The 60,948-nt window shown below is 35.9% G+C and overlaps 1 long non-coding RNA gene across 2 annotated transcripts; it reads right to left on the bottom strand.

Annotated features, from left to right (window-relative positions):
• Positions 1-9,449: 9,449 nt before the first annotated feature.
• LOC138707843 (uncharacterized) lies at positions 9,450-15,458 on the bottom strand. 2 transcript variants are annotated; one of them, XR_011334392.1, is made up of 7 exons: positions 15,250-15,457; positions 14,963-15,122; positions 13,843-13,999; positions 13,486-13,736; positions 13,098-13,223; positions 12,659-12,866; positions 9,450-12,412 (listed from the first exon to the last, which is right to left on the bottom strand). It is a non-coding gene; the product is annotated as an uncharacterized lncRNA (long non-coding RNA). The 2 variants fall into 2 exon arrangements; XR_011334391.1 differs by having other exon boundaries at positions 14,963-15,458.
• Between the last annotated feature and the right edge of the window lie 45,490 nt (positions 15,459-60,948).

The following is a 60,948-nucleotide window of genomic DNA, read 5'->3' as shown; positions in this document are numbered from 1 at the left end:
CTTCTTTCTGGAATACTATTTACGTTGGGAGCTTCTCTTATGTACTGTATGGCTTCAGACATGGGTACAGAAATTTAAACCTCAGTGACTAGTGTGTCAAGCACTAACTACTAATGAACTTATGGATATGTGAGTAAGGTGCTGCTGTGTGACGTGAAAGTGGTTTGAAAGTAGAGTACAGTGATTGAATAAGTCGAATAGAGAAGGGACATATTTTAATAAGATAAATAGACCATCTTTTGCTTTAAGGACTTTGACCTATTCTGCTTTCACTGATTTTTGATTCAACATTGAATATTCGTAACTAGCGAAACTTATTAGTCACGTGGTTAGCATGACGCAAAGACACTAGAGAAAATGCAAGAAAATCACAAGTGAAAGGGAGATACAACTTCTTAATTCCCTGCAGGAAATTTTATCCGTGTATGCCAAATATTGTTAATAAATCAAGTAAATGAAAATGTGTTCAGTACAAATGAGTTTAAGAAAACGTTGAAAAACTGTAATTGTAAAATTGGAAAATCATTCCTCGCCAATCATGTTCTGTGAATCTAAATTTACTGTAGCGAATTGTGCAGATAGTTTTCAGGAAGTGGGTTCTTGAATCCTTAGTTGAAATTAAGTTCAGCTCTGAGAGTTGCTGGACCTACTAAAACTAATAAACTATAATCAGTGCCAATGGTCTTTATGTTTGATTTTGATCTTGAAACCCAGTTTACGAAATCTGGTAGTCATGCTATCACATTCCAAATATCACTCTCCTGTGGTTTTAAGTAAACAAAGCAGCTGTCTGATTTTGTTATTATGAGATATCGAAGTACATGTGATATTTCAGTGCAGAGATTCTGCATTACCATAAGATGAAGGATGGATAGAACAGAGAAAATTTTTTTTCTGGCACTGGGACTCAAACCCGGGTTTTCAGCTCTATAGATTGACAAATCGAACTGAAACCCTGACCGAGTTACTATGTGAGCGCTGGTTGTCTTGGGGAGGAGCAAATGAGAAAGCACAGGGGAAGGGAGAGAGCACTATGCAGGTCCACTCCACTCACAGTTTGTCAGACTTGCTAACAAAAGCATTAAAAGGTTGACTAGTTTCCTGCAATGCTAGCATAAGGGAACCTTCCTAGCCGACAGTCGAGGCAAAAATGAAGAATCCGTTATTGTGGTAATACTGGAGAGTGGTTCTTCTATTGGTCGTGATGCCCACACACACCCTCTCAGATATTTCCGTGGTGATTGGTGACTGAATGACGAGGAGCAAGGGAGAGAGAAGAAACAAAGAGAGAGATTCCAGAAGTTGGGGTGTTTTACGGGGTTTCTCTTGAAATTGTCAAACTATACTTGCTGAAGCTTTATTCACTAAGCCACACTGGATTCCAGTTCCGGTGCTGGATTGAATCCCCTCAGTTTAAGTTCTGTGTCTCAGTTTTCCCTTTGGTGGCCTACCCTCCTGTACTGTGTTACAGAATATGTGACAGTGGTACAATGTCCAATGCACTATGTACAGAGGTGCACTCATTACGAGTGACTAAGTGGCAGGGATCTGACGGGATGAGTGCCATCTTGAATTACTAAGTGATTACTTACGTATATCATATTATTATGAGGTATCGAAGTACGTATGATTTCAGTGCAGGAATTCTGCATTACCATATGATGAAGGATGGATAGAACAGAGAAAAAATTTTTCCGAAATGAGTTGACGAATACATGGAGTTTCATAAATAAATATGGAGAAAAATGAAAATAATATTGAAAAATTATCAGTGGGGTAATCCTATTACCTCCCTTCGTAGCAGAAGGGTTAATGTACTTGGTTATTTTAGTTTTCATGCTTCACTTCTAGGTATTGTTGGATGACTATGACTGAGCCGAGCTCGATGTCTCAACGGGCATACTTCTCTGTTATACCACCGACAGCGTGCACACTCCTGACATGATACCGACAGCGCCCTCTTTTCCTTTAATTTATTCTCTTATAAATCCTTATTGGCCGGTTAGCCTCTGATGTATCCGAGAGAGAGGGAAGGAGAGTTTTCCTGTTTACGCTTAAAGCACGGAATTACACTTGGGAACTTGTCGTCGCGTAGAGAGGTTAAACTCGGGAAGTTGTCCTCGGTAGGAGAATTACACTCAGGAATTTGTCGTCGCGTGGAGAAGTTATACTTAGGAACTTGTCGTCATGTACAAGGTTTACTCACGATGTGGTTTGTGGAAAGTACTCGACTCGGATATTTAGGCCCGGTTGCAGAAACGCCGATCAAAATATGATTGGCAATTAAGGAGGGTTTGATTGGCCATCAGTTCTATTTCTGTTGCAGAAAGAACAATCAGTGTTTGATCGGAGATCAGTCTTCCATCAGATTTGATCAACAGATTTTTGCTGGTCAAGTCACTGATCATCGATCAAGTAGGCTATTTATGTTGTTCTGTTTGTAATGCAGTTACTGTAATTATATAGTAAATAGTTATAGCGTAACAATATTGTTTTCGACATAATGGATTCTTCTGATGAAGAAATTTTAGAATGAAAAAAAAAAAATTATTAAGAAGAAGGCGTTTCCGTGATGGACATGAATTGTCTTTATGTATAATGACAGCGAATTTGAGCAAAGATTTAAGTTAAGTAAGGATTCGTGTGTTTTGTTACTTTAAAAAATTGAAACAAATAGGCCTATATGCAGACAGACAAATCGAAACCTTTCACTTTCTCCTATGAACCAAGTTCTAATAATGCTGAGATTTCATGCTGTTGGAATTTTTCAGATGGTCTTGGGTTATCTTGTTAGGGTCCACAAATCAACTATTTGCCGAGTAGTTAGGAATGTTACGTATGAAATTGCTTTGTTATGGCAGGGTCTCATAAATCCCCAAACTTCAAACAGGGAACGATTTGAAATCCAGAGAGAATTTTCAGCCATGTCAGGATTTCCAAGAGTAGCCTAATGTTGGTTGTATAGACTGCTCACATCCCCGTCCAATCACCTGGTTGAAATGATGCCGAACTTTATCGAAATAGAAAAGGTTTCTTTTCTGTGAATATACAGGCAATATGTAGTCTACACCATCATTGAAATTCTGGAATGTTGTAGCCCGTTGGCAGGGTTCTACACATGACAACACAATATTTTTAATGAGTAGGTTACGAGCTCCATTTGTAAACAGAGAGATGGGAAATGGAATTATTTTAGGTTATGGAGGCTATGCATATTCCAATTTCTTGTCGACTCCCCTAGCAAATCCCACAACAGAAGCCCCCTCACGTTTTTTTTTTCTTTTTGCTTCATTTTTTTCACTATATTGTAGTCTATATACAAATAGAATCCGCCTGTTTCCTTTCTACAAAAAGCAACAAACCAGCAAAACATTCACTTGTTTTCCTAGTCACCGCCCACTTGATGCATTCGTTTCGCGACTTTTAAAGAGCATCAAATTGGCTGTGGTTGCTAAATAGCGCTGTTGTCAAATGTATTTCTTTCCCAAATCAGCAATTAGTAAATTGAGACAAGTTGATTGGAGATTCACGTTTGTGCAACGCAACGAACAATCAAATAAATCAGACATCAACTAACTGGCGATCAGGGACTGATTTGATTTGCGTTTCTGCAACTGGGCCTTAGCATCACGTAGTTAGGTTGACTTAGGGATCGGGTTGGTTTGTATCTGTGTCTTTCATACGTTTTATGTACTAATTTACCTTCATTATAGTAATGTTACTTGCATAGTTTATTTCACTCAGCAGGTTATTTGTAGATAGAAAGATTCTTGTTTATATTCTTCATAATGTTGCTGGGATATGTGTTTTGACTTTATTGATCGTGGTATAATTTATACATTTTGATATGATAGTTTTCTCTAACTTACGCGAAGTACATAGATTCGCGGGTGATTGATTATACATTAGTTCGTATACGCACAGATTACGCGGAAGACTGCGTGTAGAATATTTGTTGTATTGAGACTTTTATTGCAATGTTCTGGGTAAATATCGTGAGTGCGGACTGTTTCGATGTCGTGATGAACTATTTAACGCGGCAGAGGTCAAATTGGTCGATCCATAACTAGCTGTGATATTGAAATTTAGATTTATTATTTACGTGGAGTCTGACTTATTGTCGTCTTCTCTTTATTTATGTCTCTCTCTCTCTCTCTCTGCGATAATTGTTTGTTTTATAGTACAGAGATTTTACAGTAAATACAAATTGTAGTCAAAATTTAAATATATATTCTTTCATGTACATTAAATGCGGAATACTTTTGGGGTAAGTTACTATGTTAACTATTGTGGAGCTTATTGCTCAAGCCAAGTCATAATTATCAGAGATTAATGGGATCTTTAGGATTATATTCTAGTGAAGTTTTGGATATTTATGTACTATATTGATTCAGATTATTTCATCATATTATTTTCTTTGTTATATCTCATTAACTCATGTATTTAATTCATCAACTAATTCATGTATTTGTTATATATATTGTTTGTTAATTATATTCGTTGTTATAAATTCACAGTCTTATTTTGAAAGTCTTCCACTGCGCCTACCCCGAAAACCTAATGCATATCCAACATCTGGCGAGGTCCACCACCACCACCGCCGCCGCCGCCTCCGCCTTTCATGACGTAGGGAGGAAATTTGTAATATCTTGATATTCCTCTCATGTTTGAACATTCATGGCAAAAATTTCTGCCCCATATATTGCCGACTCCACGTAAAGCACTTTACTCTCTTCCTTAGTTCTTTTTCCAGAGGTATGTAGAAGATGCTCCTTTTTCTATTGAGCATTGCTTTCCTCCTTACGACTCCCTGGCAGCAGCTCATGCTACTACTTACATAGTACATCCCAAGTATTTGAAGCTGTCCATTTGTTGTACTAACTAATTTCGAATTCGCATATTTACCTTCTTTACTTTTCTTCCGTTAACCATAGTCTTTGTTTTGTTTCCATTTCTCCTCATTCCATACTGCTCACAGCTGTCATTTAGTTCCAGTGGCATATCGCTTACTATCATCTCATCTTCTGCATCTTGTGTGTACCTAATAAGACTGGCAAAGCTCGGATGGGACTAAGTCCAGAGTGGAAAATGCAAGCAAATCCACCCCCCGTCACAAGTCGCCTCACCCCACTACGTGATATAAATTAATTCCATTCGAGCTTTACCAATCTTATTAAGTACACAGAAGATGCCTTTCTTGGAAATAACGAAACCTCGTTTATTGCAGGCTTCTTTTATTTTCACTTAACTGTACTGGGCATCGGAAAGGGTTGTTATGTACCCCTCCGAAAAAGGCTCGATTTTCTTGGGAATTTCTGCTGTGAGTCGCCGTGCACTCTGACTATGAGATCACTCACTACTGGTCTGTCACCTTACGCCACAGTTCAGCTGTCATATGACTCCTGACGCACATGATGTCATTCAAATTCATTAAAAGAGATCGGAAACAACCCTGTAGTTTGTTACGCAAGCAATTCAAGGCATTCTCATAATCGTTGGCTTACTTTTAAAATCTCGTAGGCCTAAGTGCGTTTCAGGAAACTGCAGAAGAGCGCAAAATAACTTCGTATTCCTTTTATACCCAAGATAACAACTGTTAAGCATTTGTTAATTATAAAATATATAAACATTTACATACTTACGCGGTGTTATCTGCAGACGCACGTTGAAAATATACCCATTTGTCGACTTTCGGTAAAAATTGTACTTACGAGGTTTTAGAATTAAGCCGGCGATATGACGTCCTGAAAGTTTCAGCCTTTTTTGTAATTTCCCTAAGAACTCACCTATTTATAAAATAATTACAAGAAAACGAATCATTGTACAAAGTAATTATTTAAAATTTCAATTTTACGCAACCTTGTGTCAAATTAATATCGCAAAATCAGTGCAAGCCTAACCCATGTCTTTCTCTTCAGAAATTTATAAGCCTCCCCTCATTGTGACTCATTTACATCGAAATGAAATTTCCGTTGAAGAAATAAAAGAACTCAAGATTCTCTACCTTTATTGATACTTTCCTTTGTGGTCAGAAATAACTCATCTGACAAAGACTGATGTTCAATGATCATTACTAAAACCCGGATTTCCATGCAAATGCTTGTTTTTACATAAACTTGTTATGATTCTCAAACTTTGCAAATACAGTACTCGTTTTGTGACATCGATTTCAAATAACCGTACTTTTCCCATGTTTTGGTCTTTTCTGAGAATAAATTCATGCAAAATACATATTTTGAATAGCAAATATTTATACTTTTTTATTGCATATTATTTCCTTTTTTCTGGTCATGGTGCTTATGTCATGTTAACTTGCTTAATAGTGCTTTTAATGAATGTTGCTTTATAGAATCTAGTAGTCTATTTCCATGTTATCTGTCTATTGAGAAAAAAATAAAAGAAAGCTACCGATGATATGGTTTCGTGGATCCTACTTGACAAGTAGTCTTTACACTTTCCACTACATGTTCCCTGGTCAAAATATTGGGGGGGGGGGGGAAGGAAGGCATAAGCAGCATGCTTGCAAACTGCAATTTAGTATGCTTAGGGTGACCAGACGTCCTCTTTTATCCGAACATGTCCTCCTTTTTAGGCTTTTGTCCTGGTCCGGGCGGATTTTAAAAAATCGTAATTTGTATGGCCGTTATTTTGAAATTATCTGATTTGATGCCTTTTTTCAAGTAATTTGGCAGTAGGCAGTAGCGGACGGTGGGTTTGAAAGTTGAGGAGGCCAGGACGTGAATGATGAGAATATAAAAATATAAGGCCTATGATGTACCTCATTACCAAGCGCAGAATTTGTAGATTTTAAGTAATTAAAATTAGGTTTTCCAATTTATGTTTTAGGATTTTAAATCTTATGTTTAGAAATTTATATGATTTTACGGGAAAAAAATAAAAATAAACAACATAATGTTGATATAGGCATATTACAACGGCTTGGTAAAGATTGCCTCTCTTTGGGACACTTCAAGTCCTAACCTACGAATTAGGTCTTTTTTAGGTCATATTACATTTAAGAATGTTACTCTTTGCTACGTGAAACGAACAAGAAAAACAATATTTCGAGAGTAACGAGATAGCAACAAATTGATTCGAACCTAAGAATCCGGGGCTTGCTCATTACTATTACATAGTTTAATTTTACAGCAAATTAACTGGACGTTCGCTAATATGTTTTCGCGGGATATCAGCCGAGTTAAAATTTTGGAATGTTCCAAGCTTTCAACTGCTATCTCTGCAGCCATCTTCAGGGAAGTAGTGTCTGGACGGAAAGTCTAAGACTGCAGAGATAGCAGTTGAAAGCTTGGAACATTCCAAAATTTTAACTCGGCTGATATCCCGCGAAAACATATTAGCGAACCAACGCCGAGAAAGCCTCAAATCATACATAACTGGACGTTCCTCTTTCTTCGCAAACCGATCAAATAGGTCACAACATACTGAATAACTGCTACTAGAAAAAGCGAGAGACAAATCTGCATTTGTTTCTAAACTCTCGATATATTTAAAATACTGTATAAGTAAATACATCTCGTAACATAAAAGAATAAAATAACAGGAACACACGCAAACAAGAGAAAATCTAACAACATAAATGAAAACTTTTACGCAGGGAGAGAAAACTAACAACACGTGACTCAATTTTCTAAAACCAAGAAGAGAGAAAGAGAGAGAGAGAGCTTCCCAATACAGTCGAAACCGGCCGTCTATAAGCTGTACAGTTGTCAGCGGTGAGTAGGACGTCTCCAAATCGGCTCCCTTCGCGCGTTCTGGTCGAGTTTAAACACTCTTCTAACCAGCTATCTTATTGGTTGAACTGCTGTTGTCATGGTTACCGGGGAATAGTGTCATGTAGCCGGCTCCTCTCTCCCGCTCTCGTATAGACAATGCAGGCTGCTAGATGTCGACTATACAGGTTACAGCGCTATCTGTTATTTTTCAGTACGATTATTTGTACTATCTACAGTATAGCGAGCGGGCATCACCAACTGAATGTGGTCGACTTTACGTACATCTTAGTCGTAGTGAATAGTAAAATTAATATAAAAGGAAAAATGTTCGTCATTTGCTGTAACTTGTCTGTGATCTTAATTCAGCTGAAATTATTACTGCCATATTGTGTTCTGGTAAAATATTAGGGGAGGCTCGGCCTCCCTTGCCTCCCCTGAAAATCCTCCGCTGGCAGTAGGTGGCAGCAGCATCGATGGAATATATTCTTTGCCAACATTCATAACTCTCTTTGTTCCTCCTTTTGATAATAATAATTATAGTTCCATTGGGTTTCATATGTATCGAACTGTAAAATCATTTTATATTATTAAATTTGATCATAAGTGTTCTATAATAAAAATATATTGACATAATTTTAAATACAATATAGGCTTAAGCCTAAATATAAATAGATATTTTCTGTCCTCTTTAATAATAATTATAGTTCCCTTGACTTTCATATGTAAAATAATTATTATTAAGTTTTATCATAATTATTTTGTTATAAAATAGATATTAACATATTTTTAAGTATGATATAAGCCTAAATCTGTACTGTATATTGACGTAATTTAAATATAATATAGGCCTAAGCCTAAATCAAAGTAGGCTACATATTTTCTGTTCTCTTTTTTCGAACAATGTCCTCCTTTTTGAAGCTTTGTGTCCTCTTTTTTATCGCTGTGAATCTGGTCACCCTAAGTATAGTGAGGATCACGTAAGTTCAGTTCCCAAACAGCAAATATTTCCGCCTTGTCAGTGTTGCCAACTGTTACCAGATATCACCACATGTAGTAAAATCACGATCCTATGTACTGAATGACTTCTTTACTCACCGTACTTTACCTTAATGTTGGAAGGTTATTCTAAATAGTTTCAATAATAATGAGAAATGTATTGCTATGTTCTATTCTTTTATTCCTTTACATTATTATTAGTATTAGCATTAATAGGTTACTAGACGTAAATATACAACAAAGTATAGTATATAATATTCAAGAATCAAATCTGTTCCAAGACCAATTAAATTATTGTCACTTCACTTCAAAGATTTCAGCGTACATATACTGTACTTCCTAAAGGTAGATAAATTAATAACCAATTGACTTTTGGTTGGAATTCGAATGAACTTCTGATTATCTTTTGAAATTAGTAAGGAAATGGATAATACAACTATGCTAAAACTGAAATAATAATAAATCAACTTACAAAAATAATTTTGGTCCTTAAAAGCCATAAGTAATTTCACTTCTAGATACCTTTTTAAAGATTTCATTTGTTTGTAAATTGCTTAATAATGCTACACTTACACTTATTATTTCTGCAACTCCACGTCTGTCATTGAAAAAATGTATGATACATAACTGTGAAGTCTCTTTTTGGCTCTTGTGTCCTAAATTTAAATAAGAAAAAGCAAATGATTCAAGAAATGTGAGCTGGTGAAAATTAAATACTCAATTAATAAAATAATTACTACCAAAAGAATATTTTATTAATTCTATACAAAAGATGGATTACACAGAACAGATGGCCAGAAATCATAGATTTATACACAACATACAGCATGAAACGATCATCAAAAAATGCTTTTTGTACACAATAACATCTTTCAAACGAAGTGAAATAGCCAATAAGTTCAATAAATATTATGCTAATAAGTAATAACTATAATTAATAATTATCTACAAGCTGTAAAAGGGAATAAAATAGTATATTGTTGAAATTAGGGGGTTATGGTTTATTACGTGTATTTATAATTTTAATTACTTTTACTACATTTAATTATATTTTAATTTCTATTAGATTAGTTGGTGGTGTGGTTGTTAGTTTTATCTGTGTACGTCAGACTATTAAGGAAAAACTGAAAGAAATATTAAATCTACTATCTACTTTATATAACAATATTTAATCAAGAACTGAATATTACTATTAATTTAATAACATAAGACCCAAAACATCTCCAAGTCCAGACAATACTCATGCTGATTTTCTTAAACATGTTGGCAAACAAGCAAACTCGCTACTTTTATCTTGTAATCTCATCTAAAATACAATATCTGTCTGGAGAAAATCTATCATAACATCAATTTTGAAAAGCAATTATTCAACTAATATCTTTTCGAGTTATCGACAGATACCACTTACTAGTATGATAGCCAAAATTATGGAAGAGATGATTTCATAGATTGAATTGGTTCCTGGAATCTAGTAACTAACTTTCATTTTATTGGGTTGACTTTAGAGAATTGCATTCAACAAATGGACAGATTTTAAATTTTAGTCAAGATATTAAAGATATTTTAAACAGAAAACAAAACAACTTAACAATTTTAATTTATTTTCAAGGATCATATGGCTCTGTAGATATAAATCACTTAAGAAATTGCAAACTTAGGGTGTCCATGATAAAGTGTTACACTGGGTCAGTGACTTGATTATTTGATTCATTGTCACAAATATGTAAATAGAGACAGATTCATCTGGGCTTCCCACATTGTTGTTTTCAGGAATACATTTTCCAATATTAATGTCGATGGTCTAACTAAAGAAATAGATCTTATGATAATCTCATCATTTGCAGATAATATGGTTGTCTAGAACAAAAAATCACAGTCCACAAATATTAATAAACTGAGCCAAAATCCCAACAGACTTTTTGACTCTACTTGGAGAACTCAAACTTGCTCAATTAAGGGAAACTTTACTAATAAAACACAATCCCAAGTTATTTCAAAATGAATAGTATATAAGTTAACTTTAACAGATGATGTTAAGAAATGTGATACTTCTCCAGACATTTTAAAAATCATTAGAAACGATAAATGATCTGGTCAGTGAGTGACTACATACAGTATTTTTTATAGATGGATCCTGTTTACCAAGCCATAGATGTAGTGGTGTTGTAGTACAATACCAGTATATTCCCTTTTACAGGGAATTATATTCAAACACTTGTTTGCCCCATTTTAACCGTGACAACGCTTTTTAGCTTTTTAAACATTCTGGTTATTGTATTGTGTTTGTGTTTAGTGAAAGATTTTAGATAAGGGCGCAAATAGCCATAGTAGCTGACGCGCCCTTTTTAAACGCCACTAACTAACTAACTAACTAACTAACTAACTAACTTCAAACACTGACTAATTTTGATAGTGAAAATTTAGATACACTTTTAAGCTTACAAAATCTCCAGTATCGACTTCATAAATCTGAGAAGGCTGTCATACTATCAGATTCAAAATCAGATGTTCTTGCTGCAGTAATGGACGTAACAGCATGAAATCTCAATATTTTACAGTGTTTTAATATTTTAAGCAAAATGGTCGAATTACATCGACGACTGGTACTTCCGTGGATCCATGAACTTTATGGAGTGGGAGGTAATGAGGTAGCTGAAAGGTAGCAAAATTACTGTAAGGTTATCTATACCTGCATCTTACCACACTGTTAAAAGAATAACAAGATCAGAACATGACAATGTGGTAACAAAAATCGGAATGATTCTAAAGCAAATGAAAAAATTGCAATAGGCCATCCGGCGTCTGCTCCACGATGGAGGAAAATCCTCAGAAGAAACCAACTAATCAGACCAAATGGGGGATCCAAACTACCCTCGAGTGCAGCTCTGAATTTGCAGGCCAACGAGTCTACTGACTAAGCTACATTGGTGGCTCCACTAAAAATATGAAGTACATGGCACTCAGATTATTAAATTGACAAACCTAAACAATTATTCATCAGTTAAGCTATAAAATATAATACATAGCAAGCAAGTTAATTCAATTTAAAAGTATAAACAATTCAATCAGTTGAAATATACAGAAACTGATAATAAATATCATGCAAATTACTTCACATTACAAGCATAAACAATTCATCACTTGTGGTATACAGCCTACTATTTAATTTACAGCACATACAATTCATCAGTTAAGCTATAGACCTACAGTCTACTATTCAATTTACAGCATATATAATTCATCAATTAAGCGAAACAAAAATATAGTACAATACATAGTAAAAATAATACACCTAATTTAATAACTGAACTTCTATGAAAATCTACAGTGGCAGTACTCATATTATCACAGGCCATGATTGTCTCAAATATTTACAAAGAACTGATATTTCAGAATCTCCCCATGCCATTTCTGAAATCTCAATGAAGATATGGATCATTGTCTTGACTGTTTAACTTTACACAGCTTTCAATCATCTGGTTAAATATTGGAGTGCAAGATAACAAATGACATCAACTGCTGAACACTTGGTATCAATCAACCAACAACTTCATTACATTAAAGGGGAAAAAAAACTGAAAGAATTAATTGTATATAGACACAACACATAAGACAAGGCAGCTTCAGAACAGTAATTGGCAAGGCTCTGTTGTTTTAGGATTCTTATGTAGATTCAATTTCACCTGAAAGAAAAAAGTAGCATCTATAAGTAGTAGTAGTAGTAGTAGTAGTAGTAGTAGTAGTAAAGATAATAATAATAATAATAATAATAATAATAATAATAATAATAATAATAATAATGACTGTAAAGTATGGAAATTAATATTGCAATGTAATATCAAAAGGTGATTTCACACCATCAACTCTTATCATTTAGTACAACTCTTATCATTTAGTACAACAAATCTATTATATTCAGTTGCAATCACCAGTAGCTGTTCTTTCCTCCATTTTGTTGTTGGCTGATTTTTCACAAGTCTGCTATGATATGCAGCACTATCCATGACAATAACGCATTGCCCTAATGTTCTCAGGTCAACAACTGTGTTTGCACCCACTTCTCAACTACAGGGCTATTCATAGCACTATGGTAGTCCTGACTTTTCTTTCAATTGCATGAAAAAATTAAATCAGCACCTGCAATAAAAATTATACCTGGGCATATAATTACGTCACATGAATTCACAGCATTTAAATAAAGAAAATAAAACATAACATAACATAACATGACATGACATGACATGAGATCCTCTTTGGTGAAAGGCTTTCCCACGTTTTTATTTAGTCACCAATTTTTATATTTTTGTACCCTGATTTAAAAAATTACTCTTGCCAAATTTACGTAAAATATAAATCAATATAACTTACCGAGTATAAATCCACCTTTCGTTCCGGCATCTAATCTGCCACCCTCATTTGTTGGTCTATGAATAACACCATTCATGTCACTGGAAACTTCACCTGGTTTATTTCATGAATAAGTGGGTGATCATACTTAAAAAAACAGAGAGAGAAAAGCAATTCACATTGACACTCTAAGAGACACAAAAATTTTAAAGACAGGAAAACCGTTCAAGAATTTTATAACTAACCTCTAGTTATAATATGAAACTATTAATTGCAAAACATGTTGTTCCCACCTGAATTCATTACTAGTAGCCTATATTAATTGCAATTTCATATTCCACATAAGTGTTAATCTATTTGTTAGTAAAAAATTCAATCACTCAATGTCTCACAATACATTGAAATTTACCATTCATAAAAATCCAAGTCTCATCCAAGAATACTACGGGTTTAGGGTTCTCACGCTCCACATTTCTTATATATTCTCTTAAAAACGAATAACATCACTTTCTCATACATGTGTATAAGGATCCCCTTTGCTCCATAGAAATTTCATCTCTTTCAAAATTTTTTTCACCGATGATAAGGATACTCTAAATAAATATGTTTCATAATCATCATTCATATGTTCCAGAACTTTTGCTGCTGTTAGTACTTCCCCTGTAACAGTAAATGAAAATTATGCCATATTTTTATACATAGGCCTATGACTAATATCAGAATTACATTGCATAAATCAACACAATAATTCCTGTAACTTCCCTACCTTTATGTAACTTGTCATAAATAAATCTCGCAATTGCATCTTCCGTAAAATCATCAGCATCAGTCACTGGATGTTTACGTAGTCTATGTTTTCCTAGTGTCACGAGTGGGGTCCCCTTGTGTGAATTGATCACTTTCGTGGCTGTAGTTAAGCCAAGCTGTAATAACAAACACTAACATAATACTTCTAAAAATTGTTATATCATAAAATTCATGCATAATACCAACATTTACAGCTATATGAATAGAAAATGATCAACATGTTAGGTTGGGTCTACGATAGGTTTAAGTAGGCTAATATTTAGGTAATTCTCCAGAAAAGCTACACCAAAGAAGGCATAATTTTATTTTGTTTAATTGATTTCTGTGATATTTACATAGTGATGAACACGTGGTTTTAGTGCACAGCCACAAATACTTTCAGCACAAAAATCCTTTGACACTTACCTGTATATTCTAATGCATTGTTGTAGTCCCTCCCTCAAACTTGTTACTAATTACCAATATAACATGCGAGAGGTCCAGGACGAAGAGAAATGGTTAGTTTCCCAGTAGTGCGTCCTCATCCTCTCGAGTGTTATATCTTAACAAGTACTTTGGGTGGGGTAGCTTTTCTGAAGAAACACCATATTTAATATTACTTAGACCAGTCATGAATAAATTATTCAGCCAGAGTCAACGTTCCTATGCTTTATAGAGTATGTTATATAGTTATTATATAAAACTGAATTATTTTTAAGCACCATAACAGGCCAACATTCATGTAATATTTGCTGCAATATCAAGTTAATAATTACAATATGACTTGTATTTTCTTCGGCCGATGTGGCATGTAAATTGTGATCTGAACGGTTAATTTAATACCAAAAGAGAAAACTGGAAATTTACTTTCGTGCTGTTTGATTACTTGTTCGTCTAATTTGTAAATGTATTTAAGCTATCACCTACTGCAGTATTACAGAATCTTAAATGTATTTAGTTTGGCAATATGAAAATCACTGACTTGATTAAACATTAGGCCTAACCTAAAAATTTGTTTTGTTTGACCACAATCATGAAATTATTAGTGCAAACTCCTAAAACTGAATACCACTTTGAAATGTATGCTTAAGAATACTTACTCCTAATAATTGTCCTATTCTGGTTGTAATTGCTGTCTCCGTTAGCATAATTCCTTCTTCATTACCTTCTTTCTTCAACTCATTATACACGTGAACTACAGATTTCTGAAGCGTACTCTGAATGCCACACATTTTCTTCCTTGGAGGAGTCACTGCAACACTATTTCATTTTTTTGACATAGTAATAAAAATCTAAACACGAAAGAAATTCATTAAAATTTGAAATAATATTTCTATCCATTACCCACGTGCATTATCACGCCCAAGTATATTATATTCATTCGTACTTATCTGACTATTCTTGAATTATAACCACAACGCAACACATAACATAACTATAATGTATTAATATTAATACTAATATTAATTAATTATTAATAAGTTCGAATTTCACTATCTTCCAGTAACCGGCTGAGAAATCTAGTACAATTTTAATTTCATGGAACTCCAGTACCGGCAAATATTGTCGATATTTGCCTCAGCTGCCAACATACCGGTTACAAAATCACTACCATTTATAGTATTTGTCAGTATCGAAATTCGAAACGAAGTTGGCAAAAGAAAATTCAACCTTCAAACTAGAAAATCACCATAATCCACTAGCATTTGTAGTAATGGGGGAAAAATGGTTAGGTTTCACCCTTAGGGTATCAAGTTACCTGGTCTACCTATACTGTAGGGTACTTTTGTGTTTGTCTCAAATTGTGAAGTGTTGCTATAACTCATGTTAGAACTGCAAGAAAAGAACTTGTGTCAAAATGGACATCATTTATAATGATTTATCAGGTCCCGACAAGACGTCTGAAGTTGGGGTACTAAAAAGTGGTGACTTTCCGTTCTTCAAATATGCACGTATTACATCGTGTGTTGTTGAACGTATATTTTCCCAATATAAAAACTGTTTAAGTGACCATCGGAGGAGGTTACTTTGCAGTCGCTCAAAATGTACGTAACTCTTCACTGCAATGCACATATTCAAGGATGACGTGAGTATATTACATTAAATTTTAAGAGTTAATATATCTCACTGCGAAATAAGTGTGTATTATATGTTTAGACGTTTCCTACTTCAATGATCATTCATTATATTTCTTGAATGCAGGATTCAGGTTTTATTGCAACCGTAGTATACTGTTCAGTGTTTACATCAGAGGCATACTCCATCCGTTGCACGTCCCCTTCTCATACAGTCTATACCGCGTGCGTAGTAAACCTTACCATTCTCGTGACAATTCCACGAAGTCTAGTTATTACAAATTCCTATGTGAAGCGGAACGGGCCGACCGGCAAATATCGTGATGATCTTACGAAACACAATAGGCCTAATTATGCCCATTCTACCAAACGGAGGGGGCAGGTCTGTACATGCTAAGATCGGAGTCTGTGTCACTACTCTCACTCCGTCACTAGAATTGCCATCTCGACTGATAATAAAATATGACCGACCACAATGTTATCGATCAGTCCTTCAGTTTAACGTTACTTAATTTTAATTTCATTTTTTTTTATTTTAGTAGGTTATTTTACGACGCTTTATCAACATCTCAGGTTATTTAGCGTCTGAATGAGATGAAGGTGATAATGCCGGTGAAATGAGTCCGGGGTCCAACACCGAAAGTTACCTAGCATTTGCTCATATTGGGTTGAGGGAAAACCCCGGAAAAAACCTCAACCAGATAACTTGCCCCGACCGGGAATCGAACCCGGGCCACCTGGTTTCGCGGCTAGACGTGCTAACCGTTACTCCACAGGTGTGGACTTCAATTTCATGGTCACATCATTTTTCCGGTATCATAATGGAGGCAACATTGTCTAATTAATGAGATATGCTTTACGTTGCAATATGCAATCAAATTCACCGACTTCAATTTTCTTACAGGTGTTTATGAGTTTATTTCCAGAAGATTTAATCTCGTCATGAAAATTGGCTAATTTTGACTCTTTTAGTCTTTTTGCACGTTATGAATAGAAACTTTCCAGTAGCAGCAGCGCGTTTTGTAGCAAGGAGATTTTTAATTTCCCGACTGACTTTTCTTTCAAAAACTTTATTACATTTCCGATTATTTCACGGCCTTGGCTATGTTGATGTCATGTTCTCTTCTGAAGCTCTTGTAGCATTAACATGCGTAATCACACGCTAAAGAAAGACAGTACTTCCGTCTCCGTGAAAGAGATTAGCATCAGATTCTCAATGTCACCCACGCATATTGACGACTGCTGCTGTTAGTTCACGTATTTTCCGCATCTGTTATTCGCAAAGACGTTATGGTTATTCGAGACCCTACCCTACAACCACAGACTGTGCTACAACGCCGTAGCGGAGAAGTGAGAAATATGTTCCCAAACTGAAGCAGCGGAAAGCCACCAATTGCATGGAGGAAAACGCGCGGGATTTCGAAATCGCTATTTGAATTAGTATATTACGTATCCGAAAGCTGAATGTTGTTTACAGGAACAATAATTTATTTTCTACATACCTTTAATACCGTGCTTTTGCTGTCAACAGAGTGTCTAGATTTTCGCTAAGCGAAATCGGGATATCAGAAGCTAACTTAAGACATTAGACCTATCAAAACTTTATCATAATATTTATAGTCGTTTTCTGCAAAGGAATGTTCGCGTGCTTTTTAATGTTATTTTCGCCTCCGTGAAAAACACTAAAATACAAAGGTCACACAGTATGGCGAACACTAAAATCGTTTTTCCCTTTTAATAACCACGAATATGTGTGTATTAACCATCGCTACTAAATTTACTTTGCAACTTTTCTTTTCGGAACAGGTACTGCAACAGTTTCATTATCTGACGATTAATCTATGTTTAAACATAGTTCACTAAACTATAAACCACAAGTAAATCTATGTGTCTGTTATTAGAGTAAAATATGATATCAAAACGCTATCTTTTTTGCCACTCAACGCACTTAATATACACATTGTTTACTAACTGCGAGAGCAGCGACTAGGTACCGAAACGGATTAACAAACAATGCGGTATAACTAGGGGAAGTGTCATCTTACGAGTAAAGTTGCCTTATGACAATAAGCTGGGATACCTCATAGACTTACTAAATATCCGCGGGTTACCTCTTTCACAATGTTGCCATTTGATCAATATATAAATCAAAATATCGGATAATTGGAAATGCAGACTAATTTGTTTAAATATGTTCTAGGCTAATATCTGTAAAACCGGGTTTTCATCAATCCCTACTCGCTTTAACCGAGATTCAGCCAGGGAAATTGGGAGAATCCTGATTAAATTAGGATACCCGGCTGTCAGGCTTGCATTATTCTCATAGGAAGTCTGAACGTGAACCATGGTTAATAATATAACTAATATTATTAACATTTAATTTAATCTGTAGGTTAAACTGTTGAATGAAATAAAAATGTATTATTATTATTATTATTATTATTATTATTATCATTATTATTATTAATATCAATACTATTACTATCACTATCACTATTATCATTATCACTAGCTCAGTTGGTAGAGCAGCTGGCTACGGACTGGAAGGTCCGGGGTTCGATCCCAGGTGGTGAGAGAATTTTTTCTCGTTGCCAAACTTTCAGAACGGCCCCAAGGTTCACTCAGCCTCCTATAAAATTGAGTACCGGGTCTTTCCCGGGGGTAAAAGGCGGTCAGAGCGTGGTGCCGACCACACCACCTCATTCTAGTGCCGAGGTCATGGAAAGCATGGGGCTCTACCTCCATGCCCCCCAAGTGCCTTCAAGGTATGTTACGGGGATACCTTTACCTTTTTTACCTTTTATTATTATTATTATTATTATTATTATTATTATTATTGGTAGTTGTGGTTGTAGCAGTGGTAATATTAAATCTTTCAGTCTTCTATAACTAAGGCAAGAGTTACTTTCAATCATTAAAACATTAAATAGACACCTGATTTAAAAGCAATTATATCACCAAAAGCATACATATTTTTTTTATTTTAGTAGGTTATTTTATTACGCTTTATCAACGTCTTAGGTTATTTAGCGTCTGAATGAGATGAAGGTGATAATGCCGGTGAAATGAATTCGGGGTCCAGCAACTATAGTTTTTTTAGTAGGTTATTTTATGACGCTTTATCAACAGCTTAGGTTATTTAGCGTCTGAATGAGATGAAGGTGATAATGCCGGTGAAATGAGTCCGGGGTCCAACACCGAAAGTTACCCAGCATTTGCTCATATTGGGTTGTGGGAAAACCCCGGAAAAACCTCAACCACGTAACTTGTCCCAACCGGGAATCGAACCCGGGCCACCTGGTTTCGCGACCAGACGCGCTAATCGTTACTCCACAGGTGTGGACCAAATATTATACTTAAATTATTTTTAATGAAGGACTAGTAACTCTTTATAATTTATACGTTTTCTGTACCTTTTAATTCAGTGAATAATTATTCATGTGTGCACTGACACAACAGTGGTATGAAGAAAATGAAAGACATGGCATGTATGAAGGACAAAAAAAAAATGTATAGGTTTAGAGCAGACATTTTCAACTGGCCAACCTGTGACGTCGGAGCGCATTTCCCTTCTCGGAGCAGAGCTATTTTTGGTAGGTTATTTTACGATGCTGTATCAACATCTTAGGTTATTTAGCGTCTGAATGAGATGGTGATAATGCCGGTGAAATGAGTCCGGGGTCCAGCACCGATAGTTACCCAGCATTTGCTTATATTGGGTTGAGGGAAAACCCCGGAAAAACCTCAACCACATAACTTACTCCGACCGGAATTCGAATCCGGGTCACCTGGTTTCTCGGCCAGACGCTCTAACCGTTACTCCACAGGTGTGGATTCGGAGCAGAGCTAGTAGAGTAAGTGAAAGAGGGTAATGTTGTGTCTTCGCTGTTTAAACATCTCCATCACTTCTACTGCCACTCCTACTACTTTGCTCTTAAGGTACGGACACACGTCGCTACTTTAGCTGCGCAACTTTTGTACTGCAGCTGCAAGAGTTGCGTGTCGTGTTCACACGTAAGCCAAAAGTAGCACGCTGCACGCTACTTTTCGTGCTGCGCAACCAGAGTGCTGCAAAAGTTGCAACTGGAGGTTGCGAGTCTGTTCACACACAAGGCGCTACTTTTGCAGCCGCAGTTTAGCTGCAGGTTTTCATCTCCGTGTCGACTTCTCAATATACTTTTTGTGGTTATGTTCGCATTATTAAGAAACTCATGCGAAAGCTTGCTTATCTATTATTTGCTTTTCTGTCCTAACTAGTATTCAGAAATTGGCATTATTTTTACTATAAAGCTTTTAAAACGCCTATATACTTAAATGATAACCAACAGCATATTCGCGTAATCAATGTTGGCAACCCTCCTGTTTGAAACTACGCCACGGAAAAAAAAAAAAAGGTTTATATCGTCAGCAAATATGCTCAGACTGTGTTGTGCATTTAATGACTGTTACAAATAATTTATTTTCATCACATCTAACATTAAAATATATCCAAACAATAAAAGTATCATTGGCACATATGGGTGGCAACACTGGTCTCAACCGCAGCAAAAGTTTCAACAAAACTGACATCAAAAATGCTGCGGCTGCAACCCTGAGAACCCTGTTCACACGTCGCTACTTCTAAGCTGCGCGCAGCATGAAAAAGTAGCAGGCAGCAGGTTCGGCAGCCGCTATTTTTCGGGTTGCACCGTTGTTCACACGTCGCAGTACGAGAGTTGCGCAGTTTTTTTGTACTGCAGCGCTGCAAAAGTAGCGACGTGTGACCGTACCTTTATAGCTATGCTTCTCCTTTCAAGGAGCTTGAGGGCAGAGACATGTGACGTCACAGTCAGCAGTTGGAAATGTGAGGTCTAGAGAGTTGAAATATTTGTACATTCAATTTAAATTATTGTATTTCATAGATATTAAATAGCATTGAAGCTTTAAGATGTGGAACGAATCAAGTATTACACAATTTTTTGGCGAGATGAAGTGAGATAGATGATTCGCTATAAATTACCTGACATTTGCCTTATGGTTGGGGACAACCTCGGAAAATTCTAACCAGATAATCAGCCCAAGTAGGAATCGAACTCAAGCCGAGCGCAGCTCCAGATCAGCAGACAAGTGAGCCTACCGACTGAGCTACGCTGATGACTCTACAAAATATACAGTACATAACTAGTTCAACTATACCAAAGAAAGTAACATTCTTCCTTCTTTATCTTTACATCCATGTGCATTGCTGCAATTGAAAGCAGCACACGAACGAACCATACTTAATCAGCTCTCCCCTACAAATGACCGCCCATCGACTGTTCAGTTTGGGAGCATAACACTAGAGCCAGTGAGCGGTCTAGTGGATATTTAGTAAGTCTATGGTTTTATTAACGTGATCACACAGGAGGAATATTCAATATCCCATCCAGTCAGCAAATCCTACCTCTTTCAGAACCGAATAATAATAATAATAATAATAATAATAATAATAATAATAATAATAATAATAATAATAATAATAATAATAAAATTTAATAATGATTTATTTTAGCTGGCAGAGTTAAGGACGTAAGGGCTTCTCTTCCACTCAACCAGCAAAATTATACATACATATGTATGAACTTACACAGAATTCAACACTTTGATTTAGATAAGAGCTAAATGTATACAAGAGTTATTTACGAATTAAACAACAAAATACTATGAACTATTAATTAAACACTGAAATACAAACTATGTAGCAGAATACGCTGCCGGAAGAGAATAAAATGGTTGAAAGTTAAAGAATATGTAATTTTAATACTGCCTGGGAAGACAGATACTTCTTCACTGAATACAAACACAAAACTCTGTTCGAACTGTAACGCGAATGTTTCTCTTCTAAACAAAATGCAGTGCAGAGTTACATTTTCCCACATGCCATAATTTTTTTTTTTCCCAGGAACTCCGCAATGAGAAATAGCAAATAAAAGAATCTCAGTCAAAGTTATCATTACAACAGAGTGTAGTTACCAAATCCGTTTAACAATCGAGCAGTGTAAATATTGCCATGTTAAGAAATCTGTTACAGTATGTGTTAGCTTAAGGATAAAATGAGAGTCACGAAGGTGTCATACACTTTCTCATTATACGTGTACTCATTTCGAATCAAATCAGTTCATTCATTATACTTCTAATGATATTGCTCTTAATAGTTTGTGTTTCTTAAATGACAGTTTGAAACTAAACAATCTCACGAGAAAGATATTGCGCTTAAATAGTCATCATCATCATCATCATCATCATCATCATCATGAACGTGATCATGTTTAGACGTAATTTGTCTGTTTCTTTTTTGTTAAGGTGAAAATTGGTCCTTTCGTCCAATTTTGGTCAACTTCTGTTTCATCCTCCTGTTGGTCTGTATTCGTGTGTCTGTCGTGGAATTCTAGTAATTGCCTTTTGATTGCACGAAATTTCCAAGTAAAGCTCTCAAGCAGTGGCGGCGCTAGGATTTGCGAGGCCCTAGGCAAACCTGTATTCAAGGCCCTATATCAATATAATGACAATAATAGTTTTTTAGTAGGTTATTTTACAACGCTGTATCAACATATCAGGTTATTTAGCGTCTAAATGAAATGAAGGTGATAATGCCGGTGAAATGAGTCCGGAGTCCAGTACCGATAGTTACCCATCATTTGCTCATATTGGGTTCAGGGAAAACCCCGGAAAGAACCTCAACCAGGTAACTTGCCCCGACCGGGAATCGAACCCGGTCCACCTGGTTTCGCGGTCAGACGCGCTAACCGTTACTTCACAGGTGTGGACGACAATAATAATAATAATAATAATAATAATAATAATAATAATAATAATAACAGAAGTAGTAGTATATTAAACTACTCATCATATTATGTATTACTTGACCAAGGCGAGTGGAGCCGCGGGCGTAATGTGAACTATCGCGATGCAGTATTACGAACGCAGGAACAGTAGCGCCACGGCTCCAGGCTGCAGGACCCCACTGGCCTTGGTCGAGTAATAACTGAATTCTGACCATGCCTTCATTTTTAGACTCACAAAAGATCTTCTTACACACTGACAATAAATCACAGTAATCTATTAGGTTAATATATTTTAAATGAACTATAATGTTTGCACACGAAATCAAAACTCCTTCCATTTTTCTACTTTTCACTGAACTTAAACCTTGAATTAGGCCCTAAATCTGAATAATCTGGTCTATTTTCATGGGATTTAGACGAATACTAAGGTTTTTCCAGTCGTAATACCCCTGAGGAGATAATGTTGTCATTGAGGTCGAAAAAAGTCGACAAGCAAAAAAATATAACCTATCCCGATTTTTAGAATATGTGCTACAAGCCAAATTCGATCGTGACTTTCTTTATTGCTTAAAATCCTGAAATAGTGGATAGGTGAAAAGTGTCTCTTACTGACGTCCAATGCAAACACAGCATTTTCTTCTCGAAAGAGTTCTTTTTCGACAATTTTCAGCCTTTTCTTGTCCTAAATTGGATTTGGTCAATTGCCAGGATCAGCGTTATCAAAATGCATATTTCACTAATCGAACCTGCTGCATTAACGTTTTCATTAGAAGACTCACCACCAGTGTCACTGTTATATTACTTTCATTAGATTGATTGTACTCACATTTATATTTTGTAGAAGTGGGTGTTTTTGAAGGGTTAAATCATCACTTCTCGCAGAATGCTCAGTACGACACTGTTTCATCGATATTAATATACTTTAACATTGAACCGCATAACTGCTTCCTCAATTGCTCTGTCGCCGCCCGTTTTTTTACCTTTTTTAAATGGCCTGATTCGAATTTTCTACATCTGTCGCGTTCTCTCCCTGACATTACAACGAAAACATACACAGTGAACTTAAAAAAATGACTCTCTTGTTGGGAAAGTGTAACTGAATAAACAACACGGGAACTTTACCGCAACAAGGACGAACCTTACTTAACCTTATTTATCGGTCAGATGTCAACTGTGATACTGCTTGTAACATAAATATGGCTCATTAGAATTTACGTTGAGTGACAATGTGAGGTAATTTCATATTCATTATTAGGTAATGGAGTATTTATAAACTTTATGAGTTAAGAAAACATATTTATCGGTATTGTACAACGTGTTTTTAACATTTAAAATTTAATTTAACAATTTGTGTTAGGCTAATTATTTCAGTTTTAAAAAAAGGTGGACCGCGAATGACTCACTGAGACCGTAACAGAACTTGGGTCTTATACTTGTTTGAATGATGATGATGATTATGATGATGATGATGATTATTATTATTATTATTATTATTATTTATAATATTTCCTCATTGTTGAACGAATGTGCGCGTGGAGCGGGAGGAACGAAAATACGAGTTCCAAGAAAGCCGATCGATCGATAATTTGACTGCACTTTGAAAGCTAGACTCTGGTGTCAATTTAATTATTATATTCCGTTAGGGATAAAAATAAATAAGAATGTAGAAACGGAAGAAGAAATAACACATAAATAAAAGGAAACATAGGTATCTGAATGAAAACACAAATTTTAACTCGTAGTTAGGGATGGAGGACATAATTTAAATACCGATATATTGACATTGCAATATATTGCAAATCTAACTTCGTTAATCGATATTATATTGCATAAAATATATAGATATATCGAAACGATTACACTAGTCAACAAGGTTTTTGTCACAAGGGTGAAAATGGTCATTTTAGATCAATTTTTGTGTGCTGATACTAGATCTAAACTTGAAAATTTTCCATCACGCACCATTTAAGAGGAAAATTGGAAATTGTGAAAAAATAAGAATGAATTTACCAAAGAACTCGGGTATCGAACTATGGACTTTATTTAAACGGTTACACAGTATATTCATACGTTTTATAACTTATTGCTGCTCAGGATATACTAAAAGTGTATTTTAAGGAATAGGTTCTTTCAAATACATGAGTCTGCATTAATAAGGTGCGTAGTGGATGATATATACCTGTATTATTTTATTGCTTTATGACGCTAGACCGACAGAAAGCACTGAGAGGGTGGGCTTTTAGAGTGAAATAGATTGCATTTTAGGATTAGTTGAATATTATTTGAGCTTGTGACAAGTTGTATCGCTGGTTTTAAGTGTTTATCTTCGCATTCATTTACTCTTTCTCAGAATGAAAAAATCTCGTCGTGCGTTTGTAAATTCGCCGGACAGCTTTTGTTACGTATGTGGAGAATTTACGGCAAAATCGCAGCGTCGGCCGTTATCAGATAAGTTAAAACAAGCATATTATTACTATTTTGAATGTAATGTGTGTGATGAGGACAAATCATGGGCTCCCCATATGTGCTGCACAACATGTTACTCAAAACTGATAAACTGGATGAACGGAGAGAAGACTCGAAGTATGTCGTTTGCAGTTCCAGTGATCTGGCGTGAACCGACAAGCCATGCAGAAGACTGTTATTTCTGTTTAACAAAGATTACGGGATTTTCAAAGAAAACAAGATCTAAAATTGAATATCCTGCAATAAGACCTATACCACCTGGACCAAAACTCCCTGTTCCTAATCCTCCTTTGCAATTGGAGGAATTGGTTCTTCCAATAGAACAAACAGATGATTTAGCTCAACCATCAACATTCTCTGATCCATCCTATAGCCCAGAACATCATAAAGAACGCCATTTAATTCAACAATGTGAACTGAACAACTTAATAAGAGATCTTAATCTCACTAAACAACAAGCTGAGATTTTAGGGTCTAGACTGCAACAATGGAACCTGCTAGCACCAGATACTAAACTTTCATTGTACAGGAAGAGACATGAACGGTTTTCAAAGTATTTTATAATGAAGAATTCTATGTGAATGTGTGTAAATATAGACGGCTTAATGGAAGAACTAGGATTTCAACACATCCCAGAGGAATGGAGATTATTCATAGATTCTTCCAAAATAAGTTTAAAAGCAGTGTTATTGCACAATGGAAACGCTAAACCATCAATTCCAGTAGCGTATTCAGTAGATATGAAGGAAACATATAAATTTGTCAGTGTTACTAGATGCAGTCCAATATAAAATATACTGCTGGCAGCTCTGCGGAGATTTGAAAATTGTCGCCTTATTGCTCGGACTTCAGGATGGATTCACAAAATACTGTTGCTTTCTCTGTTTGTGGGGTAGTAGAGCGACTGAAAAACACTACGTAGTGAAGACAGGCTTCCCAGAGAAAGCTATGTCCCAGGAGAACATAATATCAAGTATGTCCCTTTAGTAAAACCGGAAAAATTACTGCTTCCTTCTTTACATATCGAGCTTAGTTTAATGAAGAGTTTTGTTAAAGCTATGGATAAAAATAGAGAAGGTTTTGCATATGTAAGGAATATGTTTCCGAAACTCAGTGAGACTAAAGTGAAAGAGGGAATTTTTGTTGGCCCTCAAATTAGGAAACTTTTGAAAGATGAGAGCTTTGAAAAAAAATTAAGTGTTGAGGAACAAGAAGCTTGGAATGCCTTTGTAAGTGTTGTTAGTGGGTTTTTAGGTAACAATAAAGCTGACAATTACCAACAGTTTGTACAAGAACTCCTGTATATTTACCAGAAGCTTGGTTGTCGAATGTCATTGAAAATACATTTCCTCCATTCCAATCTGGACTTTTTCCTAGAGAACTTAGGAGCTGTAAGCGATGAAAAAGGGGAAAGATTCCATCAAGCTATACACAGGATGGAACAACGATATCAAGGAAGGTGGGATTCTAGTATGATGGGGGGACTACTGTTGGTTTTTGTTCAGAGAAGGTGACTCAAACTACAAGAGGAAAAAATAACTCTAAGTAACTAAATACTTTTTTTTTTTTTAAATCTAGCTTGAAGTCTGTATATGGTTGTTTACTTCAATGTAGGGCTCCTAAATTATTTTATTTGAGATTTTAATCAATTTAATTTATAAACCTTAAAAAATTATAGTTACTTTGATCCAGTTTTAAATTAATAAAGTAAAAGCCTATTTTGAAGGGAAAAAAAGGAACATAATGCCATTTTTTCTTATTGTAATTATTATTTATGCGGCGTTATTATTTTTCTGTGAAACGTCAGTGTATTTTGTGTATAAATTTTGCATTTTAGGAATTTATTTATTTTCACTGTTGTAATTACATCTTTTGAAATGTGCGAAAACGTTTTTTTAATCAAAATATTTCCCCTTCTGTCACACAAAAATGTTACGTGTTACAGATTTTTCGCTGCCATTTTCGTAATCAGCAGGGTCGATTTAGTAAAAATCAGCTGATTTCATTTCTGTGACAGACAAAAAGTTAAAATTTGTTGACTAGTGTTATCGATATATCCTATTCCATATGCAAATTAATAGACGCTAATGCAATTACATTTTCAGGTCTACATTTATTGCAATAAAATTACTTATATTTTAATATTTCCTGTTAGCGCAATTAGCATCATGATAGTCAAAAGCATACATGTAGGCCTAAAATTGTAACGAAGAACAATACATTATTTTTCAATACCATATAATGTATTCCTAACCTAAGTCAAAATTATGGTGGAGGTAAGGTGAACTTATACGATACGATGGGAAAGAGTTAAGTGAACTCTACATAGTCAGTATTTGACACTGGTACAAGGATTCAATTACTCTAATTTTATATAGGATACAATCCAGGACACAAATATAATGCTCTTTTCTACCGAAAAACATAATCATTTTTAAATGTAAGTAAACGCCAAACGGTACTCGTATTCACTTTTAAATGTAAGTAAACAGTACCGGTACTTAGAAAGTTACAAGTTTTAACAAACTTCACAATTGATTTGATACAATCTCCATTGCAAGTTATTGTTACACTCCAACATTCCAAACATAATTTGTGATGAACTGATGATGATAGGGATAGAATTTTTATGCACTAGACGATATAATAAGAAAACAGAATGTCGGTATTAGGTTGTGCATAGAAATCCTAGCCGTAAATAAATGTCGTGACGGTATTAAATCCTTGTTTCTTTTTCCATTTCAGAACATGTAAATAAAAGTTTTGATAGCCGTTTTGAGGTCAGACGGTTCCTTTTCAGAGAAACAGTTGCTCCTACCTTGGAGAACGTTAATACTGAAACAGTAGTAGATAAACCTCCCGTCTCGGTCTCAGTCTCGCGATCGCACACGTCACATTTTGAATTTGGTACTGCATATTGAACAGTTTGAATTCAAATTCCAGTCCAGCCAATCAGAGCAAGGTAGGCCTATCGATTGGATTGGATATTTCAAGGTTCCACAACTATGCCATTGTCCACCTTTATTAACGCCATCTCTCAGGGAATTATCGAAGTTGTATAGTGTGGATTTTGTTGTTGATAATAATTCCACAAAAAACAGATAAATTTATGAGAAAACCATATATTATACGATTGAATCAATGGGGCAGAAACATGGACATTACGACGAAGTGAAGAGAAACGAATAGAAGCATTTGAAATGTGGATATGGAGAAAAATGGAGCTTGTGAAGTGAACAGAATGAAGTTGTGTTGGAAAGAGTGGGTGAAGAAAGAATGATGCTGAAACTAATCAGGAAGAGAAAAATAAATTAGTTGGGTCACTGGCTGGGAAGAAACTGCCTACTGAAGGATGCACTGGAAGGAACAGTGAACGGGAGAAGAGTTCGGGGCAGAAGACGATATCAGAAGATAGACGACATTACGATCATATGCGGATACTAAGAGGAAGGCAGAAAATAGGAAAGATTGGAGAATGCTGGGTTTGCAGTTAAAGACCTACCCATGTGCAGAACATGTATGTATGTATGTATGTATGTATGTATGTATGTATGTATGTATGTATGTATGTATGTATGTTATATCGAAACGAAAATATCGGTATTTCGTAAAAACCGATATGACAGTCTCTAGTACATACTGTCACGAAGCTCAATACGTAGTAAATATGCATCCATAGATAGTTGCTAACCACTAGGATCGCTAATATCGCCTCATTACAGATAATGCGAAATAGTACCGGCACAGTCTATTGTTCCTAGCACCCTCACAACTCAAGCTTCGTGACTGTATATACAGTACTAGATTGTGCCGATATATCGTTCCCATCTCTACTCGTAGTCGCGCGACCTTTTCAAGCGCGAGGCCCTAGGCGTCAGCCTATTTCGCCTTTATGCAGCGCCGCCTCTGCTCTCGAGCGTCATTTGAGCTGTTTCTAGTTTTTGTTGGTCTCGTTTTCGTAGGACCCAAGTTCGGCTCTGGAAACGGAGCGCTGCTTTACCTGTGAAATTGTGTAATCTCAATTTTAATTGATTATATTTAGAGAATAATTTAAATCAGTGTAACTTTTTGTGTCCGAAGTTAATGTTCCCGAATACTGAAATTCTCTTACTTGCTCACATGTATTCATTTAAGTTCAATTGATTTCTACTCCTTCATGGAATTTTTCTTATTAGTTGAGTTGTTATGCCAAATTTCCCTTAAATTAAATTTGTTAATTGTTGTACTGCAATTTGTAAGTTTTCTTCAGAATTTGCTAGTAGTCTACGATATACGATAGTATCTACTAGAAATGAACAAAACTAACTGCTGCTCTCGATCGCTGTGTTCGTTGCATTTGTCTTTCGAGTCTCGTCTCGTCTCGTCTCGTCTCGTCTCGTCTCGTCTCGTCTCGTCATTCTCGTGCGCTTCGAGTCTCGCTCATCATTCTCGAAATAGCATTTGGTCGGCGTGGAAAGATTTCGTAACTTTGAATAACATACATCATTGAAATAAATAACATTATGAATGTTTAAATGAGACAAAAAGACAAAACAGAACAGTATCTTGGTTTTCAAAATGTTATGGTTATATTATATGATATTACCTATGGTTGTATAAATAGAAAAAAAAAAACAATTCTCAAATAAATTTGCATTTCCAAGAAACATGAAACGTAACGTTAATATATTTTTACTTGAGATTGCACACTTGATCTCAAACACATGAAAAGAAAATTCCTAGTCTTTTAATAAGGGCCTAGTAATTAAATAAAGATTGATGGACAGATTATTATACACTGACAGGTAGAGATGATGTTTCAAATAGGCTACTTGATTGTTTATACACATATAAGAGTTGCCAAAGTAGATAAAAGTTCAGTCAGGTATAAACAACTGTGGCGGTTAAAGGTTGCGTGACGCTCGGGACTTCGGGAGTGATCAATCTCAGCGTCTGGAAACTTGAAACACTCACAAGCAGTCTTTACGTCAACGACGCGACGTATAGAACATTGCAGTGCGGGTTTTCGGCTTTGCGGGCGCTGTTAATCTTGCTTTCTCGATTATTGTTCATCTCTAGTACCTACCTGAATCTTCGTTGTGTTTAGTCGGTTTAAGTGAAATGAATGGCTGCGAATCGCTTTAAATGCGTAATGAGAAAGTATGTAGTCTCGCGACACCGAATTCTTTATTTCTTATACACTGACTTACGGTATCCTTATTGAATATGCTTTCAGTAGCAACTTGTGTTGTACCGTCGATGGTTGGTAAAAGTAACGGTTTTCCATACTTGTTCCTAAAGATAAAACTTAAAAAATCCCCATATTATCGCTATATTGTCATGGGTTAATAGGTGCTCTTCATTTGGCGATAAATTCATGAACACCCAGAGTCCTGCAGACTGGCCCTCAGCGCAGCACTGTTAGTCCTAATGCTTAAGCAGCCCAGCCCACCCAAGACCAACGATGCTTGGCGCGTCCGCTTCCAAGCCCATCACGCTGGGTTTCGCAGCACAACTTAGCCCACCGCACTGCTCAGTGCGGTGACGTCATCCCACCAGTTGATTGCATTCTACTCTTTTCCTGCTTGCGCGCATTAGTTGTGCTTTCGCTTGGCCTGTGGCATAAGCATACAGGACACAGTACAAAAATTAAAATATTTTCCACTGCTGTCGAACACAGATTTAAAAGCTGTCCCTATGTTACTTTTTGAAATTTTCATCCGACTTTGTACTTTTAAACTTTCTAGCAGCGATTTTCTCCTCCACTACTTTTTCCCTAGAGAGATTGTATTTTAGAAAGTATGCTTTCACGGCCGGTGTCTATGGTGTTTTCCCGGGCTGCTATTACTATCAAAGTTTTTTGCAAAGATCTTTCATAAAATATATATTATAGACCTACAATATATGACAGTGTAATGGGTTTTCTTTTGTAAACGTTCCTTTGATGAAAGATCTTTTATTAAAGGTAAGTGCAGCTTGTTATCTTTGATAAAAGATTTCTATACCTTGAAACAAATATGGCGGAACGCAAATATAACTAGATTGTTGCTAGCACAAAAATTCCGATATCGGAGTATGAAGCAAATGAAATGTAAATAAATAATTTTTATAATATAATATTAATATTATTTGAGCGAATCCGGAAATGCATACAGAGTGTTAGTTGGGAGGCTGGAGGGAAAAAGATCTTTGGGGAGGCCGAGACGTAGATGGGAGGATAATATTAAAATGGATTTGAGGAAGTTGGGATATGATGATAGAGACTGGATTAATCTTGCACAGGATAGGGACCGATGGCGGGATTATGTAGGGCGGCAATAAACCTGCGGGTTCGTTAAAAGCCATTTTTAAGTAAATAATATTAAATTTTATAATAATTTGTATAACTTTTCAAGTCCTCTCATTGTAGGTCTTTCAATAAGTTCTGATGTATACCTCTCTTATCACGTCTTGCAATCCATGGTTTAACCCCTGACCACATATTTGTATTGTGATCAGGAGTTTAACCCAAAGGCGTTTCTTTCTCAGTAGCATGCATACTGTAATAGCCTAATTGAAAGAATTGCAGCTAAACAAGCATAATACTGTTCTTTATTCATGATGTTATAAATTAACGCGTAAATAATAGTATAAACAAATCATAAACTTAACGCGTAAATATTAGTATCAAGTAATCCACGGAAAGCGTGTTTTAAAAGATTTTATGTAGTGTAATATACAGTACCCCAAATCCTATCTTTCATCGAAGATCTTTGTTGAAATATTTTACCATAATATTCTTTGTCAAAGAACTTTGATAGTGTAATAGCAGCCTCACAGAGACTGGATTTCTTTGCAATGCACCATTATTTGGACTCATCTTGAAAAACAGAAATCAAAAACGAAAACGTTTGAAACAGCAGCTGATCGTTGATCGAACAGCACACACAAGCACAAACCCGCGCCAACTCAATTCATAAGTAACTGATAGAAGCGGAAGCTTGGGCTCATGCTTTGATACAAACAAGTTCACCGCACTAAACCGCTCCACAAGCAGTCCGCCGCGACCCGTGCGTTGGTGCAGGGTGACGTCACGGGCTAGTTCCGTGCGACACTGCTTAGCCCAGTGAGGTCAGCGGTGTATCAGCCCGTGGACTTGGGCCGATCTGCTCGATTCTGAGTCTCATCTGTTGTGTGATCGTATGTAATCTCAATATGTAGTTCAATGCCATCTCGAATATTACGTCTTTTAGCCTCATCTGTCCTTTTACGTTATCTTATCGGTCTGTCATGTAGTCTCGTCTGTCGTGTCACGGTATCTAATCTCGGTATGTAGTTCTATGTCATCTCAAACATTACGTCATTTCGCCTCATCTGTCCTGTTACATTATCTTATCGGTCTGTGATGTAGGCTCGTCTATCGTGTCATGGTATCTAATCTCAATCTGTAGTTCCATGCCATCTCGAATATTACGTCATTTCGCCTCATCTGTCCTGTTACATTATCTTATCAATCTCTCATGTAGTCTCGTCTGTCTTGTCATGGTATCTAATTTCAATATATAGTTCCATGTTATGTCATCATTTCGCCTCATCTGTCCTGTTACGTTATCTTATCGGTCTATCATGTAGTCTCGTCTGTCGTGTCATCGTATCTAATCTCAATCTGTAGTTCCATGCCATCTCAAATATTACGTCATTTCGCCTCATGTCTCCTGTTACGTTATTTTAACTGTCTTTCGTGTAGTCTTATCTGTTATGTTTTGCATCCAATCTCATTCTGTAGTTCCATGGCAACTCAAATATCACGTAATTTCGTCTCATGTGTCCTGTCATGTTATCTTACGTCTATTTTTCTTGTATATCATGTTATTTTATCTAATCTCAATGTGTAGTTCAGGCATGACAGAAATGAGACACTGAATGTGCAGTGTATGTGCGCGGGATCACCGGTCTGTGCAGATTGCGTCATTCACGCGCTGCTCTTACCAGTTCTTGACTGAAGTGGTGTACAAGAATTTATTGTGCGCTTCTAATGACACTAGAAGCGCACATTATAAAAACACTTAGCAGAAGGCCAAAAACACAATTATTGTCAGCGTCTATATTTGATAATTGTGACACAAACATTAGGCTTACTCACGTCAGTTATATTTCACAAAGCAGTGGTTTGTAAAGCATCATTTATTAACATGATTTTTATACAGTATTTGAAGCAAATATAAATATTACAGTAATTTCGAAAGAATAAAAAACGAACAGAGTATTTCAGTTTATGTAGTAGGCACTAATTATTCAGGAACGGATTTCTATGTAATTAAATACTATTTTTGCGTGTGATAAAACATAATTAACAAAGTTAAAAATTCCGAACATGAAGTTTCAAGTTTAAAACACGAATTTTATTTCACATAAAAACACATATTTTCACAAAAATTATGTAAATACGTATTTTCAGGAAATCTATTATAAACACATAAATCTTGGAGTTTTTTTACTTAAACAATTTTTTACAAGAACTTGTAAACATTTTAAAACAAAATAAATTATATTACTCAGAAGTGCGGTATCTTTTTAAGAATCCTTGGTTGCTTCGTGTTTCTAAGCTGTATGGTGTATCCGTGATCCAATTTTGTAATGGTATCGCCTCAAGTTATGAGAACTGCTAGGCAGCATATCAGTGTTATTATTAGAGAATACATTAACATGCTGTGCTGCTCATCGGAGTGACTACTACCGCGGAGGAATCTGAGATTACGAATAAAGCTCTCCACCAGTGATCTCCGGTACTATCGTAGGTGGAACAGGGGACATACGGAGGGATGCGGTGGTTCGGAGCGAAGCGAAGTTGGAGTACGTAGAGCTGAAGGACGACCGGCGCGTACGGACTGACGGCAGTTGGATTGGAATAAAATGGCACCAAATCGGATATCCGTCGCATGGAAATTCTTTAATTTATATAGTTGAAGATAATAAGGTCGCACGATGTGAACTTTGTGGGCGAATTTACTTTAAGGGTATTGGGACTTCGAATTTGTTAGACCATTTGAAGCGATCGCACAATCACAAACTTGAAGAAAGCGCCGACAATTATGTTGGACAGCAGCTCGAACACTCAGCACAACTATTGAACAGTGCTGAAAAACTTAAATTGGATAATCTTTGAATTCAGTTTATGTCCAATGATATGCAACGACTCAGCGTCGTCGAAGATGCCGGATTTAAATATCTCGTCAAGGGTTTAAACCCAAGATATTCACTGCAGTGTCTTAACACTTTTTCTCATGTAAGTAAATAGAGCACGTGTTTTACGTGATAAAAAACATTGTGATAGTGTGCAGAAAACATAAAAAACTATTCATTATAATTTAACTAACAAGGGTTCTTAGTTGCTTTTTTCAATTGGTATCTACGTTTACGTGAATATTGCAAGTTATTTTAGGCGACGTATACGACAGCGTTCAGAATAAACTGCGAACGGAATTAAAGGACTTAAAAAACTGTTGGTCCTCCAACAGGTAAGATGGATACGTAACAGTAACAGGCCACTACGTGACAGGTGACCAATTAACTTCTGTTCTTTAGACTTATCTATCATCAAGGGAAGTCATACAGCCGACAAAATTGCTGGTTGAATTCAAGTCATTAATTCATGGGGACTAAACAACAAAGTTTCTGCCACTGTCACAGAAAATGCCCCAAATATGGTTGCTGCCGTTAAAAAAAAAAATAAATTTTTGCCATATAGGGTGTGGTACGCACATCTTGAACCTTACCGTGAAAGTAGGAATTTCTAAGACCCCAGTTGTGGGTGAATTTCTCTCTCACTTTTCGGCAATCACTTTTTGCAAATAAGTAAATTGAACTGTTCAAAACACTTTTGAACTCTTTTAAAAAGCGTGTTTACTTTGATTTATAATATAAAAGTTCTAATAAATAATTTCGTGGTTTAGTGTATAGACAGAGTAACATTGCGAATGAAAAACTGAAAAAAAACAGAAGAATTTCAGCAAAAAAGGACCCTCTAAGATTGATCCAGCATATTGTGCTATTGTTCCAAAGTTCCACAGTCTAGAAAAAAAGTCTTGAAATTTCTATAAAACGCAACTTTCGAGGCAATAAAAACATACATAACTTATATGGAATATTTAAAAGGCAACTTGAATTATATTTTAATGATTAGATTAAAATAATGAGTTTCATTCTGAAACTAAAGAAACGTGTGGTAATAATATAATTACGATTATTCTTAAGTTGATATCAGCTTATATTTTTTATTACAGAGGAAGTGTGACGCGTTTTAGAAGAGACAGTTCAAATACTGGCACCCTTTAACACAATGATCACAATCCTGTCCGGTGATGAATCTGAATAAATTATTTTGGACAGTAAACTTTAATCCACTGATACCACACGTTTCTTTTGTTCCATTCTGAAACTCCCTTAATATATTTTACGTTAAACTAAACCGATTAGAATAATAATTGACAAAAACTGTTTGTGAATAAACAAGTGTTTCCAGGAAAATTATAAATGTTTACATTAGCTTCTGAAAAGCATTATTTCTGCGTTAATTTTCAGTTAATTTTAAGGGGAAATGGACGTTATCGCATTCAAAGTAATGGGAAAAATAGCCTATCTTCAAGCGGTCAGAATTGTAATACTATTTATCACAGCTCTTTCATAGCACACATTGAATTAAAATTTTGGCCACTTACTGATAATAGATACTAAAAAATACCCTACTAAAATTATTAAAATATCTGTAATATTATGGGCATACGGCTTATACTAATCTTCAATTCCTTTTTAATTTATTGACGGTGATGATTGCTATAAGCCCTATGCCCATAATATTACAGATACATGAATAATTTTAGTAGGGCATGTTTTAGTATCTATTAGCAGTAAGTGGTCAAATTTTCAATTCAATATGTGTTATAATAAGTGAATAGAGTTTACCTAATCACAGACATGTAGTGGATTTATAAAAAAATTGTGCTTAATTAAAAAAATTAATTTAAGGATAAAGATTTACTCTAGAGTAACCACTTTTTTTCATTTCAAAGCTTAATGTGTATACATATATCACTAAAAAAAATGAAAGAGCTGTGATAAATAGTATTATATTTATGACTGCTTGAAGAGAGGCTATTTTTACCATTATTTTGCATGCGATAATGACCAACTCCCCTTAATGTTATTAATTTCATCATTGACTTAAACTAATACGCTTTTCCTCATTTACTATGAATTTCTAAACTAGAAAAAAAATCTGTCAGCTAACTTAGTACTTCAGGCAAAACAAGAAAAAAAGAAGAGCCGAAGAAAGAGAGAGAGAGAGAGAGAGAGAGAGAGGGAGAGGTAAATAAAAAAGAGAGAATAAACAACGAAAAATTACAAATTATATAAAAGATACGCGGACTTCAGCGGACTCGAATCACTACCTGATCCGATTAAAGGAATGCTCAGCGGAAAATGTATGTCTGCGCCGCAGCACATATGCTACCCGTGCGGCATCAATCGGAGGTAACCGGAGGTCTCCGATTGAAAGCGCACAAACAACTGCTCCGGAGAGAAACCTAATCATAAGCAGCACTATTAACATGGACAAAGAGGAGAGATCTTGCAACACATAATTAGGAATGTTTATTGATGCTGAAGATGATTTCATTCCACGCTTTGTTTGTGAAACACAACAGATAAGAGCTCATGAATGAATATTATTTAATTTAAACAAATCTCTCGCCTCTCGCTCATGTCTATCAAGTAAGGCAATATATCTTGTTGTGATTCCATGTTATTGGGCTTCATCAATCGATATCCTTCAAGATATACTGAAAGATGGTTGTTTAAAAAACGATTTGGCTTTCCTATTAGCAAATCTAAGCTTTTTGTGTGACACCATAAAAAAAACTCGAAACAACCAAAAACCTGTTGTCTGAAACAGGGAGGTGCGTCCGTGAAAATTAAACTAGACTCGCTACGAGGTTCAGAAGTACAAAGTACTAAGGGACAAATTCCAGAATGTGTTTGGGAAAAACAGTGGATATAAAAAATGTGTAAAGTTGCTCAAGTATTGGAGGATGTGCCTGTAGGTGAAATTGACGGTGTTTGTGTTTATGACATTCCTCTCTTTAAATATGCACTTCTGACGTCCTGTGATGTGGAAAGATCGTTTTCACAGTATAAGTCGTTGTTCAGAGATAATCGGAAGGCATTTGTGATGGAGAATTTGGAGATAACCTTTGTTGTTCACTGCAATTCTCGGCCAACTACTAGCACTCAAGTGTGGTTGGTGAATACCTAGTAACATTTTTTTTCCAAGCTAAGTAAGTTTTTTTTGTCATATTAAAAAAAATATTTTTTTTTTATTTTTAGAAAATATTTTCGTACTTTTTAGCACATAAAAATCCGCTCCCTACTAATTATTTTAAAGTAATATTCTTTCACTGTTCAAAGATTATTAGGACCATTGGTGCACAAACGTGAAATAAAATATTTTACTCCCAATTTCATGCAGTAGGACATGTGAGGTTTTTACACTGAAATCATTTCGTTGCTGTATGTCAATATAAATTAACATTAATAATAATAAATTGTATAAACTAAGCTTAGAATTTTAATTTACATATAGTTTATTTGGAAAACGTTGACAGCAATTATCAGCAAGTTGGAAGCGTTATCGCAAGAAGTTAAAAGCGTAGTTCAGAAGCTATGAAGCGTCTACTTTCTCTTTATGTCAGGTTTAAAGAATTATTAAGTATATTAACATAATATGTGACGTAAGATGGAAAATTTGTCATATTTTTCCAGAAAAATTTTCCACCTTGCAAATAGCTGTTTTCTTCGCTCCATTACAGCCTCAAAAGCCTCACATATATTCCTTACTCTATATTCTCATCACTTACCAGCTTATCAAATATAAGTCGTAAGTCGTCTAACTGTTGATGTCTGTGTTAGTACAAACTCCAAAACAACGTCATTGTCACGTTTGTTTTGCTGTGAGAGTACTGGTTAAAAATTAAGCGCAGGCGAATATCATATTCTGAGAACTTTACTAATCTCATCTAAACTGTCACAAAACTATTAGCTCGACATGGGCTGATGAAAACGTTTCATTTTAAAATAATTATTGTTGGCTGAGGAAAACATTATAACATTTATGTTATATGATTCATGATTTCTCTTTTTCGTTATATCAGTGGACTTCTCACTTTTTTTCATAATGCATTCACAGTCACAGCTCAATCAGCACCCATACTGAAACAAAATCTGATCTGCTACTGCAGGTATTGTACAGCCGTCTCGCTCCCCCTCCAAGCCTTCAGGTAGAGGAAGAGAAAATGCACATCTCACACAGATAAATGCACAATGTGCAGGGTTGGGTTTTGGCATGCCTAGTGTAGTTCCATGCCAACTCAAACATAACGTCATTTCGCCTCGTATATACAGTGACTGCACAAAGTGTTCGTACATCTACAAAGCGTGTGTAAAAATAGTTTCTGAGGACAAATGAGACGTTTGAAATGTTTACAAATAACAATATTGTGACTGAAAACTTTATATATTGTATTGAGTGTAGCAAAAGAGTAAAAAAAAATCTAATAATTTTTATAGTATATTTAACAAAATTAAGTCACTCCTATTTTCATACACACAAGAAGTTATCATACACCTGCTATCAGGAATTCTTTATATACATATACCGCAATTCAGCGTCTAGTAGGATTGCCCTTTGCCGCGATTATTGCCTCCAGTCTTTGGGACATTGATTCTACTAATTTTTCTGTAATTGTGGAATCAATTAAGTCCCATTCTTTTTGAAGAGCTTGCTTAAGACTTTCTTTATTTGAGAAATGGTGCTTTCTTATGTTTTTCTCTAGAACAGCGCAAAGATACTCGATGATGTTAGTGTCAGGTGGCTGAGGGGGTGTGTGAAGTTGTTTTGAAGTCTTTTAGAGTAGCCACAATCGAGTGTTTTCCGAAGTGTGTTTGGAGTCATTATCTTGCTGGAAAACGAAAGTACCTCTATGACCCAACTTTTCAACCCTAGCATGGAGATTCTAATTTAAAATGTTCACATACATTTTGCGGTCCATCACACTATCGATAAAATGCAGTTTACCCAATCCCGAGGCACTCACACACCTCCAAACTAGCACTGACCCGCTTCCATGTTTTACTGTAGACACAAGGTGTTGAGGATCCATCTCTGTATTCTTTTGTCGCCACACCATACTTCTCCCATCCGAACCAAAAACATTAAATTTGCTTCCTCCGAAATAATTATATTTTCCAATACTCCATTCCTTCATCTCGGTATTCTTTTGAGAAATTTAATCATTTATGCGATTCTTACTCACTCAACACTTTTTCTGGGCTATGCGACCATGATAACCATGGCTGTTCTGGCTGTAACTTTCATACCTCGTCTTTCCAGATCTGCGACAATCTTTACTGCACTAATCTTTGGATCTTTTCTAAGTTCCCTAATAATCACGCGCTCATCATGTTCGGTTACAACTTTAGGTCGTCCAGTTCTTAGCATGTTTTTCACAGTCTTTGATGCGGAGAACCTATCATAAATTGACTGGATGGTAGACCGATGTCTCCCAACAAGTTCTGATATTTCACGTAACGATTTGCACTGGTTATGCAGTTTCATAATAACTTTTCTTGTCTCCTCACTTGTTTCTTTACGGTTGCTCCCCATTTTGACGTTCCAGCTCTTCATTCACTGATGACGGAGCTCTCTCCCTGTCACTGCTGCACACAAACGAGTACTGGCAACACCACCCCTTCCAACTCTTATTTTAGTATGATTACTTTAGGTGTACGATCACTTGTTGTGTCGACTTATGAATCATTATGGAGTTTAATTTAATTTTCCAAGTATTGTACAACTTTTGTTATTTTTAAAGATAGTATACTTGTGAGCGTCAGAATTCACTACTCATAATTAGTGCATTATTGTATTCTCAGATCCTGCGATTCTCCTTAAAGTTTACAGTATTATAATCTGAATTTGCTACGAGTACGAACACTTTTGCATTCACTGTATATATCTCATGTTATGTTCTCTCATGTATTCCATTCTAATCTGTCGTGTCATGTTTAATCTTCCATGTCAACTGGAACATCACGTCATTTCCCCTCATATTTGTTTAATTTTATTATTATTATTATTATTATTATTATTATTATTATTACTATTATTATTTTATTGCATTTATTATTAACTGAAATTTGGCATATGCCAGGTGGCAGTATCACATAATATACCCACAGACATTCAATAGCCCAAGAACATACATAGCCCAAAAGACTAACAACATAGGAAACGATGTCTAAATACTTAAAGCTAGACCTAATTACCTAAAGCTAACCCTAGATACCTAAGACTAAACGTAAATACCTAAAGCTAATCCTAAATACCTCATTTAGTTTAAATAACACATAATTATACCTACATAACCTATACACTTCAAAATCTGATACACTTCACAACGACATCCGATACATTTCAACAATTTACATTTCAACAATTAAGTACAATATCAATTTAATTAATACCCTCAACTCAATTAATTACACATGAACTACACACGGAATTAATCACGCGTGAACCTACTATCACCAATGAGCCCAATGTTATCCATGAACCTTATTGCAGTAAACTTTGCATTACGAGTAAAGTGGTTTGCGAGTGTTTTGCAAAACGAGCGAACAATGCGGAAACTTTTTTTTTATAAACGAGCAATGTCTTGCAATACGAAAGCACGATTTCTATGTAACTTGCTTCGATTGCGAGCAACAGCAATAGGCAATGGAGGGGATCTCGTCTGAGGAGGAAGAGGAGAAAAGAGAGGACTAATTCCTCGCTTCAAATGAGATTAAAGAGGTGGGTAAAAAGTGGGAAGAAGTAGACCTACAACATTTTCCTCAAAATCATCGCCCTGATACGTTTGTAGCAGAACGTGCGTTAAATCTGTTTAACGACAACGCTATGTCATATTTCCGTACAATTCTCAAAACGAGGCAAAAGCAGGTGTCATTGGATAGGTTCTTAGTCAAAGCAAAAGATTCCAGTCAGTAAAGCAGTCAGAAGTGATTCCGCTAGTGATAGTGAAAATATTTTCTTTAAATATTGAGGAAGTTTACTGAGCAGTATAACAGGTGAAATACACTCAAAAACAAAATACAGTACAGTAAAGTAACTTGTGTTACATTATTGTATTGAATTTTACCTAAATTATACTGTACTTTATATGAATAAAAGTTTGTGAAACGAATTAATCTGAGTTTGCATTATTTTTTTTTATGGAGGAAGTCGCTTTGATATGCGAGTGTTTTGGATTAAGAGCACGTTTTCGAAACGAATTATGCTCGTAATCCGAGGTTTTACTGTAAATATCAACTTAGTTACGCATTAACAATAGTCCCTAGGGGAAGTCAGTCCTCAAAAGTCACTGCTGGTATTATCGCCGCGCTCTCATGGTTAACATTCGGCAGGTCTTTGAGCGGCCTCGTGCATAACATTCGGCAGGAATTTGAAATTTAATTGCATTATTGTTTTCAATTTCTTATGTCGCCGCTCCAATCACTCGCCCCAATTTCAATATTGCAACCAATAAGCTGCTTCAATTATTAAATGACACCTACTTGTCTAATCCATGTGGACTAAAACCGAGGTTGCAATGTCTTGTGCAGAGGACGAACAATAAGGTATGTGATTAAAAATTATTATTAAAGAGTTATTATTAAGAGTTGAGAATGTCAACGTACTCGTATATGAAGTAATAATAATAATAATAATAATAATAATAATAATAATCATTTAACAATATAACAAACTAGTGCTTATTCTTATCGAGGAAGTAGACGTGACAACGTGACGCTTAGAATGAAACCTACAGACCTAAAATCGGTCGGCAAAATTATGTTTGAAAAGCGCACCGCACGTTATTGTATGATGCCGACATGTTAACCATGAGAGCTCGGCGATAATAGCTCAGTTCTTTCTGCTTAATAAATGTACATCTTTAACAATTTGCTCTTTCTTAGGTTCTTGCTATTTACACCAGTCTTCGGAAGTTATTTTTGAACATTTTGATTGTTAGGGGGCAGCCTTCAAAGGTCGCTGCATGTAATTGGCTCCAATCATCTATTGTCCTATTTGAAAACGAGAACTTCCCTACATCAGCCTTCTGTTCCTTGTATTAATTTTATGCCTGTGGTCTCCCCTCGAGTAGTATGTCGGTCCGTCAGGTCTACGTCCAATATCCCCCAAGTGATATGTTGCTAGAAGCCCAGCAGAATCCAAATCAGTTTAGCTTGAGCTCATAATTCGACCCATTTTCCTCGAGGATACTGTAAAAAGAGACCGTTAATTGAAATTGCTCCGCAATAATTTAATTCTTCCGCTTAATCTTTCAATATGCAGTGGCTGATGCAGCATTTTACAAGACCGCACACACCTAACATTGTGTGGGATATTTTACACGAAATATTTTACATGCGCGTCATTTCACACTGATTTCAAAATCATTTCAATGGTGGAAAATCTTGGTCCCCAAACAGACCATGTCTCAAACCACGTTACATTTTTTGGAGTTTCCTGAAGGATAAGATTTTTCCGAAATGGACGCAAAATGTACTAGAACTCAAAGAACTTAATATGAAACTTGCAGTGAAATTACGGGACTCATGTGCCGTAGAGTAATCGGTAACTTTAGTTTAAGTAAAAACTCGTGCAGTAACTAAAGTTTTTGAATGAACTAATATTGCCTTATCTGTCTGTATACTTTCCTTATCTGTCGTGCAATGTTATCTACTCTCTATCTGTAGTTCCAAGCCAACTAAAAAATTACATAATTTCGCCTCACCTTTCCTGTCATGTTACCTTATCTATAATTTATTCTGCCCTGTGATATCTAATCTCAGTCCGTAGTTCCAAGCCAACTCAAAAATCAGATCATTTTGCCTCACCTTTCCTGTCATGTTACCTTATCTGTAATTTATTCTGCCGTGTGATATTATCTAATATCAGTCTGTATTTCCAAGCCAACTAAAAATTACATCATTTCGCCTCACCTTTCCTGTCATGTTTCCTATCTGTAATTTATTATGCCGTGTAATATTATCTAATCTAAGTCTGTAGTTCCAAGCCAACTAAAAAATTACATCATTTCGCCTCACCTTTCCTGTCATGTTACCTTATCTATAATTTATTCTGCCGTGTGATATCTAATCTCAGTCTGTAGTTCCATGCTTACTCAAAAATTACTTCATTTCGGCTCGCCTTTCCTGTCATGTTATTTTTATTTGTCATGCACTTTAGACTTTTCTGGCGTATGTTATCTAATCTCAATCTTCAGTTCCATACCGTTTTAAATATCGCGTCATGTTGTCTCATACCCATTTGTCCTATAACGTTGTCTTATATCATATAGTGTTATATGCCATTTCATGTCTTCCAATCTCTTCTGCAGTGTGATATCTCATATATATTTGCACGTTATTTCACCTACCATATCATCTTATCTGTAAGGTCATGCCATAATTATCGTCTCATTGTTTCCCTGAATCGAGTGCAGTACCCAGAATAAATCAGTAGAAATCAAGATGCAGAAAGGACTCCGTTCACTCCCAGAGTAGCGGAATATAATACGTTATCAGTACATTGCATCAGGCTGGATTCATATTCCAGAATATTGATACTTCATCCCCGCCCCTCAACCTGAACGAGATACGCTGTACTCCTCTGAGTTTCTCTATGCATCGGACTCCATAGCCCAACGCCGGACATTCTGATCGCTTTCTCTCTCCATTCATTACATTAGCGATCTATAACCTCTGTAGTTGAAAGCGTCATTAAATAAAGTAAGTGTTGGCAAGGCCTGACAGACGACAAGAAGATAATACAGAAATTAAAATGCGTACAAAAGAGAGAAAGTACTGTATTGCGAGAATATCTGCCACAATACAGTTTTCATTGAACACAAATTATAACTTGGATCTCACCAGCAATTGAACCTAGTTCTCTGACGTGGAATGTGTACACGAAAACGGCTTTTCTCTTTTATTACTCGACCGAGGCCAGTGGAGTCCTGCAGCCTGGAGCCGTGGCGCTACTGCTCCTGCGTTCGAAATACCGCACCGCGATAGTTCACAGTACGCCCGCGGCTCCACTCGCCTCGGTCGAGTAATACTCTCTCACTATACGAATTATACGGTTGAAGTATCGTGATAGGCTAATACTGAGTAAATTCGATTTAGAATATTTAACGAAAAAGCGAGTTTCAAGTAATATACCTAGAATGGTTTTTATCTGACTGTACGCAATTTTTCATGAACTACAGAAAGGACATAATGTTCAGTATCTGCGAGTCAAGTTATCTGCAAATGTTGCATATGAAATATAATTATTTTATTGCAAATTTAAGATTATTTGCTTCAAAATAAACACGAAATGATTTATTGGAATCGGTTGTAACGATTATATTTCGTGACTCTCTATTTGCCGCACGATAGAGAACTTGTCTAAAAAAATGAGTTACGGTACATTAAATGTTATTTACCTAATCATGAATTCTATGGAAACTGATGAGAAAACCTATTTACATTATTGACTTTTATTCTTAATCGATACCGAAATAGAGAAAAACAACATTTCCCAGGAAAATTGATTTTATGTACAGAATTACGCCTACAATTCTAAACTTCAGTAGAAAAAAAACAGAGCTTAAAGATAACTTCATGAATTAACCTAAATTCTAAATTAAAGCATCCACAACGCCTCTGGTAAGTAGAAGAAAATTGAAAAACTTTTCTTTCTTAGAGAACTTGCCTATTCTGTGTCCCAAATTTACTCTCCAAAATACTTTCTTGCCATAAGTAATTCAAGAGCAATGTAGGAGAGCAGGAGTGGATGTTTTACAACTTTCCTTTAAGGTCTGAATTCACGGTACTGTTGGTTACTTGACAAGTAAATATAATTAGAATCCCATTAGTTTATTTCCCACACTTATAGTAGTTGCCATGAACAACGGCCGATGATTACGTAGATATATACGGAGATTAACTTACACTTAGCAACGTTTTCATATTTTAATCCAATGAATCCCACACGAGGCGACCTTCGGCGTATATCCCTCATATTTGGTTATAACCCCAGATCACATAATATATTACAGACTGCTCAACTCTATGTTAAAATCGGCAGCACTTTGAGGAGAACAACCGCCAGGATCGCCACCCGTCTGCCGTAAACGAACACGAGATGGCAGTACAGTCGCTAATTCAATTCAAATGTCAGTTATGACGTGACTCCTTATGTAACAACTAGATGGCAGCATAGTAAACCTGACAAAAGTTGTTACCGTCAAAGTCTATAAGGCCGAACAATCTGGGTATATATGATCTAGGTTATAACGCACAAAAGTCGACCGGCTTCTGCTTCTTGCTTGAAATATGTTGAGTTTTATAAATCATAGTATCTTGCCTCTTTATTACACATTTTCCCATTTCCTCTGTATTCTGCGAAGGCAAGTTAAATTAATGTTAAACAAGTTGATATATAACAAATACAAACAAAACAGACTTAATTTGTTGGCACTTAGCGTAGAGAAGCAGACCCAAAAACGCTTCAATTGTAATGCTGAGTGGTTGTCACAGTCGAACAAGCTCTGAGTTCTTCGTTCAAGGAGAAAAGTCATCAATCATCATCACTAACACCACGGCTTAGGCCATTCATTTGATCTGTTCCGTCTCCAAGATTTAAGGGAAAAAATGATCTTTCCAGCGTTTCACAAGTTACTCAATTGATCTTTTAACCCTAGGTCTGTAATTATATATCCTATATGAAGCTCTATTGGAGTTCATTCTCTCCACGTGAGTAGGCCTATACAGTTTAGCCAGTCTTCCTTGGTAAGAATTTATTATTATTATATTTTGACAATTTCTGTAACTTTCAAACACTCATTTAAACAGGTTGAACCGTAAGTAATGTCATTAATTTCACGAGGTTATCCTTTCAGGAATTTCAAACAAAGCAGTTAAATATAATTTTGCTCGTTTTTGCTTCTATTTCGAGATAAAAAATGTTTTATATGAAACATTTCATAGCGTGTTTTGGGAAAGCCGTTGATTTAATTCCCAATATGCTCAGTCAATTTAAGAGAGCAGGGTGTTATGCAGAGTCCTGCAGACTGGCCCTCAGCGCAGCACTGTTAGTCCTAATGCTTAAGCAGCCCAGCCCACCCAAGACCAACGATGCTTGGCGCGTCCGCTTATAAGCCCATCACGCTGGGTTTCGCAGCCCAACTTAGCCCACCGCACTGCTCAGTGCGGTGACGTCATCCCACCAGTTGATTGCATTCTACTCTTTTCCTGCTTGCGCGCATTAGTTGTGCTTTCGCTTGGCCTGTGGCATAAGCATACAGGACACAGTACAAAAATTAAAATATTTTCCACTGCTGTCGAACACAGATTTAAAAACTGTCCCTATGGTACTTTTTGAAATTTTCATACGACTTTGTACTTTTAAACTTTCTAGCAGCGATTTTCTTCTTCACTACTTTTTCCCTAGAGAGATTGTATTTTAGAAAGTATCCTTTCACGGCCGGTGTCTGTGATGAAGTTTTTCCAGGCTGCTATTACTATCAAAGTTTTTTGCAAAGATATTTTTATAAAATATATATTATAGACCTACAATATATGACAGTGTAATGGGTTTTCTTTTGTAAACGTTCCTTTGATAAAAGATCTTTTATTAAAGGTAAGTGCTGCTTGTTATCTTTGATAAAAGATTTCTATACCTTGAAACAAATATGGCGGAACGCAAATATAACTAGATTGTTGCTAGCACAAAAATTCCGATATCGGAGTATGAAGCAAATGAAATGTAAATAAATAATTTTTATAATATAATATTAATATTATTTGAGCGAATCCGGAAATGCATATAGAGTGTTAGTTGGGAGGCTGGAGGGAAAAAGATCTTTGGGGAGGCCGAGACGTAGATGGGAGGATAATATTAAAATGGAGTTGAGGAAGGTGGGACATGATGATAGAGACTGGATTAATCTTGCACAGGATAGGGACCGATGGCGGGGTTATATGGGGCGGCAATAAACCTGCGGGTTCGTTAAAAGCCATTTTTAAGTAAATAATATTAAATTTTATAATAATTTGTATAACTTTTCAAGTCCTCTCATTGTAGGTCTTTCAATAAGTTCTGATGTATACCTCTCTTATCACGTCTTGCAATCCATGGTTTAACCCCTGACCACATATTTATATTGTGATCAGGAGTTTAACCCAAAGGCGTTTCTTTCTCAGTAGCATGCATATTGTAATAGCCTAATTGAAAGAATTGCAGCTAAACAAGCATAATACTGTTCTTTATTCATGATGTTATAAATTAACGCGTAAATAATAGTATAAACAAATCACAAACTTAACGCGTAAATAGTAGTATCAAGTAATCCACGGAAAGCGTGTTTTAAAAGATTTTATGTAGTGTAATATACAGTACCCCAAATCCTATCTTTCATCGAAGATCTTTGTTGAAATATTTTACCATAATATTCTTTGTCAAAGAACTTTGATAGTGTAATAGCAGCCTCACAGAGACTGGATTTCTTTGCAATGCACCATTATTTGGACTCATCTTGAAAAACAGAAATCAAAAACGAAAACGTTTGAAACAGTAGCTGATCGTTGATCGAACAGCACACACAAGTACAAACCCGCGCCAACTCAATTCATAAGTAACTGATAGAAGCGGAAGCTTGGGCTCATGCTTTGATACAAACAAGTTCACCGCACTAAACCGCTCCACAAGCAGTCCGCCGCGACCCGTGCGTTGGTGCAGGGTGACGTCACGGGCTAGTTCCGTGCGACACTGCTTAGCCCAGTGAGGTCAGCGGTGTATCAGCCCGTGGACTTGGGCCGATCTGCTCGACTTTGTGAACACCTCATCTTCTCGTGAATTTGTCCAAAGTAAATGAACAGCACGATTCCAAGTAAAAATTTAATTTAGACTATGCATTTCATGAATATGATATAGAGTAAATCGAGGCCTAAGTAATGCCATTAATTTCTGGAGTTATTCTTGGAGATATTTGAAAAATGGTTTAATATAATTTTGCTCGTTATTGCATCCTTTTCAAGATAAACATTGTTTTATGTGAAACATTTCATAGCGTGTTTTGGGAAAGCCATTGGTTTAATTCCCAATATACTCTATCAATTTAAGAGATCAGAGTATTATGATAATAAACGATTGAAGTAATTTCAGTTTTGTCCTTTAAAACTTGCAGAAATAAGTGATCCGTACAAATGTACTTTTCGTTCTGCAAAGCAATTTTACAATGTGTGCCGAACGTGGCAAACATGGAAAAAAAATAAAATAATTTTTAACCCTAGGATGCATGAGCTACTTTTCCTACACATTTACATGACATGGGTCCATTGGACCCGTATGCTATTTAATGAAGAATTACACATAAAAATGGAATAATATTAATCTATTATTTAATTTAATTTGAATTTAGGGGGTTTAATTGTGGAAAATAATATACAATTTTATAACTGAGTAAAATGTGAATATACAAATATATAATTATATTCATTTATTTCTACAAGATAATAATGTAAGTTCTTTGGGCAAAGAAATTAATATAGTTTTATAACTATGTATCGAGTGAAAATAAGTTGTTCTTATTACAACACAAACACATAATAATAATAATAATAATAATAATAATAATAATAATAATAATAATAATAATAATAATAATAATAATAATCCGTGGCACTACAGCCCACGAAGTGCCAAGACCGACTAGCCGGCTGCTGGACTCACGGCCACATGCCGAAGCAGAGGTGGACGGTCATCCAACCAGAATGGAGGTATCGTGTGGTTAGCACGATGAGCCCCCCAGTCGTTATAGCTGGTTTGCGTAACCGGATTTCATTACCTATCGTAGCTCCCGAAGTGCATCACGATGCTGGTTGGACACCGGTCCCATACACTGGCCGAAATTTCATGAGAATATGTCTTTCCCATGAGGAGTCGAATAAGAGCGCATTCCGTAACGCGAGTCCTAGGAAGGATGCTTTATGCCATGACCCCCAAGACAACACAAACGCATATATTTATTTATATAAGATAAAAATGTAATGTATCCACGAGGTAGAAGAAGAAAAACAGTAAGGAATATCACACAAGTACAGGTATATCATATTATTGCACACGACTTTACTATGCTCCTGACAAACATTATTTGTACACTTGTAGCAGATAGATTTGGTATTTCTATTTGTCGCTGTAGGACATACGAAACATCTCCTCCTCTTGTTTTGATGGTTGCCACCACTGTTGTTGTTACTGTGCACACTACTACCTAGATTAGTGATGAACTTTTCCATGTCCACATAAATCGACTTATGCAGACGGAGATTGAACGATCTTCTAATCATGTATGTTTGGACCATTTTCATTGAAATCTCTTTGATGAATAGTCTCCACTTGTGTAAAAGTCCTTTATGGTACCTGGGAGCTGGGTACAATACAGAATGAATGCATTTAGAGCAGTAACGTCCAAAATGTTACACCGAAGCTCCATGGGCCAGCGTTTGGTTTGCATTTTACAAGTATAATTGTGCACTTTCTGATCCATTACATCAACACCACCCTTAGTGCGACTGTAGAATTTTACAATCTCAGGTTTCTTTTTGGGTGATGTTCGTGAACAGCATTATCATAGTACTTACCGGAATAGCGCTTTTGTTTTTCTTTGGGCAAAAATGAACTATTGTCATGTCCTTGTGAAATACAAATACACTTTTGTTCACTGGTCGATTTTGCATTGGATTTCATTTCTTTTCGAATGTCTCTCTTGATCCCACAATTGTCACTTTCTTCTCCAACATATATTGCGCCAGAGATATATTTGTAAAATAATTGTCCATGGTGATATTTCGGGCTCGACCAAGTACACAGCGATTTAGAAACTTCACAATATTGAGAGCCAAATCCTTCTGTGGCGGTTCTCCGATAATTTCCCCGTAAATAGGCCTATACAATCCCGTGAACGGTATAACCAGTTGCTGCTTCACACATCCACATAATTTTGATGTCGTAGTTCGCTGGCTTCTTTGGCATATGTTATACAAAACTACAACGGCCTCTAAACAAAACCAGCTATTCGTATATTGTGACATTTGGTTGTGGGACCACTACTTTTCCTAACTGTTCCGTAAATATTTGCCACACATAAGAAATAAGAACAAGTTTATGTGTTTTTGTAATCTAACCTTTCGTGTTCTCTTATCATAGAGCCTTAAAAATCTTCTCATAGCTTCAAAATGATTCACAGACATTGTAGCTCTATAAAATGGATTGGAAAATTTACCAGGAAGAAATTCTCTTATTGGAACATCCCAAGATTTGTCTGCTCTCATATGCAACAAAATTCCAAGAAAAGCAACCATTTCATCTATTGATACTTCTTGCCATTTTCTTTTCTTTAGTAGATAAAACCTTTTTGCTTCTAAGTTGATACATCTCACAGTTTCATCCAAAATATACTGTGGGATAAATAAATTCCAGGCACCTCAGAGTAGCAGTTCCTATAGCCCTTGAAGGACTTGATACAAATCTTACGAAGTTGTGGACAGGAGATTTACTCTGAGCACGGGTTTCTGTCCTCCATATCATCCCACTAGAAGCAATATATTCTCCTCTATGTGTTTTGATTGTCGACTGGTGTCAAACAAGCATCCAGGTTTCATCTTTATGCTCACACAATCATTATCCAGTTCTGCAGAAGAAACTTCATCTTCATCCGGAGTATTGTCATCCATTGCTGGAGATATATGTGTATTCCTAATCGTCGTCGGAAATTTTACTTTCCAGCTGCAGAAGTCTTTCCAACTCATGAAAATATGTTTAGTAGTTCATGGGATTCTGCTTAGATGGCAGATTACAATAATATTTACGATAATAAAACAATTTAAGCAACGGGTCTATTGGACCCATGTTATGTAAAAGTGTAGTATATATGAACACGAATAAAAAACATATATAAAATAAAAGAATAAAATAACAAATGTGCTATAGGTGTATAAAGGAAGTAACAAGAGTAGCATACCTAGTGGGTAGAGTCACACTGTGAATTAGTTATTTAGATAATAATTATTAAATATGCCGCCGGGTCCAATGGACCCATGTTATGCATCCTAGGGTTAATACTGCGTGTGGCATACATTATATTTAAACAGCTGTTCAGAATGTATAATTACATTAATGGTACATGATTTAATAATCCATTCACATATTGTATTTGAAGTTGTTGAAAACTGCTACTTGGCGGCGAATTTATCGTTTACATTAGCTTATTGGTCGACATGAGAGGTGTGGCACTGAATGCCATCTGACAGAAAATCTATGAAACTTTATTACTGAAGTTCGGAAAATAATAATTGTGAAGAAATAAAAGAAGCTGTACATAGTCACACTGGAATTATTACCACCAAATCAAAATGAAGGAAGCATATCGCACCTTTAAAATAATAGTGTCGAACTACCAAAAGTTAGTTTTGAGTAAATGCAAGATAACATTTCAAAGTCGTATGAAAAATCAGGATTACCAGGTATCAGTACGAGTCCTGCAGACTTTGCCTTTGAACTTAGAGATATGACAGTTCTAATGTTTGATAGAGGTTAAATAAAGATTACAAAACGGCCTGTAACTCAAAATTCAATTTTTGGGAGTTACGACAGTATTATTCTAGGGGTGCAATATGATATAGTCCACACCTGTGGAGTAACGGTCAGCGCGTCTGGCCGCGAAACCAGGTGGTCCGGGTTCGATTCCCGGTCGGGGCAAGTTACCAGGTTTAGGTTTTTTCCGGGGTTTTCCTTCAACCCAATATAAGCAAATGCTGAGTAACTTTCGTTGTTGGACCCCGGGCTCATTTCACCGGCATTATCACCTTCATCTCATTCAGACGCTAAATAACGTTAGATGTTGATAAAGCGTCGTAAAATAACCTACTAAAAACATGTTCTTCTCCAATAACTTTTCTTAACTAATGATGCTTTAAGAAATTTCATTTAATTCTATTCATGGTAGGTGGTACCAGATCCATAACATATTTTGCAGTGGGTAATTTAGCTCATAGTGAATTTAAAACGTGAATAGGACCAATAGCATCACTTTATAACAAAATAAGCAATCATTTCCATAATAATTTAGCTGTTATTTCTGACGTCCTTGGCATATTGCGTAATGCCATTTAACATTACAATTTTACGAGCGAAGTAAGGTCTTGAAGCAGATTAAGCACTTCATGTTTTGGTGAAGCTGGTGTCTGTGATAGCGACATTGTAACTTACTGCAGTGTTTCCCATACTCTTTTCCGCGAAAGAATGCTGTTCCGCGAGGCTTGTGTAGATGTTCCGTTGCGGTCTTGGTGATCTTGGTAGCATTACAAATGAAATGGAGGTCTTCTCTGTAACAAGAACTTAACTCTAAAATATTGAATTTGAGATCTAGAGCATCATATATTTTAGATCTGGCATAACAGCATTGCGCAGAAAGACGTTCAACTGTTTCCAGAGGGCGCTGTATTTGTTGGAGAGAACTTATTTTGTCAGGAGAGCGATGCGATATTAAGGATTCAATAAATGCTGGAAACGGAAAAATGGCGTAACGTACAGTTCCTCAATAAAGGAATGAGTTGATGAAATATTGTAAGTTCCAGGTGAGACACTGCGCATAATCGGAGACTCGGAGCCCAAATACATAACATAACGTGTAATTCAGTTATTTAAATTTAATCCATTTGGTTTGTTGTCGAGACTAGTTCAGAAACTTACTTGAACTGCAAAAACGTATTCAGGGTGTCCCATTTATCTTGTGCACCTATTATAACTTTTTTGTTTGGATAGGTATTGGAATTTTTGTTTTTGAGAGTTATGTTAGAACGAGGGGCTAACATGAGTGTAGAGATTTGGTGAATGTATCTACATTATGGTACAAGATACACGTGACGTCATCAATTTTTCAAATATCATTTACTTACTTGCTTACTTACAAATGGCTTTTAAGGAACCCGAAGGTTCATTGCCGCCCTCACATAAGCCCGCCAGCGGTCCCTATCCTGTGCAAGATTAATCCAGTCTCTATCATCATACCCCACCTCCCTCAAATCCATTTTAATATTATCCTCCCATCTACGTCTCGGCCTCCCTAAAGGTCTTTTTCCCTCCGGTCTCCCAACTAACACTCTATATGCATTTCTGGATTCGCCCATACGTGCTACATGCCCTGCCCATCTCAAACGTCTGGATTTAATGTTCCTAATTATGTCAGGTGAAGAATACAATGCGTGCAGTTCTGTGTTGTGTAACTTTCTCCATTCTCCTGTAACTTCATCCCGCTTAGCCCCAAATATTTTCCTTAGCACCTTATTCTCAAACACCCTGAACCTATGTTCCTCTCTCAGAGTGAGAGTCCAAGTTTCACAACCATACAGAAGAACCGGTAATATAACTGTTTTATAAATTCTAACTTTCAGATTTTTCGAAAGCAGACTGGATGATAAGAGCTTCTCAACCGAATAATAACACGCATTTCCCATATTTATTCTGCGTTTAATTTCCTCCCGAGTGTCATTTATATTTGTTACTGTTGCTCCAAGATATTTGAATTTTTCCACCTCTTCGAAGGATAAATCTCCAATTTTTATATTTCCATTTCGTACAATATTCTGGTCACGAGACATAATCATATACTTTGTCTTTTCGGGATTTACTCCAAACCGATCGCTCTACTTGCTTCAAGTAAAATTTCCGTGTTTTCCCTAATCGTTTGTGTATTTTCTCCTAACATATTCACGTCATCCGCATAGACAAGAAGCTGATGTAACCCTTTCAATTCCAAACCCTGCCTGTTATCCTGAACTTTTCTAATGGCATATTCTAGAGCGAAGTTAAAAAGTAAAGGTGATAATGCATCTCCCTGCTTTAGCCCGCAGTGAATTGGAAAAGCATCAGATAGAAACTGACCTATACGGACTCTGCTGTATGTTTCACTGAGACACATTTTAATTAATCGAACTAGTTTCTTGGGAATACCAAATTCAATAAGAATATCATATAATACTTCCCTCTTAACCGAGTCATAAGCCTTTTTGAAATCTATGAATAACTGATGTACTGTACCCTTATACTCCCATTTTTTCTCCATTATCTGTCGAATACAAAAAATCTGATCAATAGTCGATCTATTACGCCGAAAACCGCACTGATGATCCCCAATAATTTCATCTACGTACGGAGTTAATCTTCTCAAAAGAATATTGGACAAAATTTTGTACGACGTCAACAAAAGTGATATTCCTCGAAAGTTACCACAGTTGGTTTTGTCCCCCTTTTTAAAAATAGGTACAATTATGGACTCCTTCCATTGTTCTGGTATTTCAAATATCACTACATACTTTAATCATGTTACATTGATTACACACATTAAGACGAGTTCAAAAATGTATCACAATGTCACTTTCCCAATCAATGACAACAACAAAATGCAAAATGAATGCCATCAGAATGTGTCGTTTGTTGTGGTGCCCCATTCAACTTGTGCATTAACTTACACAAAACGAAAGACGACTGACGTCCGTACACGTCGTGTGTTGTGGGTTTGCTGTCTAACATGTAAACAAACCACAGAAACTGTCGATGCCACAATCCACGTACAGTGGCCTGTACGTTCTCCAGATCTGTCGCCACTCGACTTCTTCCTGTGAGGAACTGTAAAGGTCAGTGTGTACCAGAACATTCTGACAACACCAGACGACATGCAGCAACGCATTCGACAGGCTAGTGTGTTCATTCAGCCAGCAACATAGCGGGCTGTCATATTGTCTTTCGGGGAACGCCTTCGAATGTGCATTAATGTGAATGGTCACTATTTAGAACATCTTCTGCGATTCTCAAAGCATAACATTATCACATTGTAAGTACATTTTTGTTTCGTTTTGTTAAATGTTTAAATGTTATGTTTTATTTAACTACGCTCGCAACTGCAGAGGTTATATCAGCGTCGCCGGATGTGCCGGAATTTTGTCCCGCAGGAGTTCTTTTACATGCCAGTAAATCTACTGACATGAGCCTGTCGCATTTAAGCACACATAGAAGACCAGCGCTATACCAACTCGCCAACCAGGTCGACTGTTTCGTTTTGTTGTTATTGATTAGGAAGGTAACATTGTGATACATTTTTGAATTCATCTTAATATGTGTAATCAATGTAACATGATTAAAGTATGTAGTGCTATTTGAAAAATTGATGACGTCACGTGTATCTTGTACCATAATGTAGTTACATGCATCAAATCTCGACACTCATGTTAGCCTCTCGTTCTAACATAACGCTCAAAAACAAAAATTCCAATACCTATCCAAACAAAAAAGTAATAATAGGTGCACAAGATAAATGGGACACTCTGTATATAGTAAGGTTGCCATCAATGTACCACATAAGTTCTTTTTGGAATTTAAGAAAAACTATTGAGTCAAATATGTTTTTAAATTTCATGAATTCCTGGTATGAAGGACTATTAACTGTATAATAATTAATATCGAAATACAGCTTCGAAAAAAAACAATGAACGGTGTTAATTTTTTGCCTAGCGGTCCATTCATAGAGATCTAGCTCCACCAATGGACCAGTTGGATTCTATGAGTGTACCATCGGATTTCATGAAAACATTTCTTCCTAAACACACTCTGACTGACGTATGTAACAAAATATTTGACATTTGGTTTATTTTAAATGATGCAGAAGATTAGATAAACAAATACAGTCATACCCAATGCAACTTAATTAAAAAAAAGAAAGATTGAAAGATGAATAAACCTCCATGTGTACAGAAATATGTGTTATAAAATTATTGGTTACATTCCTCACAGTGGTAACGTGTTGTCACTGTAACTTTAATGAATTCTATTTTTATCTTTATGTCTTGGACAGTTTTTTTCTAAATGCAATTCAAACAAAAATATTTTTTATTACAATATTTTCACGTCCGCACAGTTCTTTAAACGCAATTCAAACAAAAATATTTTTTCTACATTATTTTTCACTCCTGCACAGTTTTCATGTACCTACTGCCTGCATGTCATGCACTGGATCATGTCCTCCACTGACCGACTTTGACACATTTCACAATACCAGTTACTATTGGTACTCTGACGAACTTTCTTATCTTCACTTTAGGGATATGTTATTTTTTTTCTTTTCAAATCTGTTGATGATTTGCTGAACTGCTGCTTGTACGGGGAACTTGTCAGGACGAGAGCTTTTTGTGTGCCTTTCTTTCCTCTTGTGCTTGCAACAGTAGTAGCTGCCACTAATACCAACCAGCCAGTTCATTCCGCCAGATTTGGCGGGTAACAGCTACTTTGTCAACCCTGTGTACTGTAACTACCACAGTCATTGCTGCGTCGACATTTTGCTATTCTCCTTCTACTACTATATGCAACGATGAGTGCATCGCTGTGGAGTAACGGTCAGCATGTCTGATTGTGAAACGAGCTGGCCCGAGTTCAAATCCTAGTTGGATCAAGTTACCTAGTTGAGATTTCTCCGGGGTTTTCTCTCACCCCATTAACAGAAACATTCAGCGCTGGATTTTGAACTCATTTCGCTGGTATTAGCACCTTGAAATAACTTAGACGCTAGATAACTATCGCAGTTTATAATGCGTCATAAGATAAACATTAAAAAAGACAACGATGACGTATTGTCACAAGATTTTTGTCGTATTTTGTGTGAAACTAGCATGGTATACACAAGACAGAATTTATCACCCATTCAGTATAGATATCTGGTTAAAACAGACGGGTTCGAAAACAATAGAAAATTCCTCTGTCGCGAACGAATTGAAAGACGAAAATAGCAAGGTAGTTGAAAGTGTCGACTCAAAACGCACAAAGAAAGAACAAGATAGAAGACCAAACCCTAAATAATTATGGAAGTTATTTGACTTATGGTTTTATAGATGAGGCGTCTAGAATCAAAACCCTCCAAGTCCATAAAACAAAATTTGTGGGAAAATGGAAAAACTGTTTCCATATAAATAAACATTCTTGGGATATAAACAATGCTTTTATCAAGTATTTTATTATCATTAGATACGTTCAAACAAATTACAGGATTGCCCCTTCATTGAAACTAACAAATTCGTGAGGTTAAATTAGCACCTAACTAATTTTGAAACTGAAAAGTGTATTTGGAGGCTTTTGAAAGTAAGAGAATTAGTTATAATCATAAAAATTATTCAAAAAGGAAAACATTTTAACTTACACCTTACAAATTATGTAGGCAATGAAACCCAGACATGAAGTATGATTATGCACATGATTTAAACATAACAACAGTATAAATTTGAATATATGTTACACTTTTTAAGTTCATACAAATTTTACACAATATTGTCATATTCCTCTTCCTCCAGATTATCAGTTTCTTCTTCGTCTTCTTATTCTTCACGTTCAATTCTATTGTTTTTTCTTGTTACTACCTTTGCAACAACGGTGTCAGTTCTATAGTTAAACTCATCTTGCACTGTATCTGTTCTTTCAGTGCAGATCGTCTTAAAATAAATCTTTTACAGGGACTGAACTTAAAATAGCAGGAGATCTTAAAATTATGTCTGCCTCTTTCTTCTAGTCTTGAAGAGGTAGGCCTACATCTTCATTTTCAAGATTAAAGACTGCTCCATGTTTGCCAATAATATCTTTATATTCTTGGGGATCTACAATCACTTCCTTATTTCTTTTTCGATTACTCCAAATATGCGATCGGGAGGGAGAAATGAATGCCCAACAACAGAAAATGTAATTTACACTTTTTTAATAGTTAGAGGTGCTTCAGTGAGTAGCCATTTAGAGCACATTCCAATCATTGTTGTATTTTTTATTTTGTGCTGTAATAAAATTGTCTTATTGCTGATTATCTGCTGAAGAGTAGAAAACGGAATGGAACTTCTTTATGTCCAACAAACTTAAACTGTTGGATTTCCATTTACTACCAACAGCATGATTACAAGCTGGTATAGCAGGAGGGCACAAGAGGAGTACCGACAAAATTATGCAATTAATTATTAATTGGTAAGAATAGGCCTACAGTATGTTAAAATAATTTAATACTGTACATAATATTTATTTTCATCATATTATGTTTTCTATGTGATGAAAATATAATTTCAACCACACATACCTTTCTTTCCTTTTCATTTCTCTTTTCCATTTCTCCCTATTTAGTGTTTTTACAGGAGCGTTTCTTTGTGAACATTTTTGTAACTCACTGCTCATTCTATCCACCATTTCACTGAATATTATTAGAGTAGGAATTAAACTTAATAAGGTTTAACAAGAGCTTAACCACACAAATAATAAATCAACATCGAACAGCTGAGGAATGCTGGGTAAAGCAGTCCCACAACCTGATTGGCAGAAAGGGACTTGGAGGTTTTTGAAACTAACAATGGCCGAAATTCAGTTGGATCTAGCGGATATTGAAACTAACCCTAACTTTTGTCCAGCATTTTCAGAGTAATCCAGCGGATATTGCAGAAAAATAATGCCAGCATCGGGTTGGCCATGTGAAGATACACAGAAAAATAACAGTATCTAATTTTTTCCTTCGATGGACTTGGCGGGTTTTGATTCTAGACGCCTCAGATGTTGGAAACGGAAATGCTCCTGGTGTCCAGTGCGTCAATGGCTCCCAGTAAATTACGCAGTGATTTGGAAACCAATCATCCTGAAAATAAAGACAAAGCTTTAAATGTGTTTAAAAGAAAACGTGATTCACTTGAAAATTGTAAAAGTTCACCATGAATAAAATTGCAGAAAACGAAAATGCAACAGAAGCACATTGGCTGGTATGCATAAAGTTGAAGTAAATGCTATTGCTAAGGGTTTCTTAATATATACTACGATCTTTACGTATAAAAACCCGTAGTAAATTCTTTCCTGCGTAGCAGAAAGTTGATCTGGAAGGCTGTGTTCAGCGTATGCTAGAATTTGTAGTTTAAACCATTATTTATATGCATAACAAGAAGTATATACTTCTACTTCTAAGTGTAAACTAAGAAAAATCGTAGTCTGCTCTGTTTGAGACTTTGTTAGCTCAGCACAAGCATTTATACGGTTTAATATTTATTTTATTGTATTTATTTATTTATTCTGGTGTAGTTAAGGCCATCAGGCCTTCTCTTCCACAACACCAGGAATACAAATACAATCATAGAAATAAACAGAGAAAAAAATACACTATTTACAAAATAAAGCTACACAAAAAATAAAGAGCGAGAGAAAAAACAATATAAACAAAGTAAAGCCACACAAAATATACACAGGTTGCAGTCACACAAACTTTAAATGAGTGATTAAGTATCATAATTAATTGTATCCTAACTAATTAAATAACATAAACAAGAAACTTACAATTTTAATCTAGATTAAAAAAGAGAAAGAAAGAAAAAAAAGACAAATCAATACTTCTAGCAATACCTAAAAACATTAACTAAGACAAAATTTTCCAATTTAATTTTGAATTGTGATAAAGTCCGGCAGTCCCTGACGTCATTAGGTAACGAATTCCAGAGGCGAGGTATTTCTACAGTATAGGAAGATGAGTATAAAGACGTTCTATGATGAGGGATAGAAAGAAGTGCTTGATGTCGGTTTCGAAGAGTTGTAAGAAATTGAAAGCGCGATAACAGATAATTCGGAGTAGAAGTATGCATGATTCTAAACAGAAGAGATAGTGAATGTATTGTTGTTCGTTCCTTCAGACGCACCCATGAAAGTAATTGGAGGGAAGGTGTTATATGGTCAAATTTACGAGTATTGCAGATGAATCGTATGCACATATTATCAACACGTTGTAGTCTCTCAGCTAAGAGTGAACTTACATTAGTTAGCAAGGAACCGCAATAATCAAAATGGGGCATTACAAGCGTCTCAATAAGATTCTTTTTTAGGGTAAATGGTAGAAATTCTTTCATATGGACCAAGGAGTGAAGTTGAGAAAATATTTTTTTTGCAAATGTGTGTTACTTGAGTGTTCCAATTTAGATCGCTATCCATAAAAATGCCAAGATTTTTAACTGTTTCACTGTATTTAACAATAATCCCATTCAATATATGTGGTATAGTAGGCCTACTACTATCAAGAGTGCTTCGTAGACGATTATGTCCCATTACGATTGCTTGCGATTTCTCTGGATTTAACTTTAATCCAAATTTTTGTGCCCACAGTGAAATCGAATTCAAGTCTTCGTTTATTTTGTTTACTGCGTCATTAGTCTCGTCAGGGTGGAAATGCAAATAAATTTGCAAGTCGTCAGCATACATATGGTATCTGCAGTGTTTTATCATATTAGTCACGTCATTAATATACATCATGAAGAGTAAAGGGTCGAGAACTGATCATTGTTGAATTCCAGATTTCACGACACAACATTTTGAAGAATAATCGCATGCAATGACACATTGTTGACGTTTGCGAAGGTAGGATTCAAACCAAGTAACAGAACTTTCAGAAAGATTCAGAAGTCTTAATTTACATAATAGAAGGTCCGTGTCAACTGTATCAAATGCCTTACTGAAGTCAAGTAATGTCAGTAATGTTAATTTTCGTTCATCCGTGGCTTCACGTATATCCTCATTCACTTTTAGTAGTGCTGTAGTCGTAC

This window comes from Periplaneta americana, chromosome 10 (genome assembly GCF_040183065.1).
Source record: "Periplaneta americana isolate PAMFEO1 chromosome 10, P.americana_PAMFEO1_priV1, whole genome shotgun sequence".
NCBI classification, from domain to species: Eukaryota; Metazoa; Arthropoda; class Insecta; order Blattodea; family Blattidae; genus Periplaneta; species Periplaneta americana.
Note: the sequence above shows the minus strand (reverse complement) of the source record. Positions and strands in the feature narration are given on the sequence as shown.